The sequence below is a fragment of the Pinus tabuliformis genome, chromosome 6, assembly GCF_031772625.1.
Source record: "Pinus tabuliformis cultivar Carrire ecotype Pingquan chromosome 6, CPIR1, whole genome shotgun sequence".
Taxonomy (NCBI): domain Eukaryota; kingdom Viridiplantae; phylum Streptophyta; class Pinopsida; order Pinales; family Pinaceae; genus Pinus; species Pinus tabuliformis.
In genome coordinates, this window is record NC_142292.1 from 1,719,640,775 (window position 1) to 1,719,712,863 (window position 72,089).

A 72,089-nucleotide genomic window follows, 5' to 3' on the forward strand; every position below is an offset into this window, starting at 1 on the left:
TATTGTGTCCCATAGAAGCCCACTATTGTTATTGTTGTGCCCTTACATTATTATTGTTATGTCGGCTCTGATTATATTATGACCCCTTAGATTCCTATATATAGAAAGGAGGTATTGTCATTTGTATCATCAAAGAATTGTTCATTTGTGTAATGTAAAGGAGGATACCACCTCGAAGAGGCTGATTTCTAAGTTGTTGATCTATCTTTTCTGTCTTTTTGTGAGCTGGTTTCATAACACCATATCATCTCTCGTTTCTCCCTACTCTTATATCGCAGCTATGATGTGTAGATTGTTTGGATAATTTAATACAACCAAATTCTCTGTTGAGTGGGTTCCCCTAATTTATGCAATAGTAAATCCTTTTATAATGGATTGGGGCACTATCTTGTCTAACAACCTTGCGTTCCAAATTCAGGAACTTAGACAACACCGATATGTCACCTCTAGAACAGTCCCACCATTTTTTATGAGTGCCTACATTATGGATGAAGTCTGTTTCACTACGAGTTTCCCAACTATGGGGTGGAAATGGACTATTCAAGATCCTACCCCCATTCATATATATCACAAAATCCTATGGTAATCCAATTTCCACACCCATTTCCACAAAATCTGCCAAGGAGTTATGCTACCCATCCACCAAGTTGTTTTTGACAAGAGGGTGGTTTGGGGAAGACTGTTTACTTATGTTCAAGTCTATGGAAGCCTAGAACCTCCCCATGTTCTCCCATGGTATGTACCAAATAAACTGCATACTAGGGAAATTTCCTACCAAACTGTAGGGGATAGGTTAACCAAGACCCTAAAAGAATCTAAGAAGCCTCTTTGGCCTTCCTTTCCCCTCCAATGTGGTGTTTATGCATTACACTATTTCAGGCATGTTGCACTCAAAATAGATCATATTACATGTTTAAAACTTGCCACCATTCCTGGCAGACAGTTTGATCCCAATAAAGTTGCACAAAATTTCACTGCCCAAGTGAAAATTAGACAGTTCAGTCACGAGGAACATGATTTTGACAACCTGTTTGAGTCTGTTGAGCTATTTTCACAAGTGAAACATTTGGCTACTCTGATATTGGATCCACAAAAGTTAGATCAATTCCACCAGTATAGGTGGAAAAGGTTACAAAAGGTCCCTTTGGATCTGTTAGAGATCCCTCAGTCAATTGTTCAAGAAGAACAAAGCTCAAGCCAAAACTCAGAGAAGGGCTCGGAAGGGATCAAAACATAGTTTCGAGCATAATACATAGAATAAATCATAACATAGTTCCGAGCATAATTCAAAGAAGAAATCATAACAAGGTTTCGAACAAAATTCAGAGTAGAAATCAACACAAAGTTTAGAACATGATTCAGAACAAGGCTCAAAGCACAACTCAGAGAAGAGTCCAGAAAAGGTCATTAAGAAGGAATCTAGAAAGGTCTCAAAGGAGAAAGAAGTGGAAGATGTTTCCACTAAAGTGCATATAGATGAATCCCCTCTAAAAACTCAACTGGATGAGGCATGGAAACAATTTGACCAATAGCTAAGAGGACAAAAAGGGGAAAATTATGTTGAAATGGAAATATCATTCAACACACCCCAAAATAATAGACAGAGCTCAAAGGGCTACTGAAAAAGCTGTCACCATAGAAGACGTTGAGATCATCTCGGCCTTCCCTTCAATAGAAATCATTCTCAGAGTGGAAGAAATCCCTCCTCTTGATGTCTTTTATAGTCCCAATAATCGGGTTGTAGTAAAAAGACAGAGGAAAAGGAGGAGAATGAAATAGTCATCAATGATAATTCTTGATAATGAACCTATGGATGTAGTATGGAAGGATACCCCCATGGATCCTTCAAAATTTTTGACAAAACTATCATAGTTTGCAGCTGCTTACGCATCTGCTACTATTGACAAGGCAGCTGAAGTGAGGCAACTAGTAAGAGAAAAAGAAGAGTGAATCCAACAACTAGAGAAACAATTGGCAAAAGAGAGATAGAGTGTCGACCATCAAATGAAGGCACAAATGGTCCAATTACAACAGATCTTTGACCAATTGAAGCTCCAGTATCAAGCAAAAACAAGTGCCAAAGATATTCAGATACAACCGCTGCAATTTTCTATGGTTCAGTTGAAAGATAATCCTAAGGCTGAGGATTTTATAAAAGAAGCATTAGAACTCAATTCTTTATTATCAAGGCAACATGTGACATTTTGTCAGAATCTATCGGTCATCAATCCAATGTGCAAGACAAGTGATTCACTGATGAATCAAGCATCTGATCTAAGGGTCAATTTTAATGAGATTGATGATAAGATTTCAGGATACATAACATGGCAAGATACTCCAGAGGGTAGAGCAGCAGATCTTCCCAGGATAGAAGTATCACATAAAGAAATCCTTTTTACCGATAAATCAGGCAGAAAGAGCAGTTTCAAGAGTGACTGATGCTACAAATAATATCATTGAAACCATCAATGATAATTTTCACAGTGCTAATTTGATATAGGAATTCCCACCTGGGAGTCTCCTCAATAACAGAGCCCTAGAAACACAATGGCAAGAAACTTTCAAAGCAAGAGAAGAGGCAATTAAACAGCTAACAAAGCCTGTCTGGGAAGTATATTGGAGATATCTCGTGAAGCCACATAGTCAGTGGCTAATGCTACGCTGCCTTGCTGACTCATCTACCCACATGCTTCCTACTCTTTCAAATGCAGTGTATACAGGACAATTGTGCATGAGGATGGGTTAATCTCCTGAAGTCAAGCTGATGAAGGATATCTATGAGGTCAGACAACAAATGAAGGAATAGACACAATTACGACCTTGAGCTCGTCATTACAATAATTTCTATTTTATGTAACTCTGTCACTTATTTTAAGGAGATTTGTTTTAACCTCCTCAGAAATTTCATGTAATATCTATTTTTATAGTTCCTTTTTGCTATATAAACCCTTTCATGTCTTTCAAGAAGGGGTCCCCAATTTTATAAAGAAATATGTTAGAATCTTGCACTTCTGTACTTTTAAAGTTGATCTTAGTAGAATAACAGGATCAAAGTCCTAAATTTTTGTGAAGAAGGCTTTCAGAAGCTTGCACTTTTGTACTTTTTGAAACCATCTTAATGAAAAAGACTGGATTGGAGCTTTTCATTTCATGAGCAGAGTCATATGCATATGGTACTTCTATCATTGTGTATTGATTTGTTTTATGAAATGATAAGCCGTTTCTCTTTGTATTGTTTTTTATATGTATCTCTTTTAAATGTAGTTCTATATCTATTCACTTATGAAAATGCTAGAACTATTATCTTTAATACATTGATGAGCAACGTTCGAATGATTATTTAATGCGATATATGCTTCATCAATCATTTTGATTAACTATTTAATCAAAATAATTATCTTAATAGTCTTTCATTTATGTTAGTGTTTAATTAATCTTCATTACTATACACTAAAAGATAATCATTTCAGATCGCATAAACGTTAGTCAAACCCCGGGTAATCAATAGGTAGATCAAATATACATGTATTCTAGTTGAAAACCACCTCATATATCACTTAGTTTTTGGTCATCAACACCCTATCTATCATATTACATTTTATTGGGAAATTGGTTCCATTATATACAGTCGGAACCACTATTCCAAACGGATAAGGGACGGTATTCAAGTCCCCAACTGGGTTGTTTTCCCCCATGTTTTTGCAACGATTTTTGAGGCTTCAACATGTTCTTATATTCTACAGACATAGTATAAAGACAAGGAATTAAGCATCGAGAGAGGTTGTTCAACTATAATATTTTTAACATAAGTTGTGAACTTGAGAAGACATTGATTGTAATCAATCTTCTGTAATTCATTGAAAACTTTTATTATCCATGGTTAATATGTTGTGTTGATTACTTTGATAAGTAAGTTTGATTCTAGCGATTTGGACCCGATCCTGGAAGCAACGTTGTCTTCATCTGTACTATTAAATCTATGTTATGTTCTTTCGCTTCAGTTATTTATTTACTTAATTTTTCTCAATTTATAATTTCTTGTTATTTAAGTTGATTGTTAGATTGCATGTTACATTCTAAAAAGAAGTTACCACTGGTTGTTGCATAATTGGATTTACTTTAGCTAATTCATTTGGGATTGTTGTTACTTTATTACTGATTCTTATAGTTTATCACAGGGACATTATTTCTTGGTGCTTATTGTATAAATTCCTTTTATAGTTATGTAGTGTTGTTTCTTTAGTTTTGTAGATGTTGTTCCTTAGGTAACAACTCAATGCTTAATAGTATTCCTTTGTTGTTTCCTACAAAAACTATTTAGGATTTGATGCTTTGAATGGTTTGGTTTATTTAGAAGTAGATTGCTCTATTATGTTATGAGTTGATTCCTTTATCATTGTAGTTTCGTTTTCAATTAGGATAATAATGATTAGTCATACCAACATTTCTCTTGCATAAACTATGCAGATAACCTTGAAATGGAAAGACGAGACCTCAAGTTGACAATTTAATGTGCAATAGTTAATTGGTATTTTGGGAACAATTAATTGACTCAACATTTTGGCATTGTTGTCGGGGAGGTTGTCAAAGAGAATGCTAGTTGTATCCTTGAAGGCTGGGTATTAAAGATGGAAGGTAAGAACCTACACACACACCCTAGTAAAAAACAAGTCTTCTGATGGTGCTTACCCTCGGCTAATATGTTTAGGTTGCTTAGTGTGTATGACTAGAAAGAAACCTAGGATAAGGAATCAGGTAGAGATATATTAGAAATCCACCCCGAAAAATATTAAAATCTAAGGTCAAGTTTGCCTTGGAAGAACGACCTTCATAGATGAAATTATTCGAAGGAAGAGTCTCAAGTATTAGTAGGTCCCTGAAAATTATTTGGGAAGGGCTCTACTTTTATTGCCCCTCAAGTAACAAAGTCGTATGCCACAACTAACGTTGAGATTCATGGTAAAACTTTAGGATCTAGGTAGAGCTTCCAAGACACACCTAATAGGAATCTTAGTCCTTTTAGAAAGAGTGAGGGGAAATCTTGCAACCTAAGAGAAGGAAGAGGCAAGACAAGTGAACCATGTCCTCAACCTTTTGAGCAAGAATTCCTTGCGACACCCATTGTGAGAAGAGAAACTAGAATTCTGACTTGAGCAGTGTTGTAAGACCCAATCAAGGTCTAGAACCCCATCAACATACTAACCTTTTTCAGTTAGTACCTCAAGACTACAATATTCCTTAAGGTTATTGGTAGATCTTTGATCAAATTGAAAACCAGGTAACAAGGACGCAAACCTTGACCATAGAATATCCCATTGTTGATCCACAGGCTAATGCGCCAATGAAGGATATCCCGCTTCAAAACCTCCCAAATTTTCATGGGATAGTTTGTGAAGACCCCGATTCATTTTTGTTTGAATTTGATGTTTTATGTCGAGGATATGATTATATTACTAACCCCCACAAATTAAATTTGTTTCCCTCTACTTTAAAGGGAGCAAGATTACAATGGTTTATGGGATTGGGGGTGGTACTATTAATTCATGGGTTCAAATGAAACAAACTTTCCTTACTAAATACCAGGATTATTGTCGATCCAGAGCTCTAAGGGAGGAAATATTCAAGATGACACCAAAAGAAAACGAAACCTTAGAATAATATATTGAAATATTTCAATACAATTTACAAAGATCACCATATACCACTTTACTTAGAGATGTTTTGAAAACTGCTTTAATTAGAGGTATGAAAGATGAATGGATAGAAACACTTAATTTAATGGGGCAGGGTGATATTTATAAAGAAGAATATGACGATATTATAAAATTGTGTATTAGGTGTTCACGTGGGAGTACACAGACTAAGCTTGGAACTCGTGATCCTCTAAACAGAGTTGCAGGAGGAGGGGTTACACGAGCAGAGATTGGTAAACTTTTAGAAGATTTTAAAACTGATCCTACGTACACTTACGAAATAGTTGGATGTTTTATAGGTAAAACAAAAGAAGGCTAAAGCGGAGCAGGAATTAGCCATATTTTTCCCGCGTTGTCAGAAAAAGCACAGTCGTAAATAATTCCTGCTAGACAAAGACGAAATATGTGTTATTTGTACTAAATATCATTAAACCAATCATTTCCCCTTGGTTCCCGGATTGAAAGTTGTATTCAAGGAAGCTGAGGAAGAACCAGAGGCAACATATTTATTAACACAACAACAACAATGGCATAACCGCCCACCAATTATGATGCAGGATCCTTCTATGTTTTTTTTAGATAATACGCTCAACAACAATTTCCTAGGTTAACTTGGCAGGGTCAGCAACATTCTAGTACTGCCTAGAAACCTCAACCATACCCATCATCACCCTAGACAAACTAGCCATTTTTGGTATTTCTTATCCAAATCAAAAATATCCCGTGCCCTCATGGAAGAATTTACCAAATAACCCATACCCTCCGCAATGGGAAAATCAACCTACCCAGGGGCCACTATGGTCTTAGAATTGGCAGCGCCCTGCTAGACCGATCAATCAATCGATGGAAACATTACCTTAGTCACAACCACAATTACAACCCCCACTTCAACTAGCCCTAAATGCTCCACCTCCATTACGCCCTAAGCTACCTGCACAAACAAATCTGAACCCAAACAATAGGCCTGTGTAATTTTTAGAAATCCTTGAAACTCCGGATAGTTTTTCTCCCTCTTTGGAATGTAATGAATTACATTCAAGATTTAGGAGGACTATCTTTTCAGAAGATTATCCAGAAAATTGAGAGAACAAAGAAAACAAAAATCATGCTAGGGAGTAGCCCTTGATAGAACACCCTCCTATCGTAATTATTACTAAAACATAGTCGTCTAGTAAAACGATTAAATAACAGGAATCTATTAAGATTACAGACGATTCTCCCTCGTTCCCTTAGATATTAGCCATAGTAAAGTCACTTGCATATCCTAATTTTATCTCATAGGGGAACTACAAAATATATGTGTCAAAGTCCCTCTCCTACAGGCTATCAGAGACATACCAATTGTTAGGAAAACTACTGAGACGGGGGGGGGGGGGGGGGGGGGGCGTGAATCACTATTTTTAAACTACTTAACCTTTTTCATTTCTCATTCATATTTTTGTACGTTTTTGTTATGAAGTAAACCTACATTTCTACGTGACTGTAGTAAAGACAAGTAACATATATTCAGTTAACTAACTTTTCAGTTAATTCATCATCTGTTTAACTTGAACAAGTGTATCAATAATTCATTAGACAATAATTAAACAATAACCATGTTTAGTAAGAACAGAATAAACCATCACACATAAGAAACACATCAACACTCATGAACACCAAGATTTTTAGGTGGAAACCCAATGTGGGAAAAAACCATTGATATTTTCATCTCTGTCTTCTTATTTTTATTATAAAGAGAAATTTCTTACAATCTTGTACTGGTGCAGGAACCCACATGTAGAAGTCTACGACCTTCTCTCATTCTCCAGCTTCTACTAGAAGGGAGCTACAACCCCCTTATCCTCATTTCTTTTTGGATCACTTTTCATAATATTTCAAACTGGATCCATTCCAAATATTAGATGGCAATACTGAAAACAATACTGTATCAAGTCATTGAAACAACTAGATCACCAAATCAAATATTGAAATAAATTATTCAAACAACCAAACCAATTTATATCACTATATATCCATTCATCAAAATACCAGACTGCATATTGTTCATCACAGAAACTAGATCTTATCATTGCAAACCCGGATTAAACACATGTCAGAATATATATGCTACTGTTCAGAAGCATACTCACATATATACACACTCTCCCTTAGTATGACTTGCGTACATATCTAAAAAAAACATAAATATGAATATGAATTATTACACTATTGAAACAATCACTGAAACACATATTGACCCCATCACATATCTCTGAACCACATACAAATCATCACATAAAAACATCATTACTATTCATTAGTTCAACCCAACCAGCATTGTTAAACACGGATTATCATGAAATACTTCATCGATAGACAACAACAGACATAATAAAACAAATAAATCATTATCATCAACTCATACTACAAAACCCTAGTAGATGTACATATGCACCTTTCATACTTGACACCCGCGTACAAATATTTTTATCCTGTAGAATATATACACGATTACCCAGAAGCAAATTCACGTATGTACGCGACCTTTCTAAAGAAAACCTGTGTACAGATCTGTAATTACTCAGTCAACCATTTGCTATGCAATAGAACACCTGTCAAACCGAAATCTCGACATACACCATAACATATTCATCATAGATCCATCAAACCATAAGAAAATTATTCAATATATAGTCATTTCAGATCTAATAGATTTGATCCATCACCATACTCCTTGGTGCACATCTATTTCAGATCAAATCAATCATCAATAACCCAATACTTGCACACATAGCACTTTGATCTCCATCTGCTTATATAGATTAGGCCTTAGGCAATACCTTAGGCCAATTCCATAGTTATTTAGATGGTATTCTTTGACGAGATCAAATATCCATTGTCGCACTCATTACTATGGGGCAATACCATGGTAAATACCTCTGGTATTGAGAATACTATGGTGCGGAAACTATATGTGACTTTGCTTCACCATACCCGCATATGTACGTGGCCTTTGTTCATAGAACCTGCATATACTTCTTAAAACATCACCTTTATCCTTCCTTTGTCTCTGAACTGATATTACTTTGTCCAATATCTTTGTCACATTTGTACTGGCCTGTATACTCATTCTTCTACCATCATGTTGACATCTTTATCAAGTAGGTTTCCATCAAGGACAACACATTAGTCATAATGCCAACAATATCCCCCTTTGGACTTGATGGAAACCACTTTGGTGTTTGGTCACCACCACCTGTAGATACTTGTAACCACATTTGTAGATATACCAAGCTTCTCTCCCAAGTCACCAAGCATTCCCAAACACCAAGATTCTCTCCCCCTTTGACATCAAGGGAAAAGGGATTACCAATGCTAAATGAAGACTTCTTTTGTAGAGATGAGCACCATAGATCTGATGTTGTTGAATATGAGAACTGACCATGCTCCCCCTGAGCATATGTTGAAACTTCTAGAAGATATACAAAGAAGTACATGATGCTATGACTCAACCAAATCTGACCTTTCCTATCACCAAGGACTTATGCTTACATCAATTACCCAACACAGTGGGGTTACATATTTGACTCAACATTACATCAAGTGCCCAAAATAATGGGATTACATACATAATGGACTTGACTCCAATAGTCAAATTATGACTGAATATAATTTTTTTATATCATGGGTCTTTATATGAACTTTACATCAAAAGACAAATATGACATTTATAACCAAAACCAAAGTCCTCAATAGTGGGGTATCAAGACCATGATAGTCATCAGTAACCATCGTTCACCATATAAGGATGAGTCATTGAGTATTTGTCAGCAGCAATATGAAAATCATTATGCAACAAGGAATGCTCAAGAAATCAAATGCCAACAATGCACTAGTAGAAGTGTAGTAAGTGCTCCCCCTGAATTTGTGCCATCTGTTCATTATTAGGACTAATCATATTCACCAATAAAGTCATTAAAGCAATTTCATCAATTAGTAAAGCCATCAAAGCAACAATGTCATTTAGTAACCATCATAAGCCAATATCACTTCTAAGTTTCATTTCAGCAACAACAGACTGTAACTAGTCAATGTCAAAATCAGAGGGCCAAAGAACCACTGACTGAAGTATACCAGAATATCTCCTTGAGTCTATCTCATAGATTCTTCTATATAGAGAAACATACGCTAATTTCAATAACAAAACTCGTATATACACGACTGTCCTTCATGGGGTCCGTGTACAGAAAGTAAATTGTAGTAATTTCAAGCTCAACTCCTCCTGAACAAGAAAGATCTGTCAAAATAATTAACAACATGATGAAGCAAAGATCACTCCTAGTTTTTGTCTGAGATATTAAAAGGAATCGCGTGGAAGTGGTTTAGTAAATATGTTTGCAACTTGTTCCTTTGAGGGAACATATTCTAGTTTGACCTTTTATTCAAGCACCTGTTCTCTCATAAAGTGATATTTTATTGGAATATGCTTGGTTTTTGAGTGCATGACAAGATTTTAAGAAATACTTATGGCACTAGTATTATCACACAAAATAGGTATAGGTTGAGGAAAAGTGATTTGAATATGTTGTAATGTTTGCATCATCCATAGAATTTGAGTACAACAAGATGCAGTAGAAACATATTCTGCCTCAGCATTAGATAAAGAAATGGAGCTTTTTTTTTTTGTTGAACCATGATACCGAGTGAGGTCCCAAATATAATGATCCTCTACTAGTACTCTTTTGATGATCAATGTTACCAACCCAATTTGCATTTATGTAAGCATGAAGAGAAAAATATGCACCATTGGGATACCATAGACCATAAGCTTGAGTTCCTTGTAAGTACTTGGATATTCTCTTGATTGCATGGAGATGAGTTTCTTTAGGATTTGCTTGAAACCATCCAACAATCCCAACTACATGCATGATGTCGGGTCTTATGCCTGTAAGGTAGAGAAAGCTTCCGATCATATATCTGTATTATGGTTGATTTACTAAGGGAGAATCATCACGTGAACTGAGTTTACATCCTGTTACCATTGGTGTGCATACAATCTTGCAGTCTTCCATTCCATATTTCTTCAAAATATGCTTGAGGTACTTAGTCTGCGAGAGAAAGATATCATTCTTTACTTGCTGAACTTGAAGACTAAGAAAGTATGTTAGTTCACCCAGTAAGGGCATTTCAATTGTTGCATGGATGAAGCAAACCTTTCACTCATAGAGTCTTCATTACTTCCAAATACAATGTCATCTACGTAAACAAAAACTATCAAAATTTTACCATCATCCATCTTTATATATAGATTGCTATCTGTAGACCCCTTAGTGAAACCTTGTTGATGAAGATACTTATCAAGGCGATAATACCATGCACGAGGAGTTTTTTTAGCCCATATAATGCCTTCCTGAGTTTGCAAGCAATATTTTTATCATTTCCTAGAGTGAACCCTTCAAGTTGTTCAATATAAACTTATTCTCCTAGGTCCCCATTCAAAAATGCAGATTTAACATTCAATTGATATACTTTAAAGTTATGAAAGATTGAAAATGAAAGGAACATTCTTATGGCTTCAATTCTGGCTGCAGGTGAAAATGTTTCTTCAAAGTCTATTCCTTCTTGTTTCACATAGCCTTTGCATACAAGTCTTGCTTTGTTTCTAATTACCTCTCCATTTTCATTTTGCTTGTTTTTGAATACCCATTTTGTCCCAATAACATTTTTATCATGAGGTCTTGGTACTAATTCTCATGTATGGTTCTTTTCTATTTGGTCAAGTTCTTCATCCATAACCTTAACCCAACGTTCATATTTGCTAGATTGATTTATATTTTGTGGTTCAATTGTGGATAGTAAGGCTAGATAAATAGATGTTCCAATAAGAGTTCTTCTAGTTTTTACTCCAATTTCCTTTTCACCTAGAATTTGAGATTCTGGATGATTTTTCTGAACATACCTTGATGGATTCTTTTCTGATGCTTCTGCATTGTTAATTCCTTCTTTTGGTGCTTCATTAATTCCCTCTCCTACATCCTTTTAGCTTGTTGTAGGAATATGTTCGTCATCTGCTGGTGCTTCCATTTTGGTACCTGTGGATGCTTCACCAATCACAACATCAATGCATTCAACAATATTTTGAAGTATTTTATTGTATCATTTATATCATTTTCTTCCAGAGGAGTATTCAAGGAGAATTCCTTCATCAACTCTAGCTTCAAACTTTTCAAGTTTATCATCATTATTACTTACGTAAAATTTGCTTCCAAAGACTCTAAAATGCTTGATAGTTGGAGGCTTACCAAACCATAGTTCATGAGGAGTTTCGTCACCGTTTACTTGAATATGAGCTTTGTTGAGGATATTTACTATTGTATGTGTTGCCTACCCCTAGACGGTATGAGGTGTTCTAGACTCATCAAGAATAACACGCGCCATTTGTTGGATTCTTTTGTTCATTCTTTCTGCCACTCCATTTTGTTGAAGAGTTTTAGTTATAGAAAACTGCCTCTTGATGCCATGTTGTTCACAAAAGTTGAAAAACTCATCTGATATAAATTCTCCTCCTCTATCAGATCTAAGACATTTGATTTTCAAATCTAACTCATTTTATACTAGAGCTTTGAAGAATTTAAAATTTATCAAATGCTTCATCTCTATGTTTTAATAAGCCAATCCAACACATTCGAGTGAAATTATCAATGAATAATATGAAGTATTGTTCCCCCTGAAGAGACTTGTTTCTCATAGGACCACACAAATCAGTATGAATAAGTTCAAGTGGCTTACTTGAAGTACCTTCTTTGGCATTAAATTGCACCCTGGTTTTCTTACTGAATTGGCATGGTTTGCATATGGTATATTCTAGTAGAGAGATGCTTGATAAGTCACAAAATTCTCCCATTCTGCTTGACTTAAGTAATTGACTAAAGCTTAGATGTCCCAATATTTTATGCTAGAGCTATCTTTCTTCTGATTTTCTCAAGTAACAATGTTCTAGACAGCCTTCCAAGACATAGAAATTACATGGAGTTCTTGTTCCCTTTATTATGATCTTACTTGTATCAAGATTTTGTACCACACAAATATTTGATCTGAAAACAACCCCATGCCCTTGATCACACATATGACTAACACTCAACAAGTGATGGTTTTAATCCATCAACAAACAAAACACTTCCAACTTTAATCTTTTCTTTCAACAAAATAGTTCATTTTCCTTTGATAGCAGTAGGTGAATTATTTCCAGTTGTTACATTCGTTTCTTTTTTTATTTCATTAAAGGACAAACTTATATTTATCACATGTCATGTGTTTTGAACATCCACTGTCAACGTACCACAAATTTTCTTGATCTACTGCATATAAAGCCAAACCACAATTATCAAATTCTATGGTTTTCTTTTTCCATACCAGCTTAGATGTTGTTTCTTTTTGTCCATTTTGAAGAGTCGATCGCATTATGATTTTGCATTCAGTTTCTCTATGCCCAAATTTATTGCAAAAGGAACATTCAAATTCATCTTGAAGATGTGAGAAGGTATTGTAAGAGAATTTCTTTAACCCAATCTCATTATTTTATTTTCTTGCTTCTCTAGTCATGATAATTTTATAAGCAACACGCTGAGCAACCTTATGACCAAAATTATGACAAGTGAAACATTGACCATTAAAGTAAAAGTTTCTAGGAGTGTAGTACTTTCTTGTGTAGCTTTTCCTTTGATTGTGGTAAGGGTGATTCACCTAAGAAAAATTTGATCCCTTATTCCTTTGCTGAGAGATGGAATTTTGTTGACTGCTTCCTTTTACTGCATTGAGATAACTTCTTGTACCTGTTTCAAAAGATTTTATAGTCTTTGATGATTCTCCACTGTATCTGAGACTTGTTTTTATAAGAGGAGAGTGTTTTACTTTGATGATTTCTTCTAAGGTCTTAGATCCTTTAGCAAATCTAAGGTTTAGACTTTTTGCTTTGTCAAATTCCTTCCTTAGAATTACTACTTCTAGTTCTAACTTTTCATTATGCCTCTCTTTTTCTAGGATTTGTTTCTTCAAAGCTTCCTCTGCTAATTTAGCTTCTTCTAAACGAATTTTAAGCTGAGTTATTTCTTCAATGAGATTATCCTTTTCTTCTAGGGAATCCATAAAAACATCATCAAACTCATCAATACATTTATCTTCAAATGCCATAAGTAATTAATATTCTTGATCAGACTCACCTTATTCGCCATTTGAAATACCATCACTATATTTGCGTGTGTAGAAACTTCTCTTGTTTTCGAACCTTCCTCTAAAATTTGCTTTTGTTGAATTCTTCCATTTCTCATGGTTTTTTTTATAAGGTAATTTAGCAGCATAGTGACCAAATCTTCCACAGGGAAAACATTTGAAAGGAAGCTTACCTATAAATATGGTAGTACCTACTTGGAGTTTATTTACGAAGTTTGCCTCGCCTTCATTTGATATATACCCTGATTCCTTTAGCTCCCCTTTTCCTTTCCTTTAGAAACAACTTTGAATGCAACTTCTTTGATATATGAGGGAACCCTTTTCTAATTTCATAGGTTGTTGAAATCCCATGAAGTTGTTCAATAGTAAGGTTCTTCAAATCCTACATTTCTTCAAAGGCAGAGACTTTCGAATTGAATTTTGGGTTAGATATCTTAAGATTTTCTTAACCTATGATGACTCTTTTACTTCATCACTAATATTTCTCATTGAATTAACGATCTCATCTACTCTAAGAAAGAATCTTGCAATACTTTCATCATTATGCATTCTGAGAGTTTCATATTGAATTCTAAGTCTTTGAAGTTTCGCACTTTTTACCTTGGTGTCACATTCACAACTTTGGATGATCTTGTCCCATATAACCCTTGCGGTTCACAACTGCATGACTTTGACAAATTTTTATTCTTCTAAACTTCCTAACATAGAATTGACAACCATTGCATTGGTCTCATATTTTTTCTTTTATGTGTCATCCGTGGGAATGGAGGATGGATACTGATAGCCTCCTTCAATTCCTCCCCAAACATCTGCTCCAAGTGACTATAGGTAAGCTCTTGTTTTGACTTTCTAGAAAACCAGATTGGATCCATTGAATAATGGTGGTCTAATAGATGTTTCTCTCTCTTGGTTTCTCATCTTGATGAATCTCACTTCAAGCGATCAAGATTCTTCTGAAGGACATGCTCTGATACCAATTGTTAGGAAAAATACTAAGATGTGGGGGCGAATCAATATTTTTAAACTACTTAACCCTTTTCTTTTCTCATTCAGATTTTTGTACGTTGTTGTTATGAAGTAAACATGCATATGTACGCGACTGTAATGAAGACAAGTATCATATATCTAGTTAACTAACTTTTCAGTGAATTCATCATCTATTTAACTTGAACCATTGTATCAGTACTTCATTAGACATTAATTAAACATTAACCATGTGCAGTAAGAACATAATAAACCATCACACATAAGCAACACATCAACGCTCATGGACACCAATATTTTTAGGTGGAAACTCGACGTGGGAAAAAACCACCGTTGTCGTCTTTGTCTTTTTCTTTTATTATAAAGAGAAGTTTCTTACAATATTGTACTGACACAAACTCATACCAGTGCATAGGCACCCACCTACATAAGGCTACAACCTTATCTCATTCTCCAGCTTCCACTGGAAGGGAGCTACAACCCCCTTATCCTCAGTTCAGAATATTTCAAATTGGTTCCATTCAAAATATCAAATAAAAATACTGAAAACAACACTCTATCAAGTCGCTAAACCAAATGGATCACCAAATCAAATATTGAAATTACTTATTCAAATAACCAGACCAACTTATATCACTGTATACCCATTCAACAAAATACCAAGCTACATATTGTTCATCACAGAAACCAGATCCTGTCACTGCAAACCCTGATTAAACATATGTTAAAATATATACGCTATTGTTCAGAAGCATACCCGCATATATACACGCTTTTCCTTAAGATGATCTGCGTACAAATCTCAAAACACAGAAATATGAATCTGAATTACTGCACTACTGAAAAAATCACTGAAACACATACTGACCCCATCAAAGATCTCTAAACCACATACAAATCATCACATAGAAACATCATTATTATTCATCAGTTCAACCCAACCAGCATTGTTAAACACTGATTATCATGAAAGACTTCATCGACAGACAACAACAAACATAATAAAACAAATCAATCATTATCATCATCTCATACTACAAAACCCTAGCGGATGTATGAGACCCTTATAAATCATTTACACGTATGTACGCACATTTCATACTTGATACCCGCGTACAGATATTTCCATCCTGCAGAATATATACGTGACTACCCAGAAGTAGATTCATGTACGTACACCACCTGTCTGAAGAAAACATGCATACAAATCTGTAATCACTGAGTCAACACTTCACTGCACAGCAGAACACCTGTCAAACCCATAACATCTTCATCATAGATTTATCAAACCATAAGCACATTATTCAATATGTAGTCATTTCAAATCTAATAGATTTTATCCATCATCATACTCCTTGGTGCAAATCTATTTCAGATCAAAACAAACATCAATAACCCAATACTTCACACATAACACTTTGAACTCCATCTCCTTATATAGCTTAGGCCTTAGCCAATACCTTATGCCAATTCTGTAGTTATGCCGATGGTATTCTTTAAAGGGATCAAATAGCCATTGTCGCACTCATTACTGTGGGCCAATACCATGGTAAAGACCCCTAGTATTGAGAATAATATGGTGCATAAATTTTACGTGAATTTTCTTCACCATACCTGCGTATGTACACGACCTTTTGTTCACAGGACCCATGTATACTTATTAAAACATCACCTTTATCCTTCCTCTATATCTGAACTGTTATTCCTTTGTCCAATATCTCTGTCACATCTGTACTGGCTTGTATATTCATTCTGCTACCATCATGTTGACATATTTATTAAGTAGGTTGTCATTAAAGAAAACAAATTAGCCATAATTCCAACACCAATCTATGCTAAAACCATTAAATATCTGTGTTAAGAAGTCTGGAAGGAAACCAAAAGATTCTCCTACAGTCCATGTTCTTGGGAAACTCTTTGATCTTATCCTAGGAAAACATATGTCTATCAAACATGACAATCGTGGAAACCCTGTAGTCACTGGTCAGATTAAGGGGCATAACTTCCCAAACACCTTAGTGGACTTAGGAGCTTCTATAAATATTATAACACTCGAAAATTGTGGCCTCCTTGGAATAATCAGATTTAAACCAACTCCAACCAGGTTGGAACTAGCCAATAGATCTGTAGTGAAACCATAAGAAACTTTAGATTATACCATTGTTACTATAGACTCTTGGGAATACCTAGTGGATTTTCAAGTCCTTAATCCTAAAAATAAGTTGGAAGGACATCCTCTGATAATAGGCATACCATGGCTTGCCACTACAAATGCATACATTGGCTGTCGAACTGGAAGCATGACCTTCACCAAGGGACCTTCTATCAAGAATCTCATTTTATACCCACCCGCTAAAACTATCACGCTAACTAAAAATTCTAGATGGTTCCCTCCTGAATACCAAGAAGGTAATTCACGTTCTCCCCTCACTATCGATAAAGCTCTTATCTTTAAAAGAAATATTGAGGACAACATAATGGATTTATTAACCAGCCTTCCACCTTAGGAAACCCACATGTTAGATTCTAAAATTCGTACTTGACAATGAAGCCCAATCAGATCCATTGGAGGATTTGAACAATGAGCATATACCTACGACCACAGTTCATAATAACATCCCTGTTGAAATTGAAACTGGCAAGCCCCTAAATATTAACCCCAGTCTTGATGACCTTCAACGTGAAAAACTGATCCAAGTTTTTAAAAAATATAAACAAATATTTGCTTAGGAATATTCTGATATGAAGGTCATTGATACACAGTTGTGCACACACCATATTTGTATTGATAAATATCCTTGAGCCATTCGCCAACCCTAAAGAAGATTAAATCCACACCTTAGGGACATAGTGAAACAAAAACTTCAAAAACTTCTTAATGTTATATTTATATACCCTAATTCTAACAGTGAGTGGGTTTCACCACTGGTAGTAGTCCCTAAAAGGAATGGAAAATGGAAAATTTGTGTAGATTATAGAGAACTAAACAAAGCCATGCAGAAGGATCATTTTCCTCTTCCATTTGTAGACCAAGTTCTTGATACACTTGCCGGAAAGAAATATATTTTTTCCTGGATGGATTTAGAGGATATAATCAAATCCAGATTACTCCTGAAGACTAAAATAAAACTATGCTCACTTGTCCATGGGGAACATTCGCATATAGAGTCTTACCATTTGGGTTGTGCAATGCACTAGCCACTTTTCAAAGGGAAATTCCGAGAATTTTTTCTGATTTAATTAATGAAGGGATTGAACTATATATGGATGATTTCACCAGTTACGGTAATGATTTTGATCAAGCTTTACATAATCTCGAAAAGGTTCTTGCACGATGTATATCTACCAGGTTGTGCCTTGGTAATGAAAACTGCCACATGATGATGAAAAAAGGTGTAGTCCCGAGACATTTTATTTCGGTTGCAGGTATTCAAGTAGACCCAACTAATATCAAGGTGTTGTGCTATTCAGCAACCCCCCATTTATTAATAGTGATAGTCAATATTATATTAATAAATGGGGACCCTTTAAAAAATCCTTCCAAAAATAAGTTTAGCATTTAGGCATTTTTCTTGTTAATTTTTGGAATGAAGCATGATATCAAAATAAAACCTTTTAAAAAAGATAACAAATCTCTGCCTTTTCATATATCGCACTATCAAGCGTGTCAAAAGCCTTGCTATCCACCGAAACTAGCGAAAAGCAATAAAAAAAGAATGCCATGCTAAAACCTCGAAACTATCGAGTTTCCCATATGAACTAAGCTCTAAAGCATTTCTGATTAAAATGAGGCCCACATAGAAAATCACCACTCACAAGGAGCGCGCCTTAACAAAGTATCTTAAACCATGCGATATGCGAGATTGCGATGACACAATCTCCCTTATCGCATCGCATTAAGAACACTTAAGAGGAGCCTAGAACCTTATCATCATGTGAAATTGCGAAATGCGATTGAAGACCTGGACCCAATTCCGAAATATATTATAAACAAGCACTCAAGTCCGCTACTTAAGGAAAAAGGGATTTACATAGAAAATACTAACAAATAAGCTATCCTTTGAAACCGATAATCAGCGGCCTGCATCTCACATCCTGCAGAAACTAAAGAAACGTTAAAGAAAGCGCAATAATCACAATGCAATGATGCGATTTGCGATATTGCATCACAATTGCAAAATCAATATTTTCGTAGTTTAAAGGCTCGCCACCCTAAAAAGTTCTTACTCGACTTACAATGTAGAGCATTAATGAGCAATAAATCTGGGGATAAGGAACCATTAGTGGGCATTTAGTAAGGGTTAATAGCATTTACGTTTGAAAGACAGTTCAATGTGATACAATATCTTCTCACCTGCATTCAAATAAAAACTCCTTTCTTGTCACCTTTTCAAAGTTATCTGCATTATTCATTCTTAGGTTCATTCTTATCTCTGTATATCCGATAGCTTCTATTTTGCTCCATTTTCAAGAAAAATCCACAGAAAGAGTCGTCGGGAGCAATGGCAAAGAAGGGCAAGGTAGCCACGTCTGAGAAATTAGAAATGACTCCTTTGTTCTCTGATACTACATGCAGAAGAGACGGAGGAACCTCTACATGGGAAACCATGTATGATTTATTAGAAGAAGAGCAACCAAGACCTCTAGTAACAAAGGCCACAACCGATGGTCATGCTTCCTTAGACGCCTCCATCTTCAAGACGACGTGCTCATTTCTACACCACATAGCCGCGAGACCAAAGATAATTCTGTATATAGATATGGTCAAGTGGATAATTGATCAGGTGGATGTCTGAGACAAAGAATTTAAGAATAACAGGCAGGAGGTTATGGTATCTTTTTCACCAGATAACTTGCGACTTATGTACAATTTGCCAGAGCCACAGGCGTTCTACAACAAACAGTTCCTTGAGAAATTTTCTAAGGAGAATGAAGACCCAACAGACGTTACGTGAACCTAGATGCAAAATGAAGGCAAGATAAAAAAGGATAAATCAGGTATGTATTCTACAACATCTATAGCTCCCCCTCATAGTTTTGCAGCCCATGTTATGTAGAATGTTCGGCAAGCCCGATAGTACCAAATTTTCCCCAGAATGGTTGTCATTAATAGATGCAGCGGTAAACACAACAATAATGAATTGGACCCAAATTTTTTCTGATCATTTGGCGAAAGCCATAATAGAGTATAAGACAAAGAGGAGTATCTCTTCTAGGGTTTACCCTCCATTTTTCATGAGTGTCTATATAATGGACGCTATCTGTTTTGGTTCTAAATTTCCTCTCATGGGATGGAATTGGATTGTGAAAGACCCACTTTCCATTCATATATATCATAAGAATATGTGGGAGTCTCAGTTTCACCCCCACTTTTACAAAATTTGTCAAAGGGTTATGCTGCCTATTCATAAACATGTCTACAACAGGAATGCCCCTAGATTTTCTAGATAACCTAAAGTAGATATCCTACCTATAGCGAAATGGTTTAGGGAGGAGACATTTACATATATCTGAGTATTCGGGAGCATTGCTTCACCACATGTCCTCCCATACTATGTCCCTAATAAGTTAATGGCTAGGGAGATAGCCTACCAAACAACAGGAGAAGGTGGGTTGAGCAAAGGATTGAAGGAACAGAAAAAGGCCATTTGGCCTACATTTCAGTTGTAATGTGGTGCGTTTTCACTACACAATTTTGGACATGCATGCAAGGAAGCAGCGATTATGAAATCTCTAAAATTGGCTACATTTCTAGGAAGACAGTATGACCCAAATGGCATTGACAAAGACTTCACTACTATGATGAAAGTGAAAATATTCACCCATGAGGAAGATTTATTCGATGACCTCTTCCTATAAAAAGAAATACGACCGGAACTACATAAAAAGCAGTGGAGAAAACCTCGACGAAGGAACAGGCTAAAATTCACTCTACCTCCACCAAGTTGGAAAAACCTCCAGTTGTTGATTCAGAAAAGAATGGGAGCATTTTAATAAAAATCTCCATATAGAAGAACAAACATCTGAAGTACAAACTCCACATCACAGATCAACTCAAGAGGTTACAGTGGAGAAAATTGTAAGTACTCAAGATATAGAGCTCATTCTTGCCACCCCCACTTCTGAAATTGTTTTAAGAGTTGAGGAAATTCCTCCTTTAGATGTGTTTTATAGCCCTACCCATAAAGCTGTCATCAAAAGGTAGAGGAAGAAAAGAAAGTTGGATGCTGCAACTGTCTGGAGAGATTCGCCCATGGACCCATCTGAGAACCTTACGAGACTGTCGCAATTTGTGGGAGCCTACACTATGGCAACTATTGATAAAGCAACCAAGGTTCAAATGTTGCTAAAATAAAAAGAACAAAATATCATGCTGTTGGAACAACAATTAGAGCAAGAAAAATCTAACCAATAAGAAGAGTTACAAATTGCAAAACTACAACATGAGTTTGAACAGATTCAAATACAACAACAAGCCAGCCTAGCAAAAAAGAACGCGTGAATTCAAGCTATGATAGAGAAGTATAAGGAAAACACACAAATCGATCAATTTGTAAAAGAAGCACTCAACCTTAACGCCCAACTAATGCAACAAAAAGAACTTCTATGCCTAGAAATCTCGCAAGTAAATCCTTACTGCGATATCAGTGATAAGCTAAGAAGCCAAATCGTCGATATGAGGCTTGAGTATGACGAAATCCATAAAAGGATTTCTAACTTTGTCACCTAGAAAGAATTATAAGATGGGAGAAAGGTTGATTTGCCAAAACTGGAGGAGTCACATAAAGAAATTCTATTTGCAGACTGGGATTCTCAGCTCAAGCAAGCAGAAAGGGCAACAATAGTCGCGGCAGCAGCAGAAAACAACATCATTGAAGCCATTAATGAAAATCTACATGGCGCCAACCTGGTTGCTGAATCTATACCAAGATTTCTTCCAAATGCCAATCAACTGGAGCAACAATGGAGACAAGCAGCGAAGGAAAGGGAGGAGGTGATCAGACAAACGAGCAAGCTGAATTGGGAAGCATACTGGAAATTCTTAGTCAAGCCCTATAGCCAGTGGATGACCCTATGTTTCCTAACCACTTCCACACAAAAAATGGTGCCAACACTAACAGATGTCGTATTTACTGGGCAATTGAAATTTGCGATCGACCAACCGACACAGCTCAAACCAATGACGGATATCTGCGATCTTAAGGATCACATGCAAAGGAGTTAGTCACATTATTTTATTTCTATTTTAGTTTCATTTTGCATAATCTGAGGAAGGTTGTTTAAACCTCCTCAACTATTTTTGTAATAATCTATTTTAGGACCTATAGTTTTAGTATTTAAACCCCTCTCATGCATTTAGAGAGGGGTCCATAAATTTTATCAGAAACGTTCTTCAAAACATGCACTTATGCACCTTTGAGGAGGTTCTGATAGAATGAATGGAATGGGATCTATTTTCTTTTATATCTAGCATGCTCTACTGAAATTACACTTTTGCACTTTTAGATGATGTTGGATTGGTTGGAATTAGATCAATATTTCTGAAACACATGAGCAGAACTTATTACAAATGGTACTTTTATCTTGTGATTTTGTTTTATTTATGTATTAGGCAATAACTTTTCTTCAATTGCTTTATGTATGAAAGTTTGAATTTCGGTTAGCATTATTGCACTTTTGTATGGTGTTGGCTTTAATTTTCTGCTGAATACGTGAATGATTCTATATGCGTTATATCTCTTACAATCATTTTAGCTAACTATTTATCCAAAACGATTATTGTTAAACAATTTCATTTCTTATTGTAGTTGAATGATCTTTATTACCAATTGCTATAGGACATTATTGTAGATCGCATACCTTGTTTTTATTCCCGGGTATAATTATAGTTAGATAGTGTTTAAAACTAGGATATATGCATGAGATTAATAGTTTAAATCAGATTACACTTAGCTAAATCATTCCCCCGTTACATCATATATCACCCCATCAACACTACCAAAATCTCTTTTTGGGAAACTAGTCCCATTATCCCTAGTCGGAGCCACTATACCAAACGGAAAAGGCACTGACAAACAAGGTTTAGACCGGGTGGTTTTCCCCCATGTTGTAGCAACGATTTTCAAGACTTCAACACAACGTAATTCTTAAACTCCCTACTCCTCGCATGCCAATAGAGGTACACAGTTTCTTTTGTTATGCAGGTTATTATTGGCATTTCATAGCACATTTTTCAAAAATCGCAGCACCATTGTATGCATTAATTGGACATGTGGAATTTGAGTAGACTGATAAATGTGATATTGCTTTTGTAGATTTGAAAAAATTGGTTTCAACAATTCCTGTGTTACGGGGACCAAATTGGAGTCTACCATTCCATATATCATCAGATACAACGATATGAGCAGTTCTCGAACAAGAAGAGGATAAAAAGCCCTATGTAATTTATTATATTAGCAAAAACCTCACACTTGCAGAGTTAAACTATACTGTGACAAAAAAAGATTTTATGGTCGTTGCTTATACTATAAATAAATTTTGTCATTATATAAAAGAATATTTTGTTTTTTTGTACACTGATCATTCTGTTATTTGGTATTTAGCTAATAAACCTATGATCAATGGAAGAGTAACTTTCTTATTACTGTCACTGCAAGAGTTTGACACTACTATAAAGGACCGACCAGGAAAAGAGAACCTTGTCGTAGATTTCTTGTTAAAAATCCCATTTGTCACTGACTCTCTACCGGTGGAAGACAATTCGCGGATGAAAATATGTTTGGTGTAATCATAAAAACATCGTGACATGTTGATGTTGTAAATTACTTGACAGTTGGAAAGCTACCATCACATTTGTTATCCCAGGAAAAAAAGTTTATTTTCCAACATAATGCACGATTTTCATGTATAGATGGTTACCTCTTTCACATAGTGGTTTATCTTTAAATTCACAGATGTATTAGAATAGACGAAATCTATGATATCATCAGGGCTCGTCATGATGAACCTTGTGGAGGTCATTTTTTCCGATCGAAGGACTCGACATAAAGTATTACAGATGGGCTATTTTTGGCCCACAATATTAAAAGACGCAAAGAAATATGTCCAGAGCTGTGACAATTGTCAAAGGATGGGTCATCCCATTCAGGTTTATGAAATGCCCCTGCAGCCACATATTATATTGGAACCATTTGAAAGATGGACAATGGACTTTGTAGGATCCTTTAATCCACCTTTAAATCACAAGACATATATTCTAGTTTGTACAGAGTACATAACCAAATGGGTGGAAGCAGTAGCACTATTAAGGGCCACAAAAGAAGCAATTATACATTTTCTATTTGAACTATTTGTTTGATATGGGTTACCTCAAGAACTTGTAACTGATAGGGGATCGCAAATCACCTCTCATAAAATTTCTACCACTTTGCAAAAATACCATATCAAACACAGGGTTACCTCTATTTACCACCCACAAGAAAATGGGTAGGTGGAAAGCACAAACAAAGTCTTGGAGGAGATTTAACTAAGACAATATCTACAAACCGTCGATACTGGGTCTCCAAGCTTCCTAAAGCCTTATGGGCCTATCAGATGACTTGATTCAACACTATTGTCTATTCACCTTATTAGCTCGTTTTTGGTAAGGAACATATTTTTCTGATCGAATTTCAAATCAAGACTCTCATAACTACTAAGGAAGTCAGGTCAGATCTTACGGTGTGCCTTACTACGATTGATAACTCCGAAATTTCTTTCCTTGCCAATGGGCACTTACTTTGTCTATATCACCAACCACTTACACGAGAAAATTTTCTTCATGAAATTAATAATGATGTGAATCTATAGGTTGTAGCTGATCAAGGAAATGTCCCCACAATCACAACCAGGTAAACTTTAGTTGAAATCTCTTTCATTTTGTACATAATGTAAATAGTTTTTATATTTTTATGGTATGTATGTTTTTTTCACTTTGGAAAAACATCGTGAATATTTTTATAAAAACACTATTGTTTCCTTAACCATAGTTGTTGTTTCCTGAGTCACAACATTGATTATCATACTTGTTGTTTCCTTAACCACAGTTGTTGTTTCTTTAGACGCGATTACTATTTCCCTAGCTTGTTAATACTTCTATTTCTTTAGGGTAAGGAATATTTTAAGCCCTCTTTCGATATGATGCTTGGACAATTAATTTTCCTAATGATTATCATATGAGAATGTTTTATAAGAAATCATTATCAGGATTTTGAACTTCCTAAATGTTTAACTCCCTTGATCTTGTAAGAAATCTATAAAAGTACTCATGATGCATTCCTTCTATCATCACTTAATGAGCTTTCTTTCACTCCGATTTTTAATGACACTATGATTTTTTCGAAAAATAATTTTTGGAGACAAAATTAATGAGATAAAAAGTAATTATTATAATACTTTTTCACATCATCCCTAACTTTTAAGGAGTTGATATGTCACCCCATTCACTAAGTAATTTTTTATTATTAATAAAAATCATAACAAAGTAAAGTGAAAATCAAACAGAGGATAGGATGTCTCATTACGAGTCGATCTACCATGATCATAACATATAGTGGAGTGATATTACCACTTTTGGTCACCAAGCCAGGGTAATGGCCTTTTGTCTTCGGGTCAAGGGACAAGAAGTCTTATCATGAATCAACTTGTTCACCTCATTAGCTCCAGTGAATGACATTGTTACTAACTAGTCACCACAACAAAAAAATGGCCTCTTGTAGATGCTTTCATATATATATATATAATGAATCCTTCCTAGTAAGTGGGATACTGGCATCTCGATGGGTTAGAAAGGAAATCATGTCAAGGCTATGGATGCCTTCTAGCAGCAGAGGACATGACGATGGTATTAAAGCAAATTTAAATATTACAATTTATGTTGGCTATTTTGTCTCCTCAAAATTAATAAAAAAAGATCGTTAGAATTATTATGGAAATTATGAAACCCTCCTAGAAAGTGGTGATGTTGGTTGTCCATGAGAAACTAATTATAATTTTGCATATCAAAGATATAATATTTTCGGAAATTCGATATTCTAATTAATTCCTTTCGTTTTTCTCTCTAAGGATACTCCATAGGCGAATATTGTTTCCATCCATCTATCATCCCTAAAAATATTTGCATGCCTTTATTTCACTCTCATACTTCGCGTATTACAATAATCAGCCTCATCATTACACCTCATGATTAATAAATGGCTTAATGATTACCTCACGTGTCACAAATACCCCTCGTCCTCCATTACTACTTTTGATGTTTATCCCACCATGCCTAATTAATACCACCTTATCTCTTAATCATGCCAAATCTTCCAACTTATTAAAATAATGACTGATGGCCGTGGTTGGCCTTCAACTCTATTGGGGGGCCGAGGAGATACCGATATATGATTTGTTACCAAAATTTCCAAAAATATCATTGCATGTTATGGTTGTTGAATCCCTATACTTTGTGTAGTGCTATTATGATTGTATATTTTGAGTTCTTTTATTTCCAGCTACAAATTGCTTCTTGTTGAACAACTGAAAATGGGTGGTCATTTGGTGCGTTATGAACCTATTGAATTATAGGCCATGAAGCAGGTGCACATCGTTTTGGACCAAGCAGGATGGTTAGAATACTTCAAACGATTACAGGACTTTGATAACGAAATAACACTAGAATTCACAAAGAATCTGGATAATGGTGTAGCAATGGTAAAAAACATATAGATACGGGTGAACGAAGACACAATAGCAAAAGTCACAGGTCTTCTGACAGAGGGAGAAAAATGGTATGAAATACATACTTCGCTCCTGAACACAACTCTCCTTTTTTTAAACCCTAGTGAAGAATTTGTTATAGCTCTGATACCACTTGTTATAGATCTAACCCAGAATATTATATGATAATGCAAACAAACCCATAAACAATAAGAGAGAAATAGATAGAAATGCTTCTTTATTATCAAAACCCTTAAGGTAGGGCAACACCATACATTCACTCCTTAAGGAAGGAGAACACTCCACAAGCCATAGGCTAGTTCATACAATAATCCTTGACTATATTCCTTCACGTGGAGTCTCTAGCCTCTATATAGGCCTCATACATACAATACCATGGGTCATTACCATGGTTCCCTCATACCATCAAACTAATACCATGGGCCCATTACATTATTATTAACTACTTGTGGTCCCTTACATGATATGGGTTAACCACCTTATTTATTACTATGGCCCATCCCATTATTACATTATTACCTTGGGTACCTCCCTTGGTACCCCATATTATCCCCCCTAGGTATATAACATTCCACCCCCCTTAGCATGTTTCGTCCCCGAAACATGGGAAGAACACAAATAATAAGATCTACTCAAAAGAGTAGTCCACTGGTACCATGCATGTGCATCTAGCCATCCAAGATAAAGGTGAACCCTCGATCTCGCTGGTGCCTCGCTCGCTTGAGATGGAAGTTGACCTTGGCAGCTCTTCTGTGTTGATGTGTAGTAGGTGGATCTTCGCTCCTCTCTATCTGTCCTGTGGGGGTTGTTGTCCTTGTGGCTAATTGGTTGCCATCTTCATGGTTGTTGTCTTGTGGGGTGATGTGGGTGATAATATGTTGAAGTTTTAACCCACGGTATCTTTTTATTTAATTCACCCCTTACTGGAGCCTGACTGTTATCTGGTGCATGTTGTGGTGTCTTATCTTCTAATATTACTTCAACCACTGAACACTCATCAGATGTGTCAGCCCCTGTTACCTTTTCGGCTTCAGCCTCTGTTTGTGTTTGATTATCGACCATCAACTGCTCATCATCTGATATGTCAGTCCCTGGAACATCTTCTGCGTCAACCTCTGTGGACTCTACCTGTTTATTGATGGAATATCCTGTAATGTAATTTTCTTCTTTTTATACCAGAGTTTCAGGAATTTCTTCTGCACATTAATATTGATAGTACTCACAGATTCCATCCAAGGGTATCCCAAAACAACATCCATATTATCTATCTCTGAAGTATAAAAATCACCATGCAACACATACTTATCCATAGAAATCTTCAAATCCTTATACACTAGAACATCATCATTATCCACTTGTGTGTTTTCAATGTGTTTTGATGGAATTTGCAATTTTTTTGGCCAAGTTGACATTTATGAGATTTTGCTTGCAATTGGGATTTATAGACACAATGATTTTCTCATTCTGAATCAATCCATGAACCTGCAATAAGGAGATACCAGTAGAAAATAACCCTTTAGGTTTCTTGGTTTCCTTCTTTCCTGTAAAAATAAAATCTTTGCTATGCTGTGTGTATGTCTGTGTGAGCTTATCCACCAGATTATATTTACGGTCAAAGCGCTCTATAAGAGCTTTTTTGAAGGCGTCCCAAGTCAAGAACCTTCCATAGCCACGTTGATGCCCTTGCCACCATTGCCGTCTTTCATTGTCCAAGTACATGCTCCCCATCATAAGCTGAGTGTAATTATCATAGACGTAAACCAATTTGAAATATTTCTCCATTTGTGCTAGCCATTTGGCTGGATGAGAGCCATCAAATTTATACAAGTCCTTCAATTTCTGATCTAGGTCCGCCATCACAAAAAAAATTGGCGAAAATTTGAAATGGTCACAATTCCGTCAATATTGCTAAGAATCCCTATTATGACCTGTTTTTGGAAATGGAACAACCATTTTGCATCTGTCCATGTGATAGAAATCCTGATCCAGGTACTAAAATTTCAGATCTGCGCTGCAACTCTCCCGTCGTCACCCAAAAATTCTGAAAAAAGAGCTGATTTTAAATCAGCGATATCTCCCTCATCCGGACTCCGATTCAACTGATTTTTTTTTTTTGAAATTGGGTATTTTTTCACAAAGAATCCAGATCTATGATTAGATTTTACAGATCTTGCACCAAGATGTCTAGATCTGCGCCGCAAACTTGCTGCCCCGAAAAATTGTCTGCAACCCCACTGATTTTTAAATCAGCAATATCTCCTTCATTCGGACTCCGATTCGACCGATTTTTTTTTTGAAATGGGGTATTTTTTCACATAGAATCCAGATCTACAATTAGATTTTGCAGATCTTGCACCAATATGTCCAGATCTGTGCCGCAACTTCGCTGCCCCGAAAAATTGTCTGCAACTCCACTGATTTTTAAATCAGCGATATCTCCTTCATTCGGACTCCGATTCAACCGATTTTTTTTTTGAAATCGACTATTTTTTCACAAATAATCTAGATCTGCAATTAAATTTAGCAGATCTTGCACCAAAATGTACAAATCTGATCTGCAAACTTCGCCGCCCCCGAAATCCTGCAAAAATAAAAAATAAAAAAAAAATTCTCCACAGTTTGCCTAAGAAAGTGCTCTGATACCACTTGTTATAGATCTAATCCAAAATGTTATAGATCTGATACCACTTGTTATAGCTCTGATACCACTTGTTATAGATCTAACCCAGAATATTATATGATAACGCAAACAAACCCATAAACAATAAGAGAGAAATAGATAGAAATGCTTCTTTATTATCAAAACCCTTAAGGTAGGGCAACACCATACATTCACTCCTCAAGGAAGAACACTCCACAAGCCATAGGCTAGTTCATACAATAATCCTTGACTATATTCCTTCACGTGGAGTCTCTAGCCTCTATATAGGCCTCATACATACAATACCATGGGTCATTACCATGGTTTCCTCATACCATCAAACTAATACCATGGGCCCATTACATTATTACTAACTACTTGTGGTCCCTTACATGATATGGGTTAACCACCTTATTTATTACTATGGCCCATCCCATTATTACATTATTACCTTGGGTACCTCCCTTGGTACCCCATATTATCCCCCCTAGGTATATAACATAATTGGTTAGGAAAAGAAATGCGTATAACCTCAATTCATTACCAGAGCCATGGAAATAAGTAGAAGGTATCGTTTAGCAGTATATTACTTGTGATGGAATGTACGCTGTGGTGAGGGGATGTCATCTTAAACTAATGGCATATCTAAGGTGAAAGATAACTCTAAACCTTCTTTTTTCTCAATTCGTTGTTCCATGAAAATGTTGCTATGCTAAAAAGATCCAAAGACCAAGTCTTGGTCGTTAGTCATCACGGGCTTATCAAGTTATTAATTGTTGAAGTTTGAGTTAAGCACAATAGAGATGGGAAGGGTTCCTAGGAAACCCTGACGTTAGCCAAAACATTCCTTTGGAAAATGAAGCAGTCATTGAGATAGATGGAAACATCTCAATTACCAATGAGCAGCTAGAAAAAGATAATGAAGACAATCCAAATGAAACATTGATGACAAAAGATACCCCACAAGAAACTGCACAAACTTCAAATCCTCAAAAACTTAGTAAAGTAGAGAAAAGAATGATGCATTTTCTAGCCTCGCTACCCAAGAAAAGAAGAAGGTCAGCTAGGTTAATCAAGTTACAACAAGGTCAAAGTTCTTTAGATCCCCTTGAGCAGTTACCAAAAGAAAATTTGACTCAAGAATTATCCAATGCAAAATGGACACAGCAGGAAACCCTTGGAGAAGATTCAACTCAAGACTCACTAGCCTCGGAACAGACAAAACAGGAAATGGAAGTAGCTCAAGCATTAGAAGGGTTAGAGAACTTATTGGAAACTATGAATTTAGGAGAAGCAATGAATATTCCAATAGAAGAATTTGTAGCTCATCCAGAAAACCCTTTTGACTAGAAGAATTCACCTAATTCGTCAATTGCGACCTTCCACATAAATTCTTCAGCTATTGTCATTTTGGAATCATATGGTGACCCTAAAGTTGTTTCCTTCCAAGAGAATTCTAAAGACTTTACCACTACTGTATTAGAGCCCTCCTCTCCAAAAGAGATGGCTCCACAGTTTCCCCTTAGAGATATGATTGGTGAAGGTCGAAATGGAAATACTGATTTTCCAGTTGAACCTTAGATTGATCCTCTTGTTAATGACTTCCTGAAATATGTAGCTAATACAATACTAATGGAAGTCGAAAATTCATTTATTGACCCTTTGACAATTGAATCTACTCAAGAGATTACTGTTGGAAAGCACGAGGTGATAGTTATTGTTTCCTCGCCTTTTGCCCAACAACTTTGGCTAAAAACTTTGTTCAAAGGACTATAAGCACCAGAGCTGTGAGAAACAAAGAAAAAGGTAAATCCCATAAAGAAGTTGATGTATTAAGAAAATAAAACAAGAGACTACAAAGGAAGGTATAACAACTGAAAATATGGCTACATGGCAGTGAACGGTCTCATAAGGGTCACATGAAGAAGGTTGATAGGAAGACAAAAAATCAGGAGACTAAAGCCTAGGTCGACTCCACACCCGTCTCCATTGAAGTAAGTGTCCAAACAAATTCTACCTTTGTTTCTACTGAAGCAGGAACTCAGACCGATTCTGAGATACAAATGATTGATGTTCCTTATTCTCATCAAAGCAGAAATTCAAACATACCCACCATTTTTCCTTATTGAAAGAGGAGTGCAAATAGAGGTTGTACCTTTTTATACTTCCTTAATTGTAGAGGCTACCATTAAGGTATTGAATAAAACCATGGAAAGAGAATAGGAGATTATAGCAAGATACCAGAGAGAAGTGGTGCCTCAGAAGGAACATCAAGAATTTCTTCAACGATTCAAGGCACTAACAACAACAAAAGATGAAACCTATGCATAATTGAGAGCAACTAAGAAGAAAATGCAAAATTTAAAGGATCGCCTTAATAAGACTATAGAGAAAACAAAATAAATATGCTCCATTTATTCAAATGCCATGGCATGCAGGTCCCCAACCTAGAATTATGTATTGTTTTTACTTCAACGATACTTATTGCTTAAAATCAAAGTTGTGCAGTCTGAGAAACCATATGAGCTCAAAGATGTCCTGGATTTTATCACCACTTTCCATAAACAAGATGAGCACACAAAATACTTTCTATGTGAAGTATAATCCTATGTGAACTATAATTTTTTTTTGGAGGAACATATGAATGAGAATCTTGTGCCATTTATTGGAGACATTCAGTTCCATACGTTCACATCATTTGCCCGAAACTAGTTGAAAAGGGCAAAATATTACCACACCTTCTAGAGGAGAGAACATGGTCTTGATCATTGAGTCAGAGGGGAGTCTCTGAACCCTTTTCGCACACTTATTCGTCACATTATCTTCATAGAAAAACCTGGTGTTGCCTCCGCGTTTGCACAAATTCATAATCTTACATACAAGTTTGGAGTACCTGAAAGATATTAGAGGCAGTGTTATTCGTGGAGCTAGAGTGAGATGACAAGCATCACCCAATGAGGTAAAAAACAGAGAACCCTTTGGCTTCCATAATTTTCAGCATGCTATGACTAGAGTGCAAGAATATGTTCACATGGTATTGGAAAAATGTATCAATTGGATAGGGTGCAGGTATAGATGTTTCATGATCTGGTGCCCTCAATCTTATTATAAATCTAACTATGATTTATTAGAGGCAAGTAAGTATGTGGTCTTTCAGGGACTCAGAAGTACGAATGGATTCATACATAGAGGAGAAGAATCTTATGAAACTTACTCCTTAACTACTTTGCATGTTAATCATTTGTTTGCATGAAGTCATGCAAAAAGGTTAGTTGAGGGGTGATGTTGGGCCTCATAATTGTTATAATTTCCTTATCTTATTTCTTATTTCTTATATTATTTTCTTAAGTATTTCTTTCATTTAGGATATGATAATTTATGTAATATAGATTCTAGAAGCGTTTAATGTACTTCTTTTATTATATTTCCTCTATGAACCAATTCGTTTACAAAAGCATTATTTACTCACAGTTGGATGCTGCTCCTTAGATTGATCATAGAATCTCAAATAGTTTGATGTTGTTTTGACCAATCATGGCTAATTGAATGGAGTTGATTTCTATTCGAAGCAAATCAGTTAAGGATAGACTTCCAACTTGGTCATCCGGAAATATTAAAACTTTTTGTAACATAAAATGAGCATCCTGAGAATCTTCAGATTATTAGGATTGCTCTTTATCAAAAACAGATTTATTGTTCTTATCTTCTACAAACATAGTATAAGTCTCGGCTGAATCTCGAGAGAGGTTGCTCAGCTGTAATATTTTGACATAAGTTGTGAACTTGAGAAGACATTGATTGTAATCGATCTTCTGTAATTCAATGAAATATTTTGTTATCCAGAGTTAATTTGTTGTGTTGATTCCTTTTATAAGGCAGTTCGATTCCAACGATTTGGGCTCGATCTTGGAAGAAACATTGTCTTCATCTATATTATTAAATCTGCATTATGTTTTTTCGCTTTAGTTATTTATTTACTTAATCATTATAATTGCCTGTTAGTTAAGTTGATTGTTAGATCACATGTTTTGTTCTAAACAGAAGCTACAATTGGTTGTTGCAAAATTGGATTTACTTTAGCTAATTCATTTGGGATTGTTGTTACTTTATTGTTGATTCTTATAGATTATTATAGGGACATTATTTTGTGGTGCTCACTGTAGAAATTCCTTTTATGATTCTCTAGTGGTGTTTCTTTCGTTTTTTAGTTATTGTTCCTTAGGTAACAACTTAATGCATGATAGTCTTCTTTGTTGTTTCTTGCATAAAATATTTAAGATTTGATGCTTTGAATGGTTTGGTTTTAGAAGCAGAGTGCTCAATTGTGTTATGAGCTGATTCCTTTATCATTATTGTTTTGTTTTCCATTAGGATAATAGTGATTAGTCATACCAACATTTCTCTGGCATAAATTGGGTAGATAACCTTGAAATAGAAAGACGAGACTTCGGGTTGACAATCTAATGTGCAATAGTTAGTTGGTACTTTGGGAACAACACGGCTCAACACCTTATGGGCTCCTTCCTATCACCTGGGCATGAATGGTTAGGTGCCCAAGGTCCCTTGCAAATAAAACATAGTCCTCTCCTTCTTAGTTCATTCTTGCTACATGTTTTATTTCCTTTGTTCTTGCTCTTTCCATTAATCATCTTCAACTCCTTAATCATCACCCTTTTGAGCAATTTTATGTTTACATGACCAAATTTTTGGCTAGATCATAGGCAACTGGTGATATAATTAGCTCCTTTCTCCAAATGGTCAACAATTTGGATCTTAGTATCTTGCAGATGTCAACATCTCCTTCTAAGAACAAAGACATAATATTTTGCATGCTTGTTTTGACACGGTCGGGATGAGCTAATGTAATGTTGGTGTAAAAGGTATGGAGCAACTGAAAGATTAACTCATCACATTCCAAATTCAACATAGAGGTGTCAAAGATGAACTTTGCCATGAGTTCTAAAATTTTGCGCTGCTTCTAAAAGGTTGTAAGCATCATGTTGTTCAACCCTTGAAGGGTTTCCACTATCAACTGCAATATCTCCCTCATGAGATCATTATTGTAAGGTGGTAAAGGCGATGCTAACATTATGGTCCTGCTCAGACACGAGGCAACCATGAGCCTGAATTCTTTACAAAGATGCTCCCAAAGTTTGGGTTGTATCAATGCAAGCATGGATGGCTTGAGAGCCCAATTGAGTTTCTTCCATTCTGGTTGTCCCACCTCGGACAAACACGTGTTTAATTCCTCCAACTTACGAAGGTCTATGACTTATTTTGTTCATTGCAATTCAGATCCAAGTGTGAAGAGCTTAGCCCCTCTTCCTTGTCCTTCCTTCGCTTCCCATGGCCGATTATGTTGCAAAATGGCATAGACTCTTTTCGAGAAAGGTCTATTTCTTTGACCATTATTTTGATTTAAGGAGATATTGTTGCGTAAATGACCATATATTTTCACTAGTTCGTCAAAAAGTTTCTGATTATTTTCTAGGATCTCTTCGAGACAACCCATCTTCTCACATACCCAATCAAAGATATACTAATTCTTCATAAGAAGATTATTTCCATCTTGCTTTCCAAAATATTAAGTTTAGCTTCAAACAAACTTGACCAAAATATGCCGATGAATGAGACCGGTTATACCTACGAACACAATAATCCCAACAATTTTTTTTTTTGATAATCCTTCTTATATATCAAAAAAAAAGAGAAAAAGAAGGAAGATGAAAAAAATAAATAAATTAGACCATCTTTATATTAAATTCTTGGTCCATTAATTCATCGTCTCAGCGAACATAAAAGCTACTACGTATGGATCCTTTGTAAGGATGATTTCGCAGGTCCCCTCGCCCAGCACAACAGTGACAGCCGAGATTCCCTCTTGGCCTTAGGACTCCGAAGTGGCTCTAGAATGAATGTGACCGAGTCTACTGCGATCTCACCCCTTTGGAATGATAAAAATCAGCGTTGCTGCTCCTTTCTTTTTAAGAGATGAAAGCAACATAAAATTGTATTACTTCAAGACTGAGAAACACGTTGATATTTATACACACGTTCAACAATAACAAACTCAAGGAGATAAACTACGTTGTCCACATAATACATCAATAGTAGAATTGTAAATAAAGAATAGGAACATGGTATGTTGACTCAAGTATCTATGTCCCAGACTCAGAGAAATGTTAAAAAATTCATTTCACGCTCAAAGCCAAACTCAACCTACAGGATGATATGGAACTCGTGCTCCCTTTCACTGCTTACTTCAACCACCATTCTGAAAGGATATATATATATATATATACTTCTTTGATGCCCAACGTAGCTCAGAATGAAGGTTGAACTCTGTTAAAGAAGCCACACGACTTGGCCAACAAGAAAGGTAATTCATCTTCCAATTATTGAAAAATTTAGGAATTAGCCTCCTCAAATATAATTCGGTTCTTGGAATATCTGATGCAAATATAGATAATATATTTGGCTTCCGGAATAGATTGATGTTGCTAGTAGATGCGTGCTTCAGTGATCAGCTAATTCTGGCGCAAATCTGGGAGATACCTCTGCAATGTACCTATGCTATGTTGGTTACAATTGCTATTACAGCTCTGCTCCAGGTAAGGCGAAATCTAATTCGCTACAGATAAAACACAACGCTTAGCCTGAGAAAATTCGGCTCCTCTGAATGAATGATAATTCTTCTTCCACATGGGCGTCAAGGATCAATCTATTTGAACCCAAGAAGGTAGACCTCTGCTTCTAATCCATAATGTTCTCGATCAGCTACAAGAGAGTATTCTCGGCCTTAACAAGTTGATTTCTGATTTGGGTGCTCTCAGCTTGGCCCCAAGCCAATAAGTGAATTACATCGAAAAGGGTAGGCAGATTAAGCTCTCTGCCTTCCATAAAAATTGTTCTCGGCTTTTCCTCGGACGCTGAACAAAGAATTTTCTTGGTCCTCTCTGTAAGATGCTCTTGATACTTTAGTCTGCAAACAATTCGTGCCATAGAGAAGGTAGAATCCCACACTTGGCTAAAGAGGAATTCTGAGTCACGAAGTCTTTAATGGTTCACCTCCTGTAATAAAATTTAAGCTTTTGGTTTAGGGATTTGAAGAAATTGGTTCCTGAGGAACCCGATCCTTCTGAAAACAGAGAGTTGGCTTGCTTGAATGTTTGAATCCGATCCTTAAATGCAACGAACATAATAGCTTGATCGATTTAATTTCTTAGAGAATGCCCATCGATCCTTCCAATTATGCTCACCGCCTTTTGAAATTTGTTTTCCCAATAATCTGTCTTAAATAATATATGCTCACTGCCTTTTGAAAATTTCAAATGATCTCTGCCTTAAATAATATTTTGCCTGTTTAACTGAAGAATGGCCTTTTCAAAAAAAAAATGTGCCTTTCCGCCAACTATTAAATATTCAACCTTTCAAAATAATAATTGGTCAAATAATATAATTTAGCCAATACAAATTTGACCCTTAACTCGACAGATCTAGGATCAACGGCGCCGTCAACCTTACCTCTAACAACAAATAGTCAGCCTTTCCGCTTTGACAACGACGTAGAACAACAACCTTTCCTTCACGGCCGAATCCGATCTTAAGTATGGCCCCGCTGCCCTGGAAACTTCTGCGCACTAAGTATATGGCGTGACAGTTGCCTTCATAACTTGCAACAACAAGAATGTTGATCGATCCGTTGGTGATAGTTTTAGCCTCGTGGCCTACCAACTATGATGGATATGCCTCCAAAAATAAATAATGGGCTTGCGAGAGGTTCTTGATTCTGCCAGATAGAGTCAGATCTAAGCTCGAACCCTTCACTTCAGCTAAAACACCTCCAGTGATACAAATCTGGTCTTAAAGATGATAAATTTGATTTACAGAGGGAAGCAGATCTTATCAATAATTTCTCATTGGGCAAGTAATGCCAACAAGAATAATAAACCCTCGAACTGGTTGTAGGTGGACTTCAAAATTGACTGAAAAATAAGACACCAATTAGGGTGATATCAGATACTACCGATCGAAACTGTTGGTTAGGGTGAGAAGAAATCCTACCGAAGTTACGACAATTTTACAAATAAAAATCTTTCAGGTTAGCAGGATGCATAATTCTGATACAACTGTAAGATCTCAAACGTAAAAAAATTTAATAGCTTTGGCACACTTTAGTGTTCTAATTAAAATTGCTTGCAATAAAAAACATTAAACCCAACGAGATCTGGAAATGCAGCCTTTTATTTATATTATTAACTGAAGAAAATGGTGCATGCCCATACAATAATATCGGAGCCTTGCAATGACATGCACAATTGCTCATTAAATGAGAAAACAAAGTAATTGAAGCACAATCGTGAACCCTGGATGGATCCACCGAACAAAAGTCTTCACCGGGTTTTCGTATCGGGATCAAATTAGAACTGGCCAAGCTGGTTCTCAACAAAACACAAATAGATAGACAACTCAAGATCATCCAAATGCCTATCCCCTTTTATAGGTTTGATGGACTCTCTAGAAACCTTATTTTATTGTTTTCCCTCCAAAAAACAAAGACAAATACCATGGTAAATTTCGTCCATTTTGATCATATCAAGAAAAGAGAATATTACATAGGCGTAAAGAAGATATGAGTATTCAAAAATCCAAGCAAGTGAAGCAAGCAAGGAATACAAGCGAGTAGAAAATACAAGCAACTGGAGTAGGTAGAAAGAGATCCTTTGATGGAGCCATGGAAGATTGAAAGGTATCATTTGTAAATCCAAGGAGTAAGAAAATGGGGAACTGATTAGAATTAGAATTATTTCTCCTCCCCAACAATAAGAAGGTTCACCACAACCAAAGCCTTTGATTTTCAATACTATCTACTAATATGTGATTTCAATATGCATGCATAACCTACATAACAATAAAATTCAATTATATAAAATTGATAACATTTATTTTTTGAGTTATTATAATAAGATAAAAATTATTAACATTTTTTATTTTTTTTAATGATCATGATATAGAGAAAAATTACTAAAATAATAAGTAAAACATATTATAAAAAGTTTCCTTACCTTTCAATTAAAAAAATCCAAAATTATTTCATTTCAAAATTGACAAATAATTTTTATTTTAATTGAGAAATAATTTGATACTCTTCTATATCCAAAATTATTTTCATTTCAAAATTGACGAATAATTTTTATTTTAATTGAGAAATAATTTGATACTCTTCTATAATGGCCTTGAAATAAGCCTTGAAGGACAATAACAACTTCAATTTTGAACCTTGGTGGGAATGGAACTCATCCGTTGGAGCTTAGGCTGTTTTTACCTATTTTTTTGGAAACACTTTCTTTAGATTTTAAAGAAATTTGAAATTGATATTGTTCGTGCACAATTTTAATATTCAGAGACTCCATGCTTCGTATTTGTCTACAGCCATGGGATTTCAGGGCACCTTGGCAGACCGTGAGAAAAAACATATAACCAGGGCCATAGGTGATCTTCGTTATTCAGATTTCCCAATAAGAAATCATGGATTTGAAATTAAAATCCGCAAAACCAATCCTCATCAATAAAACATCACATGTTCGAGTTAAAATTGTTCTCCTCCTCCGTTCTCTCTCACTTGTTCTTTTGTCAGTTGATGGCCATATCTTGTAGACTAGTAAGCCTAACTTCTCTTTCATCTTGAAGATACCTGTTGGGCCCTTTCGGCTTCCGCTTACTGTCGCTGAACGTTTTTACCTTGGGCTCAGATAGTCTCTTCTCTAATTGTGCAATTCTGAAGCTCAGACAACTGACAATATTATTATGGACTTAATGTTTCCCATCCAGAACAGCTTCTCTGTGAGGCAATCCTTCACTAGCTGCTATCTCTCTGACCTCCCCGATTTCTTCATACCCATATCATCAATCTCTTTATGATCATTAGCTTGAATCCCCACTGCAAATGAAAGATCCAAAGTATTCAGCTCCTCATCAATCTGCAAGTGGCAATTAATCGCGTTCAACTTGGAAGTTTATCTTGTTCAGATTTTCCAAGTTCTTCACCCATAAAATCTCTAGCAACATTTTTAGCCATGAAGAGATTGTTATGCCATGCGGATCCATTCCCTGAACTTGATATTCCATCTTATTTTCTTTCAAAATTGTTTTAATCTTAACGAGGACTGTCAACTACGCAGCATTCTTTGGTCTCACTTTTGATTGATCGTAAGTGGCCGCACATACCTCCCACTCTAAAAACCTGGAGATCATTGAGCCCTGAGCTTTTCCAGGTCAAAAAAAAAAAATCCCCATCATCAATTAAAACACCATATCTCTGTGAACGTTGACCCTTCTGTCTTCTTGGATAGCAAAACCTCCTCCAAGTCACTCATGAATGCCAAAATAAATTAATCTACCTTATAGCTCCTCATCAAGATCCTTCTCATTCGGAATCTCAAGAAGCATTGGACAGGATCATCCTCTCCAGTTTCAGAATCCACTGCATTTTCCATACCTGTCCCTTCAGTAGATTTACCAGCAATTATGGCATCCACATCTCTTTCCAGACTAACCAACTCACGGACCACAGCCCTTCTTGCCTCCCGCACAAAGGAATGCACCTCCTGTGAGTTAAAATTCGTCAGATATGTATTTGGGAAAATAGATAAATTGATAAAAATTAGCCAATCATAGTCGCAGGCAGATTCCAGAGCTGGAACACACAATTGAAGAAAACAGAAGCAATACAACGACATTTGAAACAGAAAAACTTCCAGGAGCTGAAAAGCACCAGAAACTAGAAAAGAGAAATAGTGAAACAGACAGTACATCTTATTCTAACACCTAATCTCTCTGATTACAGTGGTATTTATTGATCTAGATCCTGGGGCTATGATCCAAAAGGCTTGAATGCCGAGAGAGGAGGCTACTCAAAACATACAAATTTGGCACAAATTTAATGATAAAAACATTTATAAAAATGCAAGAACAGAATATATCACAAAAAAATGACAAAATTGGAGAAGAAAGATTCCACTAAGAAAAACCATTACACACAATTGCCTTCGCTCTTTTCCTATTACCTTCTTTTAAATGTCTTGATGACTGACTCAAATTTAATTAGGGTTTTCTTCATCAGTTAAATATCTATCCAGTTCTCTTACATAAAAAATATAATTTTATGATTCATACATATGAACTTAAACTATAAGCCCTAGATATTAAATATTCTGAAATGAGAATAGAATTCTATCAGTGGGTTCCAGATTCAGCAGTGAAGAGGGTGATGCCGCATATCACCAACTGATGTTCAATCGCCCAGGAGAGCCGAATAAACGGTTAGAGGTCAGGAGAAAGTCTGCAAGTCCTGTCTGATTTTGATGGACCGTGGCATAAAATAAATAGAAAGATGGAAAGCGAGAGACAATTCTATCATAGGGGTCGTTGTGCCTCTGTGAAGAGGGTGATGTAGCATATCAGTCCGCTCACCAAGGTACAGTTGCTGATACCCAAGTGGATGTCAAGAATGAGGTGGATATTAAGAGCATGTCGGCAATTCTATGTGAGTTTGATGGCACCGTGGCACAAACTTTAGGAAGAGAGAGAACTACGTCAGTGGAATTTATGAAATAAAGAGAGATTGAAAGAAAGGGAATTTATCAGTGGGGTAGTGGTTCAGGTTCAGTGTTCAAGAGGTTAATGTAGCATTTCAGGCCACCTATGAAGGTTCAATCGTCCAGGAGACTATAAGTTCTGGAGGTTAGCAGCAAGTTTGCTCCTGTGATTTTGATGAAACTGTGGTACAAACTTCTGCAAGAAAGGGATACCAAGGTTCAATCGTCCAGGAGCTATAAGTTTTGGAGGTTAGCAGCAAGTTTGCACCTGTGATTTTGATGAAACTGTGGTACAAACTTCTGCAAGAAAGGGAACGCCAGACTAAAGGCCAATTACATGTGGATATAATATTTTTTAAACCAAAATACTAAATAGGGTATTTGACAAGGTATTCATCTACCTTCATGTAATTAGTAAGAAACCATGGAATTGTATATGAAATTGTAATAATGAAAGGCACCATGCAGGAAATCAATACCAACTACCCTGGATATGGTTCTTAACCTAGGTAAGTGTCCAAGTACTCGCATCAATGGTAAAAATTCAATTCGTGGAACTGTATAGAGAATTATGGTGATTGACTGTCACACTGGAATCAACGCCAAGCCTAACACCAATTACTTGTAGTTTGGGTATTTAAGCCAAGTACAAAATACCAAACGCAGAAATTCAAAACGCAATGCATTAAGCTGGAGTTAGGGGATTGAACTAAAACCAGCTAATTCTCTTGTACAGCTAATTAGGTGTAAGCAAGAGAAGAATGCCAAATACCTGAATTGCATCAAGTTTGAGAATCAAAGACATAATCTCCTCAGTGATTTTCAGGCGTTCCTTCTCATTCTGACGGATCGACTCGACAACTTGACGATCGGCAATACGCCGCCTAATATCTTCAGCCTTTGCCTTGACATCAAGTATAATCTTCAAATTCTTCAGCGGTGCACACTTCCTGATGGAAAACCCTCTGAAAGCCGACTGTATTTTGATGGCTGCAGAAGTCTCGTCCATCGGGAGAGCCATGGATAATGTGGAGGACTCTGTATTAAGGAAGCGGGCGGGTATTGGGACGGCGCTTTTGGGATTCGTAGGAGAATCATGGACTGGAACAGTGAAGATCTTGGGTTGGACTCGATCTCGCAACCTCCACATGATGAAGAAAGGGTTTTCCGTGTGGGTTGGGCGAAATCAAGACAAAAGAGGAGGGTAATTGAGATAAGTATAAGCAGCCAGGCAACTAAACGGTACAGAAAAGCATTTTAAAGATAGCTCTAAGATATCTGCATTTTTAAGCTAAAAAAAAAATCAAATCTAGAAGCTTGGTAAAGCATCGCGTTACTGATTGATATTGCGGTAGTATGTTCTAATTTTTATTTAGTATTCGTTTAAATTAAAAATTTTATTTATGTTTAAAATTGTTTATTACGTCTTAAATGGAAGTGTTATTTTTATTTTATTTGGTATTTTAAAAATTAAAATTAAAAAAATACAAATTAACTTTTTCAAATACAATATATTTATTGAATAAAATAAATTATTTTTAAATTTAAGTTTAGATATTTAATTTTATATTTTTTTTCAATTTAAAGAAAACACGTTTATGATCTAAAATTTAGATACATAATTTTTTTTTTTTTTAACGTTTATGATCTAAAATTGAGATACATAATTTTTATTTTTTTTAGCTATAGTAGAAACCATATTTACCATATTTGTCAATGTTTCAAATCCCAACAAGGATTCATCATCACGCTCAATTTGAATGGAAGAAGAGTTATGTGATAAGATAAATAGTTAAAGAGCCCACTGGGCTTTGGATTGACGGTGAATTGGTGCACTGTTAAGGCACTCTTTGTGATAGGTCACTGGTTCAAATCCCCATGAGTGCTTACCTACCAAAAAAAAAAGATAAATAGTTAAAGAAAGGAGTAGTCTATAATGCGACTTTTTGGAGATTTTGATCATCCGAAAAACGCATTATTCCGGCCAACCACCCAACCGGCTTTTCCCTCACCTCACCGGAACGTGAAGTCTGTTACCTCCGTCACCATCCTCAGACGCCAGCTCCCACCTCCATTAACTTCGTGCAGTCATTGCCAACTCCCAGCATTAACTTCACCATGCTTCACCGCGCCAACTCCATTTGAATTTTCCTCCGCGGCACTGCATCCCTTGCTACTCTGCGTGTACCCAGAATTTCCGTTGCATCTGCTCAAGTCAGAAGAATTACTTCGCTGCTGAGTTCCTCCGCATCTGCTCAAGTCAGAATAACTACTCCACCATCGTCTTCGTGAGATTTGAATGTCCAAATTTTCCGCCATTAAAGGTCAGGAAAGTCTGCATCCAAAATTTATTCTACAGCTACACAACATTCTATTCATCATGATGTATAGAAGTTTCTAATGTTTTTAAGGTATCTCTTATGTGAGTTGCTCAGACTAAAGGCAAAAGAGTAAATGCAAGCCTGTATTCCCAGTAACAGAACATTTTTGTTCTGTAATAACATATTTTCTCTTTCTCTGGCATTTTGTGGAGCTGTAACTCAAAGTCCATGCAATTACTCAGCTGATTAATACACTCATTACTCAACTGATTACATAACAACTAATAATTAACAGTTTCATCCATTATTTATGGTACTAAATCATTATAAAGAGTTTCTTTTCAATCCATAAACCGCATGAGCACTGTAGCATAGAACACAATTTCACGACACTGCCATTCGTTATGGCCCAAGCTGAACTCTACACCAATTCTCTTGCAATGTATGCAACTAGCTCTGCCCTTTTTAATGCAATGCATTACTTTCTCATTCATCTTGGCAAGAGTCATGCTGAAGTAATTCATCTACCATGCAAAGCAACATGAAATTTCTGGTGTGTGATTTATATTTTAAATGTGTCACAAATTATAGACTACTCCTTATCTATAAACTAAAATAGAATTGTCTTTGCAAGATTTCTAGAACTGTTGAAGTCTTCGAATCAGGTATTAGTTGAGATGATGATTAATTTTTTGCCTTGAAAATTGGGATTTCTGCCATTTCTCTCCGTCTGTCCCTTAATTGTTGATCTTCATACCTTTGAATTCGAATAAATCTTCAATCTATTATTTCTTTTCCATAAAATGCCCCAATTCTGCCACATATATTTTCATTACCCTGAAATTGTTGGATTTGACTTTTGTTGGTTGATTTCTTTCCTTCATATATGGAAACAAATTTTTGCCTCATAATACTCTGCCAATTGAATCCTTTGACTACTGATTCAATATCCTTTATTCTTACTCCAACAAAGCTAACAAATATCAAGACTTGAATTCTATCAGTTTCAGATAGTAAATAATAGAGAAAACTTGCAAATTGATGCCAACCGATCTCTTGTTAACATGAACTTGCACCCATCTCCTTCAAAAAATGTGAAAGGAAGATTAATCCAATTTGCTAGTGAACCATTAACATGAAAATATACTCCATATATAAATTTAACCCAGAAAACTGTGATGATAATTAAAACAGTTGCAAGAACTCCACCCAATGAAAAATAAGAAATAAGTACAAAAATAAAACCAACTATGAATTTACAATTTTTTCTTCACTTGACAAATTCTTTGAAGGTCACACTGAATCCTTTGAGTAGGGGTATTAAGACCATTTTTTAAGAATATTGAGCATTGTTTGTCGCTGCTTGTCCTAAAGAGTTGGCTGGCCTAAAATGTGATGTTTATTGTTCTTTTTAATGTGAATCCCTTCTTGTTCTTTTTAATGTGAATCCCTTCTAAATTGGAGAACTTCAAGAATTGAGCATTCATTATTTGTATGCAATGTTTCTCTATCCCTGGTGCCCTATGTAGATTCCCTCAAAACCCTTGTTTGCTTCCTGAATTTCTTACTTAGATAATTATCTCACCTATTATGTGAGAAATCTCTCTATATATGAAATATTACACAAAGATAAAATTATTGAAACTTTAGCACACAACCCCTGATTACTGTTTCAGTGACAATCATTTAGCATCTAGCTTCTCTATATGAGGCCAAATCATCAAATTCCTGTTTTGATTTGATAATTTTTCTGTATACATTCTTGCAAATTTGTTGGCACAAATCTGGAAAATTATGGCGTTAGATAAGTAATCTTGGAACTGTTGTGTATTGGGCTATCACATTGATCATCAACTCACACCTGGACAACCATTTGACACTTGTGAACTTAGCAGTTCTACTCCAGAGTTTGAAATTTCCTTGGAAACATTTGGCAACTCCGTGGACAAGTGTCATTCAAACACTTGGTTGTTCATTAAATTCTTGTGTGATGATATGCGACTTTTTGGAGATTCACATATCATATCATATGACAACATGAGGCCCACAGTTACATTGTCAAATTTGTACAGCGTTCACAACATCATTTCCATGGGGTGGTGAGCTTTGTCATTGATGTTTTTGTACTACAAACTAGAAGAATGTGGGGTTCTTGCTCAATAAATAGTGTAGAATATTTTCTTTTGACATTTCACCTTCTTTCTTCCATATCTGTCAATGAAGGGGACCCATGACAATAGTCTACTTGTAAATGCAACTATTTATTCTCTTTTAAAACTTCAGTTTTTAGATTCAACTTCCTAATATGTTTCCACATTTTTTGCAGACATTGAGACAACATGGAAAAGAAATGGAAGACTATTATGGGCCTTGAGGTGCAAGACCCTAAAGAGAAAATCATATTTTCTAGTAAAGATTTAGTTTGGTCTGAAGTATACAAGACGAACATGAATATTGACCGCATTGAAAAAATTCCTAAACTAAGAATTAATGATTTTATTCAAGGAGAGGAATCGAATCCAAATGCTCCATGTTCCTTCCAGCGTCGAAAAAGCAAAACTCCAAGCTCAAGGCCTAGTGCTGCCTTACTATGGGAACTGTAAGTATTTTAGAAAAGCCTTGTTTACATGTTGATATTAACAATGCTTTATCATTTGTCATATGTGTTGACATTTCAAAATTTATTTTGTAGTTATACTTGCTCATATGGCCCAGAGGACAAGAGAGAAGAATGGAAAACCAAACCAAGGCGTTCAATTGTCAAAAAGAGGGGTTGCCAATGCCATTTTATTATAAAGGTCATGGTTCAAGATCCCGACGTTGCAATAATAACATACAACATGTATGATCATGAAGATGGGCAAGGATGGCCTTGTCATGGCAAACACGACACTTTAGGTGATGATGGTCCTCAAAGGAAGCCAAGACTTTCAAGAGACATGATTTCTTATTTAGAAAGTTGTTTTTTCCTTCAAGTGCCAATTGACTTTGTTTGTAAAATGCATATTAAGAAATATGTTGACATACATGCCACAACTCGGGTTAGGGATTTTTTCTTATGCAGAAAAGATATTGTAAACATCTATAATCGTCTGACAAAAGAAAATTACCAACTGCATAGTAAAGATGAAATAAGTGTGGATCTCTGGTATGAAAAACACCATAATGATTTCTTCTTCTACCAAAAGCCCAATGGTGGAGAGATCCCTTTTATCGCTGGAATACAAACAAAATGGATGTTGGAAACTATGGTCAAGTTATCCCATAATAGCTTGATAGCCATGGACTCAATATTCAGTACAAATAAATATGGAGTGAGTATTTTTGCAATGATAACTTTAATGAAACATTTTGGTTATAATGATTCAATATGATTATTGACTTAAAATTAATTTCATTTTTTCTAATATGACAGTATCAGTTGTACACGCTTGCGGTGTTTGATAAGCAACAAAGTGGGGTTCCAGTCGCATGGGTGGTGATGTCACGTAATACATCACAAGATATAGCGGTATGGCTGGAGCACGTCATGCATAGGTGTTTTCAGATTTGTCCTGATTGGAAGGTCAATGCCTTTATGGTTGATGATGCATTGGCTGAAATCATTGCTTTGGGGTAACATCAATATTCTTATTTGACATTGCAAGTTGCATTCATTCTAAATATTTCTCACTTAAAATGAATTAAGTTTGGAAGGAGAATCACCAGATGTGAAGTGATCTTGTGTATTTGGCATGTAAGGAGGGCATGGCTAAAGAATGTTAATCAGTTGGCTAGCAATTCAGAAAAAGCAAAAGAGATGTTCAATGAACTTGGTTATATCATGAAAAATGTTTCTAATGATGAAGTGGATAATGTAATCAATGGTTTTTTCACCAAATTTGCAACCGAGGAGAAGTTTTTGGACTATTTCCACAAGAATTGGGTTGCTGGTGAAAATATGTGTAAGTTCGCATACTATTTTTTTTAGTTCATACGTTTTTTATTTTATAATGACAAGATATATTTACTAGTTCGATTTTTACATTTAGGGATGTGGGTTAAAGGTTGCCAAGATTTTCCTCATGCAAATCAGGAGACAAATAATGTTGTGGAGTCATACCACAGTTATCTCAAGACAACCTTTCTATGTGATAGACGAAAGAAATGTTCTCGTAGGATGGATTGGCTATTCTATACTCTAATAAAAAATGTTGAGCCATGTTATCGATTCAAGGAAATTCTGAAAAAAGAAGGATATTTGAACAACCACAAGAAAGAGATGCAGCTTGAATCATCAATGGAAAAGGCTAGAAGAATTCCAGATAGTGATTGCAGGCCTCATGAGAGCATATCTCACGCTTATTGGGTGAGGAGTCAAAGTAAACCTAATAAGCAATATCTTATCATATGGCATCGCACAAATTTTATCACTTGTGATTGCCCATGGTCTATTCGTGGAAACATTTGCAAGCATGCCATAAAGGTAGATTGGTTACATTCCTCCTTAATGGATTCAGACCCTTTATTGGATCTTGATACCACACCTAATACATTGAATTCCCCTCCTGAGATAAGTATAGAGGCACCAAACCTTGATGCAGATACTAGCACAACTATTATGGATGATGAAAATGTTGAAGACCTTAATTTGTTGAGAGAGGAGTTGTTTGGCTATCTAGACCTGTTTCGGAATAGTCCTCCTTCTACTGTGAGCAAGACAAAACAATTGATTGATTTGGCTAAAAAATTTGTGGATGATGTTAATGATCTTCATATTATGGATTATGACTTCACCCTTGGGTTGGGTGCTTATGAGTCATCTTTGAAGAGGAAGAAGAGTTTCCTTAGTCCTAAAAAGAAAAATAAAAGAAGAAAAAAAAATGCCAGCTTGGATATTGATTTGAATGTCCCTGCATCTGAAGATGAACCATTTCAATTTCAACACCTCAACAAGCGTGGTCATCCTCGCTCTAACAATGCATCCTCTACTGTCCCAAGTAAGTTCTATAGAGAGATTAGATGATATGTGTTTTCTCTTAACTATGTGCATTGGTTGTTGTTGATGTTGTTAATGTAGTGTTTGAATGTTTGCAGGGGTGCACCATCCAAATATTGTGCCTTCACTTGAAGCACGTAGACAGAAGAACCATCGCTCTATTTATCACATGAGTCAAGGTGAATTTGATGGGACACCTAATGATGTAGTCTGTATTCTGATGCCTCTATAAATTACCATCATATTATTTGCTCTGATGGAAATTACATTGTTATCTTACAGATACAACATCTTCTTCAATGGATCGCCCTCCATCCGAACATGATTGGCTCATTGAAAACTCCCAAATTGGTGATTTGTCGGGTTTGTTGCTATGTTTTTTCTCTTAACTATGTGCACTGGTTGTTATTGGTGTTGTTAATGTAGTGTTTGAATGTTTGCAGGGGTGCACCATCCCTCTATTTATCACATCAATCAAGGTGCATTTGATGGGACACCTAATGATGTAGTTTGTATTCTGATGCCTCTATAAATTAACATCATATTATTTGATCTGATGGAAATTACATTGTTATGTTACAGATAAAGTAGCTTCTTAAATGGATCTCCCTCCATCCGAACATGACTGGCTCATTGACAACACCCAAATTGGTCATTTTCTAGGTTTGTTGCTATGCCGTTTCTCTTATCTGTGTGCACTGGTTGTTGTTGATGTTGTTAATGTAGTGTTTGAATGTTTGCAGGGGTGCACCATCCCAATAATGTGCCTTCACTTGAAGCACATAGACAAAAGCATCATCCCTCTATTTATCACATCAATCAAGGTGCATTTGATGGGACACCTAATTGATGTAGTTTGTATTCTGATGCCTCTATAAATTAACATCATATTATTTGCTCTGATGGAAATTACATTGTTATGTTACAGATACAATAGCTTCTTCAATGGATCTCCCTCCATCCAAACATGATTAGCTCATTGACAACACCCAAATTGGTCATTTTCCAGGTTTGTTGTTATGCCTTTTCTCTTATCTGTGTGCATTGGTTATTGTTGATGTAGTGTTTGAATATTTGCAGGGGTGCACCATCCCCATATTGTGCTTTCACTTGAAGCATGTAGACAGAAGCACCATCGCTCTATTGATCACATGAGTCAAGGTGAATTTAATGGGATCCCTAATTGATATAGTTTGTATTTTGATGCCTGTATTAATTCACATGATATTATTTGGTCTGATGGAAATTTTATTGTTATACAGATACAAAAACTTCTTCAATGGATCAACCTCCATCCGAACATGATTGGCTCATTGACAACACCCAAATTGGTGATTTTCCAGGTTTGTTTCCATGTTTATGCTCTTAGTTTGCTCTTAAATTGTGTAGTGGTTGTTGTTGCCGTTGTTAATATGGTGTCTGAATGTTTGCATATTGAACCAGGACACAGAATAAACCAGCAGGGATGAGGAAAAGACATAAAGGTTAACCAACTTGTAGGATTCTCAAACAAGTTGTGAGAGAAAATTCAACTTCTTCTTCTTTAATCTCCCACATACCAGCATTCGTGTCATGAATGTCATTGCAATTGATGATGCTAGGTTGTTGAGGATTCTTGGTGTAATGACCAGCTTTTGTTAGGTGTGATTCTTATATATGAGGAGTTGGTTGTTAGGGTTTTCTTGGTTTCGCTGGCTAGGGTTTGAAATTGTTCCAACTTGTGATAAGTTGCAAGTATGTACATGTACTTCATCTTTTCTATATAAATAAAGTGTTTCAATGGTCCAATAATCGAGTACTTGCATATTTGATTATGAGCTTGTCTTCTCTTTCTTCATTGGGTAATTTCCAACACTTTTTTTTATAATGACAATTTCACATGACAGAATGCAATAAATCATTATATACAACAAAGACTGCAATGCCTCTTGCACCTGAAGCACTTCTTATATAAAAGGGAAGTAGCTGATATGTATGGTATATGTAGACTTGAAGATGTGTCTCTTTGACAACACTTTTTTTGTTTTTGGTTTAAAAATAAATCAACTTTACCAATACATTTATTAATGGTTATTGCTGTGAATGCTCATATTTATTTAAAATGGAGTTCTTCTGTGGTATTTTCTAAAATAAAATTCATGTGTCTATACTAAAACGAGTTGCTGGACCTGTACATAATTTCTGGGCAAATTCAAACATTTGAAGGTGACATATGCATACTCCTATGTATGCATTGTCCATGTGGAAGGTGTTGATACTATTGATATTTTATCTTAATTAAGGCAACACTGATATGTAGTCATATATCTCTTATTTGCTCACTGATATTTCTCAATCTATCCCACAATTGTTGGCTGCCCCATGGGTTATCAGTGGTATGTGTATTTTCATCTTTAATAAAAGTGATCTTGGCATGCTCAAAAATCTTGCTACTGTATGGATTTTATGTTATTTGTGTTATATTGAAGTCTCTTTGGCCTATATGTTCATTGTACCTTCCTATTTGTAGATAAAAGCTCAAACAGTCACCTACAACAGTATGTAAACCAACACTTTGACAAAATATCAAAATGGCTAGAATCGTATAAACATATAATATCAGTGGTCATATTTCTTTAGGATGGAGTTTTTTTGTGGTATTTTCTAAAATAAAATTCATGTGTCTATACTAAAACAAGCTGTTGGACAGTGTTCTGCAAAGCAGAATCTGTGTTAAATAATCGAGCTCAAAGCAATTGGATTAGCACAAGAAACATTCCAGGTGTTATTTGATAAAAGGGAAAGCATGTGTGTTCAATTGTTTAAAATAGTTTCCAAAAGTAGACAATGACATCGATGAAGATGAACACAAAGAAAAAGTAAGACAGCAAGACTTAGGAAATCAAAATTAAGCATTCAAATAGGTACATCTAAAATTGTTGATATTTGATTTGGTGATCCTCTCACAATGACTTGTTCAAGGTATGGTACAAAGGTTCCCGTCCATATTTCCCTTGTTTGGGCTTGGGTGTTTCTTGGCTTCAAAAAAAGTGAGAACTAGTTGAAGGAACTTTTCAGTGTGTTGTCGAAGCAGGGGAGGCTAACTGTGATGCCATTCTTCCCATGTCCTTCTTTGTTGAACAACCCAACAAACCCAATGTTTGTGCCTTGATTCTAAGCACTGCGATTGCCTAGAATAAGCTAAGGGGAAAATAGAGTGATTAGGGGGCTCCTTGTTGCACAAGTCTGCCACTTTCATTTCAACCTTTTGGACTTGGACAGTGTTTTGCAAGTGAATATTTACACAGATCAGGGTACAGACATACCAATAAAAAAATGTTTAGTTTGTGCCTTGCTACGAAGTGCTTCATTTCTTTTGTTCCAAATCAAGTAGAGGAGTTTGATCCTAAGAAGCTGCCACTTTGCTTTAAATTCAACGAACAAAAGGAGTTTGTCACTTGTTAAGGTGATTTTCTAGGAGATGCCTATTGGGAGTATCTGGCTACAAAGTTTAGATCCAATTTCGGGTGTCATATATCTTCTCATTGCAGCCCACAAGTTATATACCTGAACTGTTAAGTTTAAAGAAACTGGAAATGCAAAGTCTCTGGTTCAACTGTTTCATGGAAAAAAAATTAGCAACTAACAATCGACATGCACGCATTCTCAAAGCAGGTGGCGTGCTCTGGAAAATCTCTGTTTGTTCAAGGTATCCAACACGAAACTGTGAAGTCGTTGTTGAAAATCCTGCCAAATTATTTTTCTTTGCACCTAGAAGCTGCACATTACAAGCTGGCATTTTAGCCAGTGAAGAGAGACCCCCTGCAGTACCCATCAATTTCACTGCAACCCCACTCCTTGCAATAACAGACAAATTGGGGGCAATGTATCCCATCCTACTCTCAACAAAATCCAAAACCTTCTTTTTTGTTGCATCAAGTGCAAGTGCTCTATCACAGGCATCTAAAGTCTTTTGCAAGTTTTCTTCTGATAGAGGCTTACCACTAGTGGTAGATGCAGTGACAGAAACAACCATAATGATTGCCGAAGGTAAAAGACCCTCAAGATCAACCAGAGTTAAATCGATCTCATTTCCAATTTTCTTTACAACTGGAGCATAATCAATTGGATGGTGTACAAGAGATTCTAACTCAGGAAACTTCAACCATGAGTGTAATGACTTATGATGGTTCTACTTATCTTGTCATGAATTAATTGCTTAAGTAGGTGAGATACATTGGATTAGGTGTTGCATTTGGGTTGTTGGTGTGACAAGGGGTTTGGGGGGCATTATGGTTGGAGTTTGTTGGCACAAGACTCATATAAGTTAGTTGAGTATGAAATTATTTGGTGTGGTAGTGATTGCATGCCCATAATGCATGAGACAACTTTAGATTGGCATGTGACAACAATACATGTGAGATAATTGCATTAATGGAAAATGTAGAAATTGAGGTGAAGTTAGAGTTGGTGGTTTAATGAAGGCAAGAAGTGCACAAACATAGCTAGATGTGTGGTGACCAAGGTGAGACCATTTTATAAGAAAAAACTTGGCCACATTTGTTTGGGTTAGACAGGCCCATTGGTAGACCATTGTGACTTAGATGAAATTCTGTCAATCAGCAAGTTCAAGTTTTTCATATTACCCTTCATAAAATTTTATAAATCTTCTATTGTTGATCACATTGGAATGTCATAGTTGCCAACCAATCTCTTTCTATTTTCAAGCTTCAAGGCTTCTCTGTCATTGGTGGTTTCTTTGTGAGTTCTTTTAGGTAACCATCTAATCAATGGTGATTGGTTGAAAAAGAGAATCCCTTTTGATATCCTCTCCCTGGAAATGCAGGCGGAGGTAAGTAGAAGAGAAGGGAAGGTCCTAAACATTCACATGTTTTGTTCCAATAAGTCAGGATTGCATGCCACTTTGCTTTAAATTCAACGAACAAAAGGAGTTTGTCACTTGTTAAGGTGATTTTCCAGGAGATGCCTATTGGGAGTATCTAGCTACAAAGTTTAGATCCAATTTCGGGTGTCATATATCTTCTCATTGCAGCCCACAAGTTATATACCTGAACTGTTAAGTTTAAAGAAACTGGAAATGCAAAGTCTCTAGTTCATCTGTTTCATGGAAAAAAAAATTAGCAACTAACAATCGACATGCACGCATTCTCAAAGCAGGTGGCGTGCTCTGGAAAATCTCTGTTTGTTCAAGGTATCCAACACGAAACTGTGAAGTCACTATTGAAAATCCTGCCAAATTCTTTTTCTTTGCACCTAGAAGCTGCACATTACAAGCTGGCATTTTAGCCAGTGAAGAGAGACCCCCTGCAGTACCCATCAATTTCGCTGCAACCGCACTCCCTGCAATAGTAGACAAATTGGGGGAAATGTATCCCATCCTACTCTCAACAAAATCCAAAACCTTCTTTTTTGCTGCATCAAGTGCAAGCGCTCTATCACAGGCATCTAAAGTCTTTTGCAAGTTTTCTTCTAATAGAGGCTTACCACTAGTGGTAGATGCACTGACAGAAACAACCATAATGGTTGCCGAAGGTAAAATACCCTCAAGATCAACCAGAGTTAAATCGATCTCATTACCAATTTTCTTTACAACTGGAGCACAATCAATTTGATGGTGTACAAGAGATTCTAACTCAGGAAACTTCAACCATGAGTAAAGGGATAACCATGAGTGTAATGACTTATGATGGTTCTACTTATCTTGTCATGAATTAATTGCTTAAGTAGGTGAGATACATTGGATTAGGTGTTGCATTTGGGTTGTTGGTGTGACAAGGGGTTTGGAGGGCATTATGGTTGGAGTTTGTTGGCACAAGACTCATATAAGTTAGTTGAGTATGAAATTATTTGGTGTGGTAGTGATTGCATGCCCATAATGCATGAGACAACTTTAGATTGGCATGTGACAACAATACATGTGAGATAATTGCATTAATGGAAAATGTAGAAATTAAGGTGAAGTTGGAGTTGGTGGTTTAATGAAGGAAAGAAGTGCATAGACATAGCTAGATGTGTGGTGACCAAGGTGAGACCATTTTATAAGAAAAACCTTGGCCACATTTGTTTGGGTAAGACAGGCCCATTGGTAGACCATTGTGACTTAGATGAAATTCTGTCAATCAGCAAGTTCAAGTTTTCATATTACCCTTCATAAAATTTTATAAATCTTCTATTGTTGATCACATTGGAATGTCATAGTTGCCAACCAATCTCTTTCTATTTTCAAGCTTCAAGGCTTCCTTGTCATTGATAGTTTCTTTGTGAGTTCTTTTAGGTAACCATATAATCAATAGTGATTGGTTGAAAAAGAGAATCCCTTTTGATATCCTCTCCCTGGAAATGTAGGCAGAGGTAAGTAGAAGAGAAGGGAAGGTCCTAAACATTCACATGTTCTGTTCCAATAAGTCAGGATTGCTTCTATCCACAATCGAGGCTTTGGATGGACTTGGTCTTGATGTTAAGCAAGCAATCTTAAGTCGCCTCAATGGATTTTCACTAGATGTATTTCGAGCAGAGGTAATGTAATGTTTCAATTGATTACCCATTAAACTGTAATAGCTCCTAGTCTAACCCTATTATTTTGCACATTGTGATCAAAAATCCACTGGGGAAGATGTTACAACAGAGGAGATCAAAGTATTGCTACTGCAAACTGCAGACAATTAAGATGGACTGCAGTAAACATAACTTACTACACATCTTCAAATGCCCCTTCTACTAAAAACCATAATATCATTTCAATTAGAATTCAGAACAGAACACATTGAATTCCCATGGTGGAAGCCCTCTCTCCACAGGGATTCTGATATAGAAGATGAAGCAGAGTTACATTACATATTAGGATGACAATACTCTGAGAACCTGTGCCAGGGGTTGGCTGAGACAACCTTGAAGCTATCCACATATCAAATTGTTTAGAGTATGTTAGTATAGTCATGTCATAGCAATCTGAATTGATAACCTTCTGTGTACTCATGTGAAGGTCGGCATTTTGGCAGTTTGTTTCCATGTTACACATCACAATGAACATTTACTCACAGAAGTCTAGTTGTAGGATTAATACCTGTGATCCTTATTCCAGCAGAAATTATGTAGCAGCTGCTGGTCATTTTAGAAGTAGTTGGTTTCTTTCTTTTCATAGTCTCCCTGATCCTCTATTCACTGCATATTCCTTAAAATTCAATCACTCCTGCAAGAATCTCGCTGTGTATATATATATATATATATATATATATAGATATATATATATATATATATATATATATATATATATATATATCTATATATCTATATATATATATATATATATGGTCTTCTGTTGACATAGACTTTATATTGGCCACTTGATGAGTTAGTTTATGAGCGACTGGGTTGCAGGGCCTAAAGAAAATAATAACATGAACGAGTTAATGGATTCCATGGTTAAAGATATGGAGGAGGACACATTGAATTCAATCTCTACTATTAAATTACAACCCCCTTCCTGTTGGGTAAGTTTTTAGCATTTCTCGCTGATTGTTGATATCATCAGTTTGTTTCAGAGTTTCATGGTGAGAATCATTTGGATTTGAGTTGGCCTTGGATGAGGAAGCAATTGGATCCTTAAATTTATTTGTAACGCTTATCTTAAAATCTCAACAAAATTAAAGGTTATGGTTTCCGAATTTAATGATTTTCCCAAATATGGTAGATATTGTACCAAGAATATAACCACCTCTAGTTTACCAAAAGCCAACAACCTTCAATGGCTCACAGAATCAAATATCACATCCACCTAAAGCGCCATCGGGGCACTTTGTCTACCTTTTCATTTGCATTATGGATGATATATTCAGAATTGAGAAAACCCATATGGTGAACAAAAGATGAAATAGGAAATGACTTGAACAATACTCAAATAAATTTAGCCTTAATTGTAGCAATGTATTTATTTATCCCACTGCTACAACTAGTAGAGATGGCCTTTCAGAGCTTGGAAATGGTTTGATTTCCCCTTGCAAAGGCATTTCTATGCCACAGTGCTCGGTGGTCAGGCTCTGGGAAAGGGCGGGGTAGCAGGGGATGCAGTCAGGCTCCCATTTTGCGCACATCCTGAAATCATTGCAGTCCACGGCACCACGTCTCATTCAGGCATTTTCTCAAACATTTCCAAAGCCTCCTCAACTTGCCCATTCTGCACAAATCCTGCAACCATGGCCGTCCGAGTGACCATATCTGGCTCAGGTATCTCCTTAAACAGCTTGAACGCTTCACCCACCTATCCATTCTGTGCATACCCAGCAATCATCACTGTCCATAAAACTGCATTTCGCTCGCTCGGTGGTCAGGCTCTGGGCAAGGGCGGGGTAGCAGGGGATGCTCCAGTTCACATGAATTTTTCAAATCGAGTTGGTGCGGTTGCCATACGCTTGTTAAGGCATTGGCGGGGTTGGTGAAGTTGAAACAGGAAGTCAGCGTGCGAGGTGATGGTTATGGAGGTAACGGAGTAGTGTTCCAGCGAGGTGACGGAGATGGAGGTGAGGGAAAAGCCGGTTGGGTGGCTGGCCGAAATAATGTGCTTTTTGGATGATTGGAATCTCCGAAAAGTCGCATTATAGACTACTCCTTAAAGAAATATTTTGATTAAAGGTCGACTAATAATTTATATTATTATTATTTTTTATTAACAGTAATAAAAGTTCTTATCATAATCTTTAAACAAATTATTTTATTATTATTATTATTATTTTTAATAGATTTTATATTATATGATAGGATTAGTACATTCATTCTACTCAAAAAAATAATTTTTATTCTAAATAATAATAGTCATTGTTATTATTATCGTAAATAAATTATGAATATTAATAATTTCAATGGTTTAATAATTGATAATAATAGTTAATTAATTGAAAATAGTTTAAATTTTTAATTATGTTTTCCATAGTAATTCTTATTATAATTAATTAATTAATAATAATAATTATTATAAAATTCTTTATTTTTTATTAATAATATTTAAATTCTTTTATTTATGATAATTATTATTATAAGTATTCAATAATAATAATTATTTATTAAAAATAATAATTTTATTTTAATTATTTATATAAGATTAGATAGTTTTGATAAACTATATTAGATTAGATAGTTTTTATTATATTATTAATACATAATAATATAATAATATAAAAATAGATTTTATTAATAGTTAAAAATTGATTATTATTATAATTAATTTATTATTATTATTATAAATTAATATTATTATTATAAATGATCTTTATATTTAAATGATAATAATTATTATAAAACCTAATCATAATATCTATTTTAATTTTAATCTTATGTATTAATAATATCATTATATAGTTATAAGATTAGATAGTTATAAGGACAGGAGAGGAAAAACAACTACCTGATTACTTGGGATGTTTTTGGTGGTTCTAACCCTCTAATTAAGGGAAGCCAACTTCCACTGATCTCAATACCATTGTCCCAATTGAGATTCTGTGGGTGTTTTATAATCTCAAGGGCCTCCCTGATCTTTCTTCTTTGATGTTGCTCTTCCCTTGTGATAATTGAGGTGCTTTCCAAACAAACTTGATGTTTTGTTTTTGAGGAATGCTCCGCAAGGGCTAAAGTACGAGATCTTCCGTTCTTAATATCAGCTCCATGTTCTTTCAGTCTTTTTTGCAAAGAACGACCTATTTCACCAATGTAACTTTTGCCACAAGAACAATCAATTTTATAAACTCCCTTGAGTTGATGTCTATCAATATCATCCTTGACAGACCTCATACCTTGCTTAATTGTTCCAGGTGCTGAGAACTGTGTGACTATGTCTTTCTTTCTTAGGATTTTGGCAATCTTATTTGTCACCCCTTGAATATATGGTAGGAAAACTCTACCACACTGGGTTAGGTCTTGGGCCTTAGGTATCTGAGATAACACCCTCCTTTCTGCTCTCTCTATGGCTTTCTTAATTTCTTTTTCTTTGTAGCCTATACTCTTAAACACTGAAGATAAATGTTCCTTCTCTTCCCTAAGATGTTCAAAGTCAGAAATTCGAAAGGCCCTAATGGCAAGAGTGTTAAGCACATCGAACTTTTGGGATGGATGATGGTAGGAATCAGCGTGGAGGTAGCTTTCTGTGTGAGTGGATTTCCTAAAAACTTTATGTCCTAAAGAGCCGTCCATTTTTCTAATGATAAGAACGTCTAAGAATGGGATACTATTGTTTTCCTCCAACTCCATAGTAAATTTTATTTCGGGAGAAATAGAGTTTAGGTGTACGAAAAACTTATCAAGCTCTTCCCTACCGTGGGTCCATTTTAGGTTGGTATCATCGATGAATTGTTTCCACCAAGATGGCCTCAAAGGGTATGATTCAAGGGCCTTCTTTTCAAAGTACTCCATGTATAAGTTGGCCACAATTGGTGAGAGGGGTGATCCCATTTCCACCCCAGATGTCTGCTCATAATATCCTCCTTGGAATGTGAAAACAGTTGACCGTAAGCAAATCTCAGCAAGTTTTGTAGTTTCTGGGTCAGTAACCTCCTTTATAACCTGAATAGCTTCATCCAAAGGAATCTTGGTGAATAATGAAACCACGTCAAAACTTACCAGGATGTCATCATGGTTTACCCTCTCATTTTTGATAAGATTCACAAAATCATGGGAGTCCTTGATAAAAGAATCAGTATTCCCAACCAGGGGTCTAAGGATTTTGGCAACATACTTTGCGAGTTCATAGGTTGGGGAGCCAATAGTATTAACTATTGGTCTAAGAGGAACCCCTTTCTTATGGATCTTGGGCAACCCATAAATTCTTGGAATGGTTTCACAAGAAAGAGTTAATCTCTTCTTTAATTTATTTATTTTTTCTTTAATTTATATTTATCAATAATAATAATATAATATATATTTTCACATTTAATTTATATTGATGAATAACAATATAATGATAAAAAATATATTTTTCCATCTCAAAAAATGTTATTTATTTTAATTATAAATTTTATAAATAAAAAATATTAAAACGATCTTAACAATTTTTTTTTTAAATTTGATTTAGAGAAAGGTTTGATAAATATTGAGTTAAAATTGGTCACGAAACTTGATTATATAAATTTAAAAGGTTTGATTTATTGAAAATTTAATTGAATCTTATATAATATATTAAATTATTAACAACTAACTTACTTTTTATTTTATTTCATTCTTTTATTTATTTATATTAGTAATATTAATAAATGAAATTAGTTTTTAATATTAAGATTAATTTTAAAGTGAATAATTTTTTTTTAAAATAAATAAAATGAAAGGAATATTATAGAGAAGGATTGTAATGAAAATCTTAAAGTCTTAGGTTGTTGCTTTGTTTTTTTGAGGATTTTTATCTTTAGAATTATTCCCTTTATCCACAACTCCTTTAATGTGTTGTCATCACTAAAGATTCGTTAAACTATGAGGCTTTTTTTTCGTAACAAGGTTCTTCTCTCTTTCAAGGTGATGCCATCGTTTATGATCACTTGAGTTTTTTGGTCTTCATGAGGCCGCTCTTAGGGGCTACCCTCTATCTGTAGGTGGAACCCACAAACTTTGTCTCTATGCTCATAGCCAAAATCTAAGATCAAAATAAGAATCCCTTATTTCTCAATGCAACTCCCAAATGGGGGTTGGAAACTTCAAGAAGGGATTTTGCTCGATTATGATATATCCAAGGATGCCTTAATCCTCTTAGTCTCAAGATTGAACGAAGGAGCCAAAGGTCGGGGTGTGCCCTCTTCCTCTCAACTATGATCCTTTAAGGATGCTCTAAAGCCAGGGCTCTTGCAACTGACTCCAAAAGATCTCTTAGGGCCAACCTTCATTGTAGAACAAGCGAAAGATATTCTAGAAGTAGAGGTGGAAGATCCCCAATCTGATCTTTTCAGCTTATTCTATGAGAAAAATGCCATAATCTACCATTTTAATGGGCTTTGGCCATCAACATCCATGCTATGGGAATGGATGCATCAAAATTGTTTCCCAAATACATATATGTATTTCTATTCAAAGGGATTCCTTGTGGTTTATTTCAAAAATCCAGATGATCGTGAAAGAGTCTTTCACCAAGGACCCTAGTTTTGGGGCTGCTCTAGGCCCTCCTTTCAACAATGGTTTCTTGAATTGAACCCTTTATCCATGATAGCTCTGACCACTCTAGTTTGGGGAAGACTTCCTAATATGCCCATTCGTTTGTTAGCTTAAGATGTCTTAGCTCTTGTAGGAAACTCTCTAGGCCATTTTATTAAGATACACACAAACAAGATTTAGAGTCCGGGTATTGTAACCTTTGCACACATTATGTCGACATATATTGATATAGATTAGATCATTATATTGTTTGTCATCCATCTCGATGTTTTTATAGTAGTGGAGTAATCAACTCACAAAGTCGTTTTTACAGGCGGGACCTAGTTTGGAAACAGAGGGTCTGGAACCTACAGGGAAAATTTTGAGGCATCAAACGACATTTTTTGGGGGTAAAAATTTGTTGCTCTAGCACCACACCTTTTCATGCTACTCTACACATAGAGACCTTTCCAATGATGCAAGAATAATGTCAATCAAAGTTCGTATGCAAAAGTTATGCCACTCAAAAGTTGACCTTCTTGTTTTCACCACCATAGTTCAAGAGGATGTCATGTCAGCCCCCATTATTCATGAAAATGGGGCTAGCCTCGTGATTATGATGTAGAAGACTCTAGAAGAGTCTATATTGTAATTCTGGTTAGGAGTTGAGGTAGTCAAACCTAACCACCAGTAGGCTATCGAGTTGTGTTATAACCATACCACTAGGAGGAAAAGGGATTCCATTCTTTCAAGTGCATTTGTTCCATAGCTGAGAAAAAACATCCAAGAGGGATAGGAGGAAGAGCACACACAGAGGATTTGTCCATTGTAGCAGCCCATAGGCCACATACCTACTTCTTTGTACTTGCAACCATATTTCCATTTAGAGAAAGAAAGCGGAGCAACTTCACCTTCCAATTGGGTTTTTCTCTTGAAATGGTTTCCTAGAGCATATCTTGTGTTAAATGTGTGTGTGAGCTTTTATTTTTTTGTTCTCTATTTTTTGCATAATTTTCCATTCACATGCATGCACTATTAACAACAAAATCTACAAATATGGAAATATAATAAAATTGTGATAGTTTAGAATTTCATATTTTAAATATAATATTATTAGATCTGTTGAGACGAACTGTCTTGTGGAATATCCATGAAAGTTTACAAATCATATTGGTATTAGAGCAGGTTTCTTTGGGTATATTATGGAGATTTGCAGGGGATCTAAATCGGCGGGGCCAAAAGTCGTAAAACCCTAATCATGGACGATGAATCTGTGAATAACCCTTGTGATCTCATAGAGGAGAGGTTTTCGTAGCTGGAACCACAAGTCGCAAATATAAGTCATAATGTAAATCTCCTCATGGTGGCCCTGAGCAATAAAATTGGGATATTTGGAGAAGATGGGGGTTGAAATACATAGGGAAAATCAGAAGTGGGATCAGGAAATTAAGATGAAACGAAGAATCAACCAAAGAAAGAACCTAAAAAAGATCAACGCAGTTCGAGTGTTGTGAATCAATCATAACTCCCTTTTAAAATGGAAGCAAATGTCGATATCAAGTTGTACAATGGTGAGATCGGTGCTATGAAGCTGAATCATTGGTTGCAACAACTAGAAGTGAATTTCAGTGTCCATCAAATTGAGGAAGGAAAAAAGATCTCATTTGCGCGGCTGAAATTAAAGGGCCATGCCCTGACTTCGTGAGAGAGCCACATGGAGACCCTGAGATTGGAGGGAGAGCCTCCAGTGACTAAGTGGGAGGACTTCAAAACCCTCATTAAGTCACATTTTTACCCTATTGGGTACGTAGAGGACCAATGGATCTGGTGGCACTACTTCAGGAAAAAGTTGGGGCAAAGCATGCAGGAGTACACCACATAGTTCAAAAAGATGGCAATAATGTTGGGTTTCTCCCCAAGGAACCCAGATGTACTCCTCAAGTATTTGGGGGGTCTACACAACCATCTGTGAGAGCAGGTGATGTTGTTCAAGCAAAAATCAGTGGACGAGGATTGTGTATAGGCACAATACCTGGAGAACATAGACCTAGAGAGAGCACAATCAAGTGGACTGAAGCAGAAGAAGCAACAACACACTTCTAAGGAGGGGAAGAAGAAAGATAAAGGGGGAAAGATAAAAAGATGACAACAACCACACACTAGTGCAAAGATCCCAACAACCACTGCAACCATTGCAATATTAACCATGGCCATATAGAAGAGAAGTGTTGGAAGTTACATCCAGAGTTGAACCCGAAGAATGAAAATAAAGACAATAAGAAGAATCTCATGGCCACTTATTCGAGCAACCAAGTTAAAAGCAACTTGGGTGTGGATGAGAAGATCATCTGTATTTCAGTGCAGAAGGAGGTGAATCTGAGTGGCCTTTAGCAACAGGAAGAGAAGGAAACAAAAAAACTCTTCCATATAAAGATATAGGTGAAGAAGACAAAGATTGAAGCTCTATTTGACTCAGGATCGTAGGAAAATCTCATTGTAGCAGAGCTGGTCAAGAGGTTGGAACTAGAATTTCGTGATCATCCAAACCCATATCCACTGAGATGGGTAAATAAGGATGTGGATCTGAAGGTAACAAAACAATGCACAATTAGATTTGTTATCAGTGTTGATTTTATTGATGAAGTAGAATTAGATGTGGTTCCCCTTGATGTATGTGGAGTCATGTTTGGGAGTCCTTGCATGTACATGCAAGATGCGATATTCATGTGGAGATACAACCAATATTGTTTCATCAAGGATGGAAAATTATTCATCATCAATGCACACAAAAGCAAGTCAAAAATTTCACTAATAAGTGCCAACCAAGCCAATAAATTGATCAGTTCTAGCAAGAAGGATGTTTTATTTCCTTTAAGTAAAAATCAGTCTATAGAAGAGTCAGTAAGAGGCAAGGCATCACTGGAGGGGTATAATAAGAAACAAAAACAACAAATTGAAGAGTTGCTACATGAATATAGGGATGTGTTCTAAGATCATAAAGGATTACCACCTAAGAGGGGAGTGGAGCACGAGATCCAACTATTTTCGGACTTCTCGTTGCTAAACATTGGGTTGTACAAGAAATCTGTTATAGAAGCAAGTGAGGTGAAGAAACAATTGTACCAACTATTGAAACAAGGTATCATTCGATCGAATACATCATCATGTGGGTCACCCATCATCAATGTGACAAAGAAAGACGGGACTTGGTGGATGTGTATAGATTATAGGGCATTGAACAAAATCGCACACAAGAATAGATACCCCTTGCCCAAGATAGATTATCTGCTGGATCAGTTGCAACAAGCAAAGTAATTCACAAAGTTGACTTAAAGTTTGGATATCACCAGGTTCGAGTCAAAGAAGAAGATATTTGAAAGATCGTCTTCAAAACCAAGAAAGGTTTGTATGAGTGGTTAGTCATGCCATTTGGCCTATGTAATGCACCAACTACGTTATGAGATTAAAGAATGATGTATTGGCACACTTTGATAGATTCATTTCTTATTGTCTATTTGGATGATATATTAGTATACAATGCTACCTTATTGGAGCACATCTCGCATTTGATGTAGGTGTTGGAGACATTAAAGAAGCACCAGTTGCCAACAAATCTCAAGAAGTGTGAGTTAGCACAATAGTCTTTGGTGTATTTAGGCTGTGTGATGGGTGCAAAAGAGTTGAAGATATATCTTGCCAATATGTAAACCATCATGAAATGCTCAGTGCTACTAATGTTTTTGAGGTCAGGATTTTAATTGGGGCAACACAATGTAGAAATAACTCAAAATTTGCAGCTGCTAATGAAATCAAACTGAGATAAAGAGACACAATTTCTTCTACTAAATTCTGTGGAAGGAAAATTGACAATAGAAACACATGTAATCATTCAATCAAAATGAACACAATATTTTTACTGGGGAAACCAACTAGGAAAAATCCATCCTCTATTTGTATTAAATAAGATGAGAATAATGATCTATTACAATGACAACTTCAATCCTTGAAGCTCAACATGCTCTATAATTCTGACCTCCTCCTCCTGAGTATGCTCTGCCCAATACCTAGGCAACATAGGCCTCCTTCTTTCTCCTATTTCCTTGCGCAATTCTTGCTCCCAAATAATAGGGAAGCTCCTATTTCCTTGCACAAATCCCAAGAGAATTAGCTCACTTTCTCAATGCAAGCTCTGTACACTCAACAATATATAATAATAAATACAACTATGCCTTTTCCCTCCACTCAAATAGGTAATTCAAATTCATGCATGACTAGGGTTATTTTTAGTAAATTGACTAGTTAACTGAGAGATCAGTGAGTTAACAATAGTTACAACTACTCACTTGAACTTATACTAACTCTATTCATGACTAGAGCTTAGATAACTAAGTTTCACTAACTATAAATCCACTAGATCACTAGATCTTAGCAATCAAATCATGCACAACTCTACTTCTTTCCCACAAACTCAAATTGACTGACTTAACTAAGTGACTTGGCCACATCACTCCTGCTAATTTCAACTCAAGTCATCCTGATGATGTGGAAATTCAAATTTCTCCATTTGATGACTAAGACACAAGTCAAATGAAGACTTTTCTTGCTACAATTTAACACGCCATCTTAGCAAGAAAAGGGTTATGAACAACCCTTATCATGCACCTCTGTAGGAATGTACTTTAACATAAATAACACTCCCTCTCATTGTTGTTATTTATATTGCAACAACTGCAACTGAGAAGCATCCAAAATACTAAATCAACTGTCTCTAAGTTGCAATTGTCTCCTGAGTCTCTGACTGTAACTGTCACTTAAGATATAACTGCATCAACTGACACTGATCCTACTGCTACTAAAGACTATGGGCCTCTATAGCAAGGGTAATGATCCATGAGAAGATTATATTGTAGTTGTTGTTGCTCTCCTATGGATCTTGCCCAAAACTTTACAACTCTGGGACTAAGGCTCTACATTGCCCCACCTCACTCCTAGAAGTATGGTTGCATACATGGAGGAATTTACCTTTAGCTTGTAGATATTTTTAATTCGAACACCAATTTGTTTTACTTGTCCAATAGCAACATGCTTCAAATATGCCTCCCCTCTACTGAATACCACATCATATAATTTGTCTTTAAGTACAACTACAAAAATTAAATTTTTCTTTAGACAAGGCACATACATTACATCATTTAGGTGAATATGGGAGCTTGAATCCCTCTTAAAGCTGACAATGCCAATCCATTTGGTACCATACTTTCCCTCATCTCCAAGCTCTATGTGTAATTGTAGATCCTTCTCCTCTAGGATGCTGAAGAAATCCTTATTTCTTTTCATATGAAATGAAACACCATAGTCTAAATGCCACTCTCTCCCTCTTATTGCGCTTTCCTTGCTAGCTATGAGGGTGAAATCCAACTCGAATTGTGATGTGAGAGCATCTCCTTCTACTGTTGTTGCAGGATCTATACTGGATTTCTTATGTGGACACTTGGTTGCATAGTGTCCATACTCATGACAGTGAAAGCAATTAATTTTACTGAGGTCTTCCTTCTTGCCATGGCTTTTCCTGGATTCTGCCTCGCCTTGGGCCTTCTTGCCTTTGACATTATTTCATTTGCCTACTAGAGAACATTCTTCTTCCTCATCAGATCTGTATGAGACTCCATCTCTAGTGTTTCTTATACTCTCCTCCCTCACCAAGTCAAACCAAAGTCTCTCCCAATTTGGGAGCTTGTCTCTTCCATTAACTGAATCCTAATAGTTGTGCCAGGATTTTGGAAGACCAAGGAGTGATAAGATCACAAATTCATATGGTGGCACAATCTATCCCACTCCTCCATGTTCATCTATGACTTGAGTGAATCTGGATAGGTACTGAACAATGGTTTCATTTTTCTGCATTCAAATGATCTTGATCTTATCTTTCAATGCCAATTTCTTGGCATCACTACTGCTTTCGAATTACTCTGTGAGTCCCTCCAGGATAATCCTCTTGGTTTTTTCTATGTCTTTCTTCCACCGAGCCAGCAAATGTGCATCTGATGTTGCTGGTTTTGGAATATCATTTTGTGTGTACACAAATAATCCATTGTCATCCAACACAACTTCCATTTTTTATTTCCATGCAATGAAATTTGAAGTTTCCTCCAATGCATAATCAAGTCTCAATCCATGAAAAGACATTATTTTGACATTGAAGAAAAATTTCGCACCCTAAATCTTCTATTCGAAATTTCTCTGAGAGAAGATCAAGAATATGGTTTCCATGTAGTTTTCAATATCTTTGATACCATGTAGAAATAACTTGAAAGTTGCAACTGCTAATGAAATCAGACTGAGATCAAGAAACACAAATTTCTTTTACTAAATTCCGCAGAAGGAAAAATGACAATAGAAACACATGCAATCATTCAATCACAATGAACACAATATTTTGACTGGGGAACCCAACTAGGAAAAACCCCTCCTCTGTTTGTATTAAATCAGATGAGCATAATGATATATTACAATGACAGCTTCAATCCTTGAAGCTCAACCTGCACTACAATACTGATCTCCCCCTTCTGAGTATGATCTACCCAATACTTAGGCAAAATAGGGCTCTTTCTTCCTCCTATTTCCTTGCACAATTCCTGCTCCTAAAGAATAGGGAAGCTCCCATTTCCTTACGCAGATACTAAGAGAATTATCTCACTTGCTCAATGCAAACTCTATACGCTAAACAATATACAATAATAAATACAATTATGCCTTTTCCCTCCACTCAACTAGGCAATTTAAATTGCATGCATGACTAGGGCTATTTTTAGTAATTGACTAGTTAACTGAGAGATTAATGAGTTAACAACAATTACAACTACCCAACTAAACTCATACTGATTCTATTCATGACTAGATCTCAGATAACTGAATTTCACTAACTATAAATCTACTAGATTTCTAGATCTTAGCAATCAACTCATGCAGAAATCTACTTCTTTCCCAAAAACTTGAATTGACTGACTTAACTAAGTGACTTCGCCATGTCACTCCTGCTAATTGCAACTTAAGTCATCTCACTGATGTAGAAATTCGAATTTCTCCATTTGACTAAGGCACAAGTCAAATGAAGCCTTTTCTTGCTACAATTTAACACACAATACCTAAGGAAATTCATAGCCTCATTTTCAGCGATAGCAACACCACTCCATACCATAACAACAAGTGGAAAGAGTTTCTAGTGGGGAAAGAGTAAGTAGAGGGATTTTGAGGATCTAAAGAAGAAAATCAGTTGAACACCAATTTTGACATTACCAAACTTGCAACAACACTTTGAAGTGGAGACAAATGTGAGTGGGTATGCTATGGGAGCAGTCTTGATGTAGGGAGGAAGGCGGAAATGCTACCATTCTAAAGCATTTCATGGGGTAGTTCTTAACTACCCTACCTATGACAAGGAGCTTAATGCCCTAGTGTAAGTGGCAAAGAAGTGGAATCACTATCTAATGGGAAAGGAGACAATATTCCACACATATCACCAATCATTGCATTACAGGCCTTGAGTAAGCTACAACACACCAAACATTACAAATGGATGGGGTTTCTACAATAATTTCATTTGGTGATAAAATGCAAGAAGGGAATAAAAATAAGTTGGTTGATATGCTCTCAAGGCCACCCACATCAAATATCACAACACTAGGAACTCTTATGCACATGGAGCCATTCATCCATGATGCATATAGCGAGGCATATTCAGAGGATGAGGAATTCAAGGAGGTGTTTTAGCAGTTGCATAGTCAAGATTCATGTGCACGATGGCATCATCGCCGTTTACTACCATGTTCAGGATGGGTTACTCTACAAGCTAGATAAGCTATGTGTTCCTAAAGGTGAGCGATTGTAGCTGATTAGAGAGACTCACACCTCCAAGGTTGCAGGAAACTTTGGTGTAGGGAAGATTGTGGCTAACTTGTAGAGGTATGAGTATTGTTCCAAGATGCAAGAGCAAGTTGCTAGGTTCATAACAGGATGCATGCTTTGTTGTACCAACAAGACTAGTAACCTGAAACAACGTCTATATCATCCCTTACTTGTACCCACTCGTCCTTGGGAAATCATTTACATGGAATTTGTGGAAGGTTTACCAACAACCAAGAAGGGACATGACTGTCTGTTCGTGGTAGTTAACAGGTTCAACAAGATGTGTGTTCTAATGCCCTGTAAAAAGACCATCAACATGGAAGAAGTAACAAATTTTTTCTTTGGACAGGTTTGAATGCACTTTGCTATACCAAGGAGCATCGCTTTAGACAAGGATACAAGATTTCGCAGTGCATTATGGACTACATTGTGGGAGAAGAAGGACATGAAGTTAAAGAGATCTACAACATTCCATCCACAGATAGATGGATAGACAAAAGTAGTCAATAGGAATTTGGTGCAAATTCTATGGGAATTCATGAATCAGATCACTCAAACAATGATAAGGAAGCAACCATTGTTGTAGATCCTTCATAAATGAAATTGCCTCAAGGAAATGCAATCATCATCTCCATGTCATCTAGTCTTGACAACTTTTCAATATGGATTGAATTTTGTAAGAAAAAAAGGAAGAAAAGGCTTTTGAACAACTCAATAATCAATTTTTGTCTCTTGTTGTTGGTCTCCCCCTAAGTGGAGTAACAAATGGTTTTTGCCTTTGTTTTCCATGGACTCTCCTTTAATTTTGCAATTTCTTGACTCTCTACTTTATTGCCTCTCGTCTGGTTTCTAAGATGGCAAGCCACATATGATAATTTTGTTAAACTGATGCAAATATTTTCTATTAGAATACAAATATCGCTTACAAAAATAATCATGAAAATAAAAAAATGATGACAAAATGTTTATTAATTACGAAATGAAATGAAACAAAGAAAATAAAAAATAAATAGTCATAAGGAAATCATTAATTAAAAAATGAAAAGAAATCCAAAAAAATTAAATAAATAAATCCATTTAAACATCACCTATAGAAGTTCTTTTTCATACATGAAACATTTAAAAATTTCTAAATTATAAAAAATATATGAAATTAAAATGATTATTGATTAGGTTGATAGGGATGTTTATGTTGGATTCAATAGGACTTTTAGAATTTAATTTAATTATCAATAATTATTAAGTGGAGGGAGGAGATTTAATCTCTATAGAATATTTTAGAATAGTATACACAAATCAAAGGTTGAAATTTATCTCCAATGTCGTTATGCTCTTCTTGCCTTTTTAATTAAATTGATTAATTAAAAAATATACCATATGAACGAGTGTCATATGATGTGAGTAATAGTTTTTTGGCCATGGTGATAAGCCGTAGTATTGCAACCAAGCCTATTTACAAATTAAAAATCTCCATAATAAAATGAGATAAATCTCTATGGTTAAGAATCTTATTCCATATATTTTTTTTAATTTTACATATCCTTAACCTATATATTAATTATTTTTATAATAATTAATAATAACAAAAATTATATATATATATATATATATATATATATATATATACTTTTTATAATTAATAATAATAATTTAAACAAAGTTATAATTTTAGTTAATTTTTATGATGTTTTTAATTTTAACAATGTGACATATATGTAATAGAGTAAGTGTTTTGATATTTATTGTGGATTCATGTTTATGAACATTTACCAACCATTTAATATATATGGCCACACACAAATATATATCTATATATATATATATATGAGAAAAAACCAAATTTTATCTCTCTGATAATGAATTAGGACCTTAGTTTATATATAAAGCTTAATTTGATGGTGCTAAATGCTATTTGCAGATGATTGAGTCGAGATGTATTCTCCAGTGCAATATAAAAGAGATGTTGTAATGTTATATAAAAAAATGACTTGGTCAAATTACTAGTAGTGTTCAGACTTCAAGTTTTAACAATCCATGGCTTTTCCCATAGTACTCTTCTCTAATGTAGCATATTTAAAGGCATAAAATTTCAACGAGTTTTCTTTTTTTCCAAAGAAAAATATTTGATTTAGGCGGAAACCAAGTTCAAATCGCAGGCATCAATTAATATCTCAAAAAAACAACATCGTCTTCTATAGCATGGATATGATCATGTTGCTTCTTTTACAAAGAGGCATTAAGAGTGAAGTTATTGAGAACTTCAACGATGATTATGTCATCAGTTGTCTACAAGATAGTTATTCCAGGAGAAGACAAAATCCTTGTGCCCAAGTACTTAAAACTAGAAAATCATCACATCGACGATAATATATACCGCAATCTGAGGCAGAGATCAAATTACGACTACAAACCTCCAATAATTTATTACGATGTAAAGTCTGCCAACATATTGTTGGATGATGAATATGTAGCACACATCACAGACTTTGGACTTGCGTGGTTGCTGAAAAACCCATTAATATGTTATGAATCAAGTTCTCTTTTTGGAGGGACTCTTGGCTACATTGCAATTGGTACTAAATCTCCATATTTTTCTCTTTAGAAATCTAAATGATCCCCACACATTATTGTTGCAATAAAAAAGCAAGTCCCATCACCAACTCCGGCCTCTGGATTTTTGGTGTTTGGAATCGATTTGCAAAGAGTCTTACCCGTGTTCAAATCTCTAGAGGCATCACCCATATGCTCGTAGTGTAGGAAGATACAAGTAATAAAAAAGCAAGTCCCATCACGAACTCCAGCCTCTGGAGTTTTGGTGTTTGGAATCGATTTGCAAAGAGTCCCACCCATGTTATTATGTTAGTAAATCATATTCCATTTCATGCGAATAGTCATAAACTCTGAAGATTAATGTTATGTGCAGAATGTGGGTATGGGTATGGAGTGAAGGCATCAACGATGTAAGGCATGTATAGATTTGGAGTGGTGTTGTTAGGTTTGCATATCAAGTGATTTAATTATTTTTGAAGCTTTATAGATCTAGAATTAAGATGAATCTAAGTCATGTTGGAAGAGATTGCTATTGATATCAAAGGGTGAATGAACCATTAATATAAAAAAGAATCCTTTCCACCCATGTTCTCTTTCCTAAATTGAATTTTCTATAGAAGTATTATGATTAAATCGCTCAACAACACTGTAAAAATGTGCAAGAATATGAAATTGTTTCATGAACTAGAAGGCTAATTGGGACCATTTTTGTCATCATGAAATTAAATGAAAAACAACACCTGAAAAATGAGAAGGTAACAAAAAAATTAAACAAATTCAACAACCACCTATGAAGTGTCCAAAGTTAAATGGAATCGACATGGCATCATGTGACTAAGGAAAGTAAAAAGTGTGTCAAAGGGGTCAATGGAGATAACAAGGTGTGCATCATCATGCACCCATAACACACTAATCTTCTGATTCTTTAGCAACACGATAAGATGGAATTGAAGGTGGTTCACATTCCACTAGTTGCCAAATTCTATAAGAAGAACATTCCACCTCTCTTTCACACGCTGTTAAGATTCACGAAAGAAAGAAAAATAGATCTAGTAAGTGTTGCAGTTTTTCAGGGACATTGAAATGCCAAGTCGTGCAACAGGAGGTGGTAGCACTGGTAACCCCGACGCATCCTCATCACATCATATCATCTCCTATTGTAGCACTTAATCGAAAAATGCCTTGTTTTCAACATTGATCGACTAGAATGCTTGGAAGCTCTTTCAAAACACACCAATATCCAACGGTGACGATATCCAAGTAGTAAAACATGATATGTTAAAAATAGTTGATACCAATGAGTTTCTCGAGATAAAAAGATATCAATGCGATTTCATAAGTCGGCTCCTCCTA

At 35.8% G+C, this 72,089-nt stretch overlaps 1 protein-coding gene and 2 pseudogenes across 1 annotated transcript; all 3 read right to left on the reverse strand.

Annotated features, from left to right (window-relative positions):
- Positions 1 to 38,585: 38,585 nt before the first annotated feature.
- On the reverse strand, positions 38,586 to 42,137 carry LOC149265661 (BAG family molecular chaperone regulator 6, mitochondrial-like). The gene is made up of 2 exons (XM_089429630.1): positions 41,656 to 42,137; positions 38,586 to 39,893 (listed from the first exon to the last, which is right to left on the reverse strand). The coding sequence occupies exons 1-2, from the start codon at positions 42,031 to 42,033 to the stop codon at positions 39,678 to 39,680; spliced, it is 594 nt and encodes a 197-aa protein (XP_089285756.1). The 5' UTR covers positions 42,034 to 42,137; the 3' UTR covers positions 38,586 to 39,677.
- A 9,583-nt stretch (positions 42,138 to 51,720) lies between these two features.
- On the reverse strand, positions 51,721 to 52,197 carry LOC149265662 (U4/U6 small nuclear ribonucleoprotein Prp31 homolog pseudogene; annotated as a pseudogene).
- A 1,047-nt stretch (positions 52,198 to 53,244) lies between these two features.
- On the reverse strand, positions 53,245 to 53,700 carry LOC149265663 (U4/U6 small nuclear ribonucleoprotein Prp31 homolog pseudogene; annotated as a pseudogene).
- Positions 53,701 to 72,089: the final 18,389 nt, after the last annotated feature.

Coding starts and splice junctions, on each gene's coding strand:
- LOC149265661 (XM_089429630.1), bottom strand. CDS start 42,033: ATGTGGAGGTTGCGAGATCGAGTCCAACCCAAGATCTTCACTGTTCCA. Junction 39,894..41,655: donor TCAAACTTGATGCAATTCAG/GTATTTGGCATT, acceptor TTTAACTCACAG/GAGGTGCATTCCTTTGTGCG.